We start from the raw sequence: 70,599 nt of genomic DNA on the forward strand, positions 1-70,599 counted from the left end.
TCTCCTCCCCCCACGCCGGACTGACTGTACATACACACAGCCCTGACACCTCGTAAGCAAATGTGTTTTGCTCTGCAAGCACAGAAGAGTAGCTTCTTCAGCTGAGGAGAACGTGCTGGGCTTACTGCAGAGCTGAAGTAGTGCAGACAGGCGCAAATTCTGTGGCTGCCTGCCAGCACGCAGAACGGTGACTGCAAATGCACAGCACTGTCCTCCCACGGCCGAGATGGCAGAGTTACAGAGCGAAGGCAGAGAGCAGGGGTGGGCTGGTACCAGCACAACCCATTTGGTCTGAGAACAGCTCACAGAGGGATAGTCTCAGCCACAACAGGCCTTCAAGCTGCTGTCTGAGCAACCCTGCCCTAAAAATGGGAGGCATCTATGTAGCACATTTAGACTCAAGGACACACAGGCACGCACCAGGCAAGATATCTATCCTGCTAGCAACACACTTCCTGATGCTAGACAACGTGAGAGCTGCTAAGCTGAAATCCAATTTTAATCCCCTTGTTGAGTGAGTTCATGTAAGTTCAAAAGGGAGCTCTCTATCACTGTTATAGATCTCATCTCCTGAGACAAGGTGAGGCAAGTAAATCAACAGGAGTATCGTTACTAAACCGTAGGAGAAATGGGTGTATTGGGGCTGAGTTGGTTTTCTAACTACAGCTTTGATTCACCTATTTTTCTCAAGCCTGTCTCATCTGTCAAGCTTTCCGAACCAGTACCATTTCAATGCCTAGATGAGCTATAAAGCTTCCACTATTCCTCATTCAGCTTAATGTAGCACTCAAGCCTCTACACTAGAAACTGTGGCGCCACATGGAGAGAATAGATACGTTTAAGTTTAATGCTCACTATAGCTAACAGTCATTTATGTTAATAGACACTTTTGTTTCTTGGAATTAATCTTCTTCTGGGATTTTTTTTTTTTTTGGTGGCATAAATCAGGACAGATTATTTCCCTTACAATTTAGAATACTCTTCTTTCTCAGATCCTAAGAGCAGAGAAAGACAATCACAAGCAATCGAATTACCATATCCTAATGAACTACCATTTGTCAGCTGAGCCAGAGTGACTATTCCTTGAATGTAGCAGGTAAACATCAGAAAGGCTTGAGGAAGGTGATTAAAGCCAGTATGCTTAATTCTGCATTTGCAATAGGCTGACAGAGCACTGGCAACCACTTAGAGCCACTTGCCTTCAAATCTCCATTGACTGCAATCTCTTATCCTTACTCCACATTTTCATTTCAGCCTTTTCCAACTCTCCCAACACTGGCTACTCCGGCCAGTTCCTGCTGAATTTCCCACTGACCTCTGAGTGCTGCAGAGAGATGTATTCCTGAGCAATATGGGTTTCTGGACCACCAGCACAGGGAAGTGAAGAGGCTTGTCTGGTGTCCTAGGAAGCCAGAGGGCAGCTCTATTCTCAGCTCTGCAAGAGACATTTTGACATTTGTTATGCCTCCTTTTCTTCACATCTGAATTGAGAATAACTTTGCAAAAACATCCTGAGATCCTTGGTGAGAAAATAAGATATATAACACTCCAGGAGAAAGAGATGCCCAAATGTGACATCTTGAATGACTGCAGCATATATACATGTGAAACCTCAGCTACCAAAAGAAAAAAAAATAATCCTCTCTTATCCAATAAAGGGTTAAGGGTTCAAAAGAAATAGTTTTAGCAATTCTGGGTGCAATATTAGCTCAGATACATGAGTCGAATCCATATGGCATATTAAGGATTCCCAGCAAGGAAACAATTTCAGGAGCTATTCATTTAAGCAATAGTTTTCATTCTATCTAAATACTGGAAGCAATAAAGGCTCCTACACACCCGGTAAAATAGATGAGGAAACGGCATAGTATGAAAATAAGAGAGTAGGAGACAGATGTCAGAGTCCCAAGGAATAGAAATAATATTTTTATTTTTCCTATTCCAGCTTTGTGTGCATGAAGGGGTACACACAGAGCCTGCTTTGGTTTTCAACACAATATCTGAAGATAGGAGCTTGTATTCCCCCCCAGGAGAATACAAGGTGAAAGAGGGGGTTGTTTCCAACAGAGGTGGTGATTCAGAGGACCAAAAGATTAGGCGACTAGGGAAGGGGTGAATAATCCCCTCACCTGGAAAGCAGCTGGACTTGCCTCAGCACTAGCCCTTTAGATACTCTGCTACTGTTTTGAAACTCCATCACAGAAACGAGAGAAAGCTTAGTACAAGCGAACTCCGCTATGTGCAGCATGGGAAAAGCAGTGCGTGCTTAGCCCCAGTCTCTCATCATACACTCGTAATGCCCTGCAGCAGCGTCACATCCATGGGTCCACATATTGCTTCTTACAAAGGCCTGATCTCACAGGCACCTGGGGAATACAGGATGGCTCAAGCAGCCTTTGGCTGGTCCACACAAGAAATACGTTAGGGCTGTGGAGCATAAGTCACAGAACATACATTTCTCCAGACATTGAATTTCTCCTAATGAGATGTGACCATCTTCTGTTTTTGCTGATGTTTGTGAAGACAACACACAAGTAGCACCACATGCTTCAGCAACAAACACTAAGGATCTGATCTTTCTTTATAGAAATACGTATTATAATAGAAAAGTCTGTGAGTGTTTTTGCATCATATTAATTGGAGCTGGATCAAACCCAGGATGAAGGACAGCATTCTCTACTGAGACAAAGGGCAACAGTGATCTGGAGCCCTTTCATCTCATTACCATCAGACCATCCCACCAGTTACATCAGCACTGCACAGAGACTAAGGTTTTGTCTTGGCTCCTGTCATCCAGCATTTGAGTAGACTTAAATACTGCAGTATTATTTCCAAAAAAGGCTAGGCTGTCACAGGCATGAATAATCACTTCTCTCTCCACAGGAGGATGTATGCAGATTGCTGGGGAGTCATAAAAGAAATGCATCCCAGAATTACAGCAAAATCAGTGAAATGCTTTACTTTGTTCAACTTGCTGTTGAACCATCCTATTTGGCCATATATGGAGGCAGGTACTATGCTACTGCTCTTTAAGGAATTTATATCTACCATCTTTCTTCAAAAGGAACAGTAACAAAACTTCAAATATCCAAAAACTCTGAGACATTCGGGAAGCCTACAGTGCATCTGGCACTGCTCTCTGAATGCAGCACTGCTTGTGCTCTACCATGTCCTCTACCCTGTCCCATCAGATGTGTTGGGTGCACTCACCTGAGCTGTGCTTTGAATACCAGCTACTTCTGGGATCACCTTAGATATTTTTCTTGTTCAAGCAACTCTGCAGCAATGCTTCCCTCAACAGCATTTCAGCCTTGCTGCCACCTAATCAGACTAAACAGATCAGCACTCAGTTTCCCCAGAGTCTGTAGAAATGGGGCTTATTCTAAGAGAAAGCTAAGGGCTTCTGATAGGAGCTGAAGCCTCCTCTGTCACGGACCTCAGGAGGGATTAAAACCATTGAGCATCTTGCAGAGAAATCTGTCTACATTCTGCCACCAAGTTCTGGGGTAGGATGCACACGTGTCGTACACAAGAGCCTAATCATTCACTTGCAATGTCTTTAATGCTATCATTGCAGGTGGGAAAGACATTTTATCAGAGCAACAGAAGTCTCTTTTTTTAACATTGCCTGAAAACTGACAAAAAACCCTACCCACAGCCACTAAAAGTCTTTCCTTCAGGAGCTGCAAAGACCTCTCACTTTTCTTTAAGGCTAAAAGAGCTTTCTCCTGCAGTACCACTTTCATGTCCTATTTTTCACCATCTCTGCTCTGCCCACTCCTTCTGGGGGTCCTCCCTGCTTCCTTTCTCCAGATCCAGGTCCTCTTTGAACAGCTTTTCTGTTCTACCAGTTGGGAGAGGAAAAATACACACCTCTCCTTAATATTTTCCCCTTCCCCATCAGCAGTGCTTCCCTCTCTACCCAGCAAATTGCCAGTGTGGAGCTGCCCTGTGTGTCGGGTGGAAGAGCTGCTCTGGATGCATGTCCTGTACCTAGGGTAGGTGGGAGAGACAACAGCAGTACCAGCACTCCCTCGGGCTGCTTCACACACCTACCTCCAGCACAAGGCATGTCTCCAACACCATGTCCTGACACCTGGGCAAAAGCAGAGCAGCAGGGGATGAGTGCAGCTAGGAGGGAACGTCCTGACACCCTGTCTGAAAGGTTGAAGAATATCATCACTGCTAGTGAGATGGCATTGCTTTTGTGGGAAGTTCAGCTGACATCATCTGTCACCATGCAGCGAATGGGTAGCTCAAATGTGCACACACCTGTTGCTCTACATACACTGTTTGCATTTCTGCAGAGTACAAAAACCAGGAAGAACCAGCAAGCAAGGGAAATTAAGATTGACCTCTGCTGTTGACCTCATAATGGTATTGTCAACACTATGGCTCTGCTACAGGTCTTGCAAATTTGGCTACATACAAGGCATGCTCCATCATGCTGGCATTTGACATATGGGCCTAGCAAACAGACTCTCCAAAGCAAAGGCTATCTATACTGCAATGCTGATTTCTGTAAGCTGCAATTTCCTGTCCTTAGTTGGCAGTTATAGGAATGTTGTTAGTATATTCATGCCAAGAAGTCCAACCATGAAAGCAAAAACTAAAGAAAAAGGACATTGCCAAAGAAAATTGGACCTTTCTGAGACTCTGACATATCATGAGTACTGTAGATGTTGGATGGTTCTGCTCCTAAATACTCCTGAAGTCAGCCATTAAATATTGTACAATAAATCCAGTGTAGACTCACTGCCCCATACTGAAAGTTTTGCCTAAGCTTTAGAGATCCTACAAAAAGTTATATCAGGGAGAAGTGAGGCCACCCATCCTACATAGAAGCATTTCCATTAATCAGAATTATAGGGCCACCACTGACAAATACAGCAAATCTGACAGCAAAGAGTTAGGCGACCTTGAGGGGAACATCACCTTCTAAGAAACTTGTACCCATAAGACTAAAAATTAGTGGGGTTAAAAGGCCTCACAGGCTTTTGTGTCCTTGGTTGCTTCCTTTGAACCAAGTCATGCATTGCGATGAAGCACTGAGCACATTAATTTCTGTGAAATTCCCTGCCCTGTTCTTATCCATTTGAGTCATTTCTTAGAACTGTTATTTTTCAGTGATTATAATCTTGCAGGAATGCTGGGCATAGGGCTGAAGGGACCTCATGGATCACTGAATCCAGCCTCCTTCTCTTCAAATTCTGCCATATAATCCCACTCACAAGACTTGCAAATTCAGGCTTTAAACTAGCAAGGCAGCTTGTTCCCTGTGCTCTATGGATATGGCTCTTCAACATAGCGTCCTGATGCTCAACTGGTTCTGCTGTGTTTTGAGCAAGTTTTATATAATACTTAGTCTCTTTACAGCTCTACCTGCAAAGTACTTCAAAAGATTCTCTGTTAAGACTACCACAGTAAACCTGCTGACTCCATAATACAAATTCAAAGTAATTCCAGGTCAAACCTTTAATCAAAGAGACCTCTCTAAGCTTCTTCTCACCCTTATTAAAGAGATTTACAAAACCGTGAAGGAGGTTGGAGAGTTAATGATGTGCCATTTAAAAAGGCTCCATTAAGATTTGGGTATTTTTATCTTTTAGAAAAAAAGCATTTGCAGATTATAACTCTAAGGAGACAATTATAAGAGCATTCTGAGAGTCTTTTCACTTGATCTATAAGGGGGAGAAATGGTACAGCAGAGTATAGGAAAGAAAATACACTGCCTAAGCCTTTTTCTTGAATAGGATCCTAACTAGCCATGCTGCAGCTGCAGTGAAGTGTCTTAACATTCCTGTGATTTATTACTATAAGGGCCACATCATCTGCCAAAGTGTGCTTGTAAGAAATTAAATGGTTTCCAAAGGAAACATTAGAATAAGACAGATTTTAGATTTGCATTTTTACCCTGATTAGTGTCTGTGAAGCTCCTTTGAAAAAATTTGTATCAAACACAAATACAAAATTATTGCCAAAGGCAGTCTGAATTTGGGAAGGTTTCAGGAAGGAAGCCCAGTTACCCACAGAAAGGGATGAAGAGACTGTTTACAGGAGCGAGAATGCGGAACAGTACTGAAAGAGAAAGGAAGTGGCTATTTTCCAATATGCTGCGCCTTGGACCAAATTGCTTTCTGTCTAATATGATGAGTTGTTCACAGGCCTGAGTTATTCCGTTACCCTTTTAGCTCAACCTTGGACACTAAGCTTCAAATCAAATGTAAGTAACAAATTAAGGGCTTGATCCTGCACTCCAACTTCCCTTTCACTGCAAATTGAGGGGGAGCGGTATTAAGACCTATATTAATGTTGATCATGGTGGTATTCCTGATGGACTTCCAACCAGAAAAATCACCAGAGAAGAAAAACTCCCACAATTACCCTAGCTACTGCTGACAGACAATTTGGGATCACAGCAGGAAATGAAGCAGCAATATTTCCATTGATCCCAATAGCATCTGTGAAACTCAGAGTCAGTCTTTCAAGACGTTCGTTTGCATATGAGCATTTCTGCCAACTTGTATCAATTTCTCAATTTCAAAGGAAAAGAAATTCAACCTCACAGTATTTGTTCATAGTTCTAAGACTCTGCTCTGTTGTCCTACTGTAAGTCAGGAAAACTGAGTACAACTATAAAGAAGTCCCAAGATTTCCATCAGAAAGACCTTGGGAGTCTATTACACTTTATTTGTCATTAAAGTATGTAAAGAGGCAAAACAAAATACAAATACATGGAAAAGGAAAAAATATGTAATAATCTAAACAGACAGGCAAATTGTAACACTGGGTATTCTGTCATGAATGCCCAGAAGGTTACTACTACTAACAGGCCAAACAAGCGTCTTGGTCAGTATCAACTTCACGGTGTTGTATAAAACACCAAACACTAGCATATATAAATATACACTGCATGTATAAAACACTAGCAGTGAGAAAAGACTGACATCTTGCCGGACTAAAGAGGTAACATTTTCAGATGTGTCAGGAAGTTGCTCCTGGCAAATTACTGTTGTCCCAAATAACATGCATTCAGTAGAATAATTGCTAACTTTAGTTTTCTAGGATAGGAATCAAAAAGCACAAACAGTTGCCATGAGACACGGGGAACAAAGCAGCTTTGGTAGTTAACACCACAGAGGAGAATTCTCCCCTGAGTTTATATATTCAGAGGGGATGTAAAAAATCCCAGGGAATAATCAGATGCACAAACAGCTGGAAATATGGGGCTAAACGTGAAAAGAGAAGGGTTTTTTGAACTGGGTCTTCCCACCTTTATCTGTATTCCTCTTAGAGAAGTTTTGCAGAGCTTCTACAAGGGATTATTTCTGATTTTGAATTTGCAATAGTAGTCGTAACCAAGAGCACCTCCCTATAAGCCATGAATACCTCCATCCACATTCAAGGAGCATGAGTTACACCACCTCAATACCACAGTCCATTTGCTTTAGCACCAACCTATAAAAGGATGACCCACAACTGTTCAGTCTTCTACCTGCTTCCTTTTCTCATTTCATGGTCAAAACAAGCACTTCACCTAAACTACTGCAAATTTCCTTGGGGAGACAGGATCACATTATGAGGAAGCCCATCAGATTTGGTTTAGAACTACAAAATGTCCAGATCAGCCTGTAAGAATCTTTCCAAGTGTATGGCGTAGTTCTCCTCCTATGCTCCTATCCTATTTCTACAATCCCATTCCAATCACCATGTTCCAAAGCCTTTTCCTCATGCAGAGAAGCCAGGTAACACAGGAGAACCTGCTGAAAACATTTCTGACAGCTTCTTTGACAGATGTTCAAGACACGCTGTTGACAGTATATTTTTTAACTGCTTAGCATTAATAATTAAAACTGATTCAGCACTGAGAATCTTCCAACTTTGTTCTGATCAGGAAAAATCATGTTCAACTATGAGATGACTAGTATCATTAAAATTCTATTTCAGAGAACTGCTGTTAAGTGATAATTTTGCTCTTCAAATTAGGAGAGAGGATTAATAATTGAATCAAAAGACCTAGTTATATATTTTGGTGGGTTTGTTTCCTAATAGGAAGAATGACTTGAGCAGAAATCCATTAAAATTTTTAGTATTCCCATGCTAGTCTAATTCTAAGCTTTTCCATTAAGTAGCACAGTCATAATGGCATTAAACCACTTAAGCAGCAAAAACAGCACATAATTATCACTTTTAATTCAATCTTTTAGTGTGAATAGATACTGTACATCACTGACAATTCACACTGCTAAAGAGATTTTTCTATTCCTTCATAGCAGCTTCACAGCCTCTTGTACTGATATAACTGACCCAAACATATATAATCGTTTTCCCAAGAAAAATTCCTCAGAATAATGAGACAGCAAAATTAAGCCCAGATGAAAGAAGGTGTAACAATTCAGCTACTGCTTTAGCCTTACCTTAAGGCAGATGTTTAGATAGGAGTGGTAACTAGGGCACCATTATCCATGTATCAGCATATCAATATTTGAAACTATGAGTGTACTCAGAATTATGAGCATGTTAGATATTGCACATATTAAAAAAAAAAAAAAAAAAAGAAGTCCCACATAGAGAGTATAAAGTACATGGAAGCTCTGTAGAAATGAGGGGAGAACAGAGAAGACTATGCAGCACGTAGCATCCCCTCCCTTGCCCCCCAACAGACCCCACTGTATTTACCAGCTGGGACGTCTTCCCCTTGGGAATTAGGAACGTGTGACATCTTATCTGTACCCGCTGCCCCAAGCAGCAGTGACAATGCCTTGCTCCCTGCCATCAAAGGGCTGCTGGGACGTGCAGCTGGTGTGAGCAGAACCCACATTCGCTTCGCACCACTGCCATCCTCGATGCCAGCACTGCAGGGAGCCAGGAGCAACGCCGAGTGTTGTAGGCTCAGGGATCCCCTGGGTGCCTTTCTCCTGGTGCCCCCTCCCATACGACTAAGTCTCTGGCACGCTGCAGATACAAACATAGTGCTAAGGAGCAGTGGCACCTTTGCATGTTTGTATATGTTAAAGGGATCCATAAAGGCCAATAAAAGGCAGAGTGCAGGGGCACTGTGGTTTAATTGTTGACAGCAGTGCCTCTGCTAAAGGCTGCAGTGCAGTAGCTGCAGTTAACAGAAGGCTGTGCAAGTCAGGAGGGTAAACACAGCCCACTATTTACAAGCCAACCTGAAAGAAGCCAGACAGCAGGCTAGGGCTGGCCAAGCTGAGCCCCTGTGTGACAATACAACGCTGTCAACATCTGTTTGAAAGAGAAAGAGGCTAAAATCTGACACATCGACTGATCTCAAATGCAGCAATCTCAGACCCTACACGCTGTCCTCTTTGCCTGCAGTCTATGCTACTCCCTGCTCACATGTGCACGCTATTAGCACTGCTTATATCCCTGCTTCACCAGAAAGCATAAAGCTGCTACATCTGATCGCAGTGCCAGAGTGACAGCATCCCCTCCTACACAGAGCAAGCTCGCTCTTTGGTGGGTCCTCAGCTAGCAGGTAACGATGAAGCCGTTCTTTCCCCACCCCAGGACCAGGCATATAATGTTCGCGGTACATCTCCTCTCTGCTAGATCACAGATTTACAGTTGCAGTACAGGGCGCCCAGTTGCTGCTTTAACATCGTTAGTAATTCCAGTTTGTTGCTAACACGTATGTAGCAGACATTTTTGTTTTGCCTCTCCACATACAGCTCACGAGTCTCCTATTTCAACATCCGTATAGGAAAGCAAATATTTGCTTGGAGAATCTGATACTTCAAAACCTCAATTTCCTTGGCAAAATGAAGGGACGTCAACATTTGGTATAAGAAAGCATCTCAAGGAAGCTACTGACATTCAGGCCTGTCAAATGCTCTGCTATTTCCACCCTCCCTCTTCCTCCTCTTCCTTTAGTGGGCTCACATCAACAGAACTTCACAGATCTTTCCATCTAGTAACACTGGCTATTTACTCACCATAACCCCTTTTACAATAAATACCATGCCAGAAGCTTTTGTGTATCCCCAGGTTGCAGATAACCAAGCTGAGGCATTGTCTAAAGATTTTGCTCAGACACTGGACCAGAACTCCTGTAAACCAAAACACAAACCTAGTCCTGTGCTTGGGCTCCACAAACTGTCTATAAATCACGTCAAGGCGGCGCCTGCAGAGCAAGGTTCCCCTTCTGGCTTGTCTGTGTGCCACAGGGCTGTCTTTGTCACTGCTGCTCGAAACGGTGCTTCTTACCTATGCAATCTGAGCCTGAAAACCATAATTTGAGACTATAATTTTCTGCAGTGGCCCTTTTTCAAATAACCTCAGACTGACAAAAGCAAGCTCCTTAAATATGCAGCAAAATCACTTCATCACTCTTTCATGCATTTTATTTTAAAGGACTATTAAGAACCCATTCTTTATGACAGAATTCTATTTTCACCTCCACTTTTTTTTTCCCTTTGGGAGCTTGAAAAATAGGATTTCTCTATCTCTGCCTTTTTTTTTTTCCTGTCTGTTTCTGTTTGATCAATGATGATTCTTTTTTCCCTGCGCTTCTAAAAGAGTTGACATTAAAATGTCTAGTCCCTATTCTCTTTCTGTTGTATTTGTGCATCGGAGCCATTCACAATGATGTCAGCTCAGCTCTGGGCATTGTCTCTGCTAGTTCAATTCCAGCTGAATTGCTGGAGCTAGCAGGACATTAGCATTCACTTGATTGATTTAGCATACCCAGAGAATAAGACGGGGTTTGCATTCAGCTACACACATTAAAAACCGAAGAAATTATAAAGCAGTCCAAAGTTGGTTAAGTTCTTTTGGAGTCACACATCTTTTGCTTCTCACAGATCTTCCTGTGCTTAAGGGCACCATTTAAATAATGGCTATTTCAATGCCAAGCCCTTCCTTGAAAGTGCTTATGGATGAAAGAGGAGAAAAAAGTGATTTAAAACTATTGTTTAACATAGTTAATCAATTTAACAGATGTCAAGGCTAAAAGATCATATTATGCATTACGTCCTATAAAATGTGGGCTATACAATTCCATCCTGTAATTCCATCATTTTGTCCAACAACTGGAAGCACACTTTTTCAGAGTAAATACTTCAACCTGAGTTTTGAAATTAGTATTAAAAACATAATACTGTCTCTCTTGTCGGCTTTAAAACTTTCTTCCTTTGTCCAGCGCCTACCCCTGTGATAAGGTCTTGGTGTCATATGTGCACGCTTGCTAAAGATGTACTGACCTACGAAGACTCCATGTCTTTCCAGATTCCAGATTTTGAGTGTGAAACTAAAGTGAAGAAGAGGATGCAGGGCAAAATTTTCAGAAGAGGTGGCTAAAGTTTGGCTGCAGAATCCATCCTCCTCCAAAAGAAATGCTGAGCTGAGCAGCTCCCTGTGAAGTGAATGAAGAAATCCGGCTTTACCTACTGGTGAACTAGAATCTCCACCTCGCTATTTTATGACTTTAGAACAGGGATTCCCAAACCTGTTCCAACAGCAGGATTGAAGACCTCAGCAGACATGTTTGTTCAATTATGCACTTTAGGGGCTGAATGAAACAACGGAAGTATTAGGCATGTAACAGAACAGTAATAGTTGGCCTCTTCATAAAAGCCCTTTAGCCCTTTTCCTGCACTGTCTCCATTGGCCTCCATGGGAGTTCATCTACTCAAGATAAGAGTTTGTAACTTTCAGACCATAACCACACTTGAGCCCCTCTTCTGATGGAGTCAGATGGACGAGTAGAACTTGTGTGTTTTCCAGCAGCTTCAGCATTATAAATATATGGGTGATGTGACAACAAAGTCAGCTGTCCCAGTTCAACCATACCTCTGCATTTCTCACAATTTCAATAGTATCTTCTGATGAGTGGTCCTTTCCATATGGCCAATAGAATAACTGGTGTTTTAACTGCCCAGAGATGTCTGCAATAGCTCACCTCTAGCTTGGGTTACCTGTTCTGAATGTTACTGCACTGCTCTAGCTCAGCCTCTCTGCTGCGCACTTACATAACGGAGAGACGGATGAGCCTGTTTCCAAGAGAGCGGACAGTCGTTTGTGATCATTAACAAGCAGACACTGTAAAAGATGACAACTCATGTGTCAGCTGAAACATTTCACATTAATTGGAACAAAGTTCCTATCAAATACATTTTGATAATAGCCAATCTCTCGTGGACGTTTTGGACCACACAATGAGAGCATAACGTTTGATGTCTTTCCTTGGAGGAAAGAAAGAGCATCAGAAGGCAAATGCAGCCACAGCCAACAAGGAAAGACAAACAGAACACAGCAGGGGATTGGCTGTCTGTCACGACAAGCAACGGGCCGTGGAGTTCTTCAGCTCCGTCAGCAGTTTAGATCCTGGCACAGGTCTGTAGGTTTCAAAAGCTGCTATTGTTTGAGAGTGTGGTAGAGATACTATGACTGATCAGTAGCAAGTAAGGGGTGAAGCTGCAGCTAAAGAACATCTCAATGGACAGCAAGTCAGTACTCAAAGCTGAAATCTGGCCGATATTCTGTGTGCATACACAATTACACATTTTAATACAAAACTAATGCAGAGCCATTTGCAGTGATCTTAGAGGAGCCAGCTCTTCTGGGTCATTCCTCCTACCGTGTGACTCAGCATCTCCCTTGGCTTACCTCACTTAGCTTCCATCTTAGGGCTGGCCCTTCCTTTGTTACGACATTTGACTGGTTCCCAGCCCATGGCGGAATGACTTCAAACACTTATCTCCTGCAGTTCTTAAAAACGGTTTCTTGTAGTAATTTGAGATGGATACTTTTACAAAAGTACATGTGTGCCTAAACGAGCTCTAATACAGCTCCAGAATACTTAACAATGCCTGTTGTGAGATCTTATGTATTACTATGCCATTTTAGTCCTTTTAACACCAAGCAACAATTTCAAGCAACACAGAAGCCAGAAGAGCGTCTTCAGGTTTATAACATGCTTTCCATGCTGCTTAAACTTTCTCTTCACTCATCTGCTGCTGGATAAAAGCAACATTGTATATTAAAGTGACAGTCAAGATCTGTAGCTACATTAATCATTCTGTCAGAACCTTGGAAAGAACCTCACCGAAGTCAAGCAGGAAAACAATTTGTTGAAGCATCAGCTGAAGCAATGAGTCGCAACTCATTCAAATCTCTCTGAAGTACATGATCAAGCAACTGCTGAAGCCCTGAAAGCCACAACTGATTCTGCAAATAGGAGATATGTAACACAAACTTTAAACCAACCTCCAATCTCCGGTATGTGATAACAACCTGAGTGTCCACCTATTTATACCTTAAAAGCAGCCAGGTGGGTAAACATGGGACAAGTGATGTTCCCGTAGTGTAGTAACAGAACTACCCAAACATACAAACTGACAATATCTTCCTATCACAGTGTGTAACTAGGGTTTAGTTCCACCAAATTGAGCCATTCTGGACATACACTGGTCCAACCAAAATCACTATTTTGTAACATTTTTACCTGAAACACAGGCAATGGCTCCCCAAGCCCAGAACAGTCAAGCAATCAATGTCCTTACAGATCTTTTTGCCAAAGATAACATCATCAAGCTTTGTTGGCTACAGTACAGCCACAAGCCTAAAAAAAGACTTTACCTGAATAACTGAGGCATCTGGGGAACCCAGCCAGATGCCAGAGAATCCGGAGCCGCTCAGCTGTAAATTGACTTAAAACCCACTAAGTTCAGCCAACCAGGGCATACCTTACCATATAGGGAAAACCTCCACAGGACTTTTTCCTAACCACACATTGGCCTAAGGGTACACTACAATCAGCTAATAAAGAGATAAAACATGTAAAACCTTTTTTTTTTTTCCAAGAGGCTGGTGGAAAAAGGGAGCAAACTATTGCTCAGCGATGCTCCTTCAAATCAGATGTCAATTCTAAGCTCTCGAGCGATGATGTGTAGAAAGTGATTCTGACATACTCCTTTCAACCTGGAGCTCAGGAATAATTATCACTAAAGGAAAGAAAAAGTTATGTTAGTGGAAAAATGTTTTGGCTTTGCTCTTTAGAGGTTAACTAATCTCACGCATGTGTTGTGCTCTATGCCAGCGGAAAGAAGTGTAGCATGCTTCCGGCACAGCTTATTGCATCAGTTTGGAAATTTAGGGCAGTATATCCAATCGGCATCAGTGGATTTGATCCTGGATATAGGTTAAGGCCGGTTGTGCCTTTCCTTCGCCATCCTGTCCCCATAAGTACATCTTCTAACTTAAAAGCAGCGAGTTCGCGCTAGAAACTTAAACCGCTTTCCCTGTTCGTCACGTAAATACGTTCACAGAGAGAGAGATTCAGATGGCGCTGGCAAACAAGAGGCTAACCAGCCCCGGCCAGCGTCGCAGCCCTGGCAGAGGAGCAGCAGCAGCAGCAGGAGCAGCCCTGGGGCTTTCCTCCACAGCTCCCGGCGCCCTCCGTGACTCCGGGCTGGGCCGCGGCTCCGCCGGCAGCGCCTGCAAGCGGCCTTACCCCGCAAGATGGCGGGGGGGGGGGAGGTGCCGCCACGACGGCTGCTCCTCCGCCGGCTCCAACCGCCCGTCGAGGCGGCCCGTCCCGCCTCTGCCTAAAGGCGAGCGGCAGCGCACGGCCCCGAGGCTCCCGCCCCGCAAGCCAGCCTCCCCGGCGGGACCCCTCCTGCCCGGGAAGGCAAGGCGCGGGGAGGCGAGGCGAGGCGGAGGCAGGACGCCGTGAGGCGGGCAGCGAGGCGGGCAGCGGGGCTCGCCGGCCGCGGGCGGCGGCGGGACGGGGCGTGCGCCGCGAGGTGGCGTCCGCGCCGACAGGAGGCGCCCGCGCACCAGCGAGCGGGCGGTGCCCAGAAGGGCCGCGCGCGGCGCTTCCGGCGGAGAAAGGAAGGGGCGGGGCGGGGCGGCGGACGCTTCCGGGGCGGGGTGGGGCGGGGCGCGGCTGCCGGCGTCCTGGCGCGGCGGCCCCGGTAAGCAAGCGGCGGCGGCGGGCCCGGCCGCGGGGACAGGGAGCGCGCCCCGCCGTGCGCTCACAACCGGCTGAGCGGTTGTAAGGCTCCCCCCGCGCTCCGGATGTCTCGGGGGACTGCGGCGGGCGGGCCGCGCCGCCTTAGCGGGGGTCGCGGGCAGGGTCCCGGAGCGCGGCGGGGAGCGGGACCGCCGGGGCTCTGCCCCCCCCGGGGAAGCGCCGCTGCGGCGTCTGGGTGCTCCGGGCGGGCGGTGGGGCGGGGGCCCTGCGGTCACGGCGGTAGAGCGGGTCCGGCCGGGGTCCGGGGCCCCTCCCGCGGGGGTCCGTCCTACCGTTAGCGGGAACGAGAGCCGGCATTGGGAACTTTCTTTCTGCCACCTCTTTCCCCAGCGTTGTCCTGGCGCGTAAGTTGAGGGAACTGCAGCTGCATTTAGAGCTTGGAGAACGTATGAAAGCCATACGGAATCTGCAGTAGTAGACTCATTCCTGTAAGTTCTTAATGGTGCGTCTCCTTTCTAGGAAAAATGATTTCCGAAAGCAGCTCCTTCGTGAAGGGTGTGGTGCTAGGAGGAGCCTTCTGCATGTTGGTTACGCTCCTCGGACATACCAAAGTGGGCAACGGGACTAAAGCGCATCACCACGAGCACCATCACATCCAGGCTCCCAACAAAGAAGATGTCTTGAACCTTTCAGAAGGTGAACGCATGGAGCTTAGTAAAAGTATCGGTGTTTATTGTATCATCCTTGTGAAACCGAAAGATCTGGGGCACTGGGCTGCAGTGAAAGAGACATGGAGCAAGCACTGCGACAAGGTGGAATTCTACAGCTCTGAAAACGTCAAAGTGTTTGATTCTGTAGACCTCAACACAAATGATATGTGGGCGATGATGAGAAAAGCTTACAAGATAACATATGAACGCTATAAAGATGAATTCAACTGGTTCTTCCTCGCATATCCAACAACATTTGCTATTATTGAAAATCTCAAGTATTTCTTACTGAAAAAAGACCCCTCGCAGCCTTTTTATATAGGCCATACTGTGAAATCCGGTGACCTCGAGTATGTAGATGGTGAGGGAGGAATAGTCTTAAGCATTGAATCGCTAAGACGACTCTCCCGTGTTCTTGAAGACTCTGACAAGTGTCCAGAGCAGGGAGGTATGATTTGGAAACTTGCTGAGGATAAACAGCTAGCAATCTGCCTGAAGTATACTGGAGTTTTTGCTGAAAACGCGGAAGATTCAGAAGGCAAAGACGTCTTTAACACTAAATCGGTCGGCACTCTCATTAAGGAAGCAATGTCTACTCACCCTCAGCAGGTGGTGGACGGCTGCTGCTCCGACATGGCCATCACGTTCAGCGGCCTGGCCCCCAACCACATGCACGTGATGATGTACGGTGTTTACAGGCTGAGACCCTACGGCCACACGTACAACGATGCACTCGTCTTCCTTCCGCCCGCAGGCTCGGACAATGACTGATGTCTCTTCAGAGAAGACCCGGAACCGTGGAGTCGGCTCTTTTCATGACATGCATTTGTACTGACAGATTTGATTTTTGTATCTGGTGGTACTGGTGTACGATTTTTTTTTTTTCTTTGCACATTGAGGTTTGGTAAAGCTCTTAATTTTAAAAGTGGAAGGAAAACTTTTTTCTAAATCTTTTATACAGAAATGCTTCTGGCTTTTGACAGTGCTGGAATGAAATGATAAAGTTGTTAATGTTTACGATAAAAGGAAATTAAGTTTATAGGGGGGGTTTATACATGTAAATATTTATTAAGGAAGACTCAAACGAGCTTTAGTCTACTGTTACAAATATATTTTTGCAAGACTTTGATTCTTTTAATTCTTCCAGGCATTTCTAGAATGTCTTTATATCTTTCTAAGATGTACCAATAAAACTGACTACAGATTCAGTCTCAAAGACTAACTTTAAGCTATTTCCTTTACACTAAACTACACAAAGTTTGAGCTATGCCGTTTGTGTAGCAGCCATCACTTTATGTACAGCCTCCTAACCCAGTAAGGAATTAGCAGGAAGCAAGCTGACAAGAGATCTGTTAGGAAGTTGCAGCAGAGTAATAGTGACCTTTGGACTGCTGGTTTTAAGTAGACAAAAGAAAGAACTGTTATTTGAGTAAGTTTTAACATGGGCAGGTATCCTGTTAGCACAAGAGTAATTGCACTTCATATATAAGTGTTTTCACTCCTGTTAGTGGTCCTAATAGTATTTACAAGGAGGAAGTTGGCTAACTGTCAATACAAATGTAGTGTAGATATATTTACAGATGTTTTTAACACCAAGATGCAGAAAGAGCAACAGGGGCTTGCGCTCCCAATCTTTGAATATTATGCAAAACAGGTTACATGCACAACACAGCAATATGCAGAACTCCCCAATATGGCAGGGGGGTGGGGGTGATGGGCTTGGGTTTTAGTGGTGGTGGGTTCTAGGGTATTTTTGTTTGGATTTTTGTTGGGCTTCTCTTTTGGTTTTTTGTTTGGTTTACAATTGTGTAAATTGAAATCAGTTTTATACAAGTTACCAGGAAACACTCCCTTCCAGTCACAGCAAGTGGGAATAAACAGCACCTCAATATTTATGCCATTTAGAATTCACTGACCAGACCCGGATGTTTCAAGACTTAAGGAAGGTACTACATCTACCTGCTACACCTAGGACTATCGTAGCCTTTGTTGTTACTACAATATCCATAGAAGACCTGTTACCTCACCTTTCTTCAACAGACCATTTGTAATTCCTCATCCTGTCCCAAGCTGCAAGGGACCACATGGGGAAGTGAAACAGCTGCTTCAGAGCTAATGAGAATATCCACATCTTTTTTGTTTTAAGCATCAGGTCCTTCATTTTTGACAAGAATGGTAAGCCAACTGCTCAGACCCCCCCAAGCAAGCTAGCACAGGTCAGCTCTTCCAGAAGGTGTTCCAGGTCTCACCTTTTGCACATTCTCCTCCTCCATGTCAGAGCTCAGCTGACATAGCAAGACAAACCTGTACATGGTAGCTGCCAAAAACCTAGATAACACTTAAGTTCATATTTTTGACAACATTTTGCTAAATTGGTACACAATTTAAGCATGATTTAACTTTATCTTCTTACAGAATCATTTTTAAAAGGTTAGATCCACAGTTGGGAATACTCTGACAAAGCCAGGCAAAGAAAGTAAAATTCTGATTTCAGTGGTGTTTCTGACAAAGACAGTTCTGATCCCACTGCAACAACAGCAGTCATAGGGCAAGTCAAGGAAAAAGAATGGGAGTTAACAATTCAAACCAGAATAAATCTCATTTATCACAGATCTGAGAGATGCTGGAACACAACAGGAAGAGACAAGATGGAAGGGGAAAAAGCAAGCCACAGAACTCAAGACTAGCTTGTTTTACACAAAAAAGAACCACTGAAGCACAAAGTGATTCCCCATAGCATTAACAGGAAATTAGTACATTTATAGCAGTCTTTAAGATGCATAAAAACATCCCTTAGCATTCTGAAGGGGAGGTCTGAGGTATGACCAAACTTTTTTTCTGCAACACTGCTGTAATCTTCACCTTAATGTTTGTCTTCCAGATTTACCCTGTCATTTTCAAAAATACAATCTTTTAAATTTCTCCTGTAAAATTACTTACAAGTAGCACATATCAGGTAACATACTCCATCTCCCATGTCTTAATTTGACTTTAGAATGGGATGGAGAACACCTCTGCCACTATCTTCTGTAAAGGTCCCAGGGCAGGGAAACCAAACATGCAGAACAGCACCGAGGCAAGGCACTTGCATACAAAATTATGTTCTGCCATTATAAAATACAAGTGTTAGAATAGAGACTTGAAATATTAATAAATGCTTCCAGAGACAGAGTTATGAGTGGTAGACCTTAAAGTTTCCTTAGTTTATTAAATGATTCCATGGGACAGGCTGTTTTCCATAGGCATAGCTTTGGGTATGCAGCCGCTGAACAGAGTGGGATTATCCAGACAGACAAATACATAATGCTCTTTAACCCGTTCTGTAGACGTACATACACGCGGCCGTGCGCACAAGCCAAGATCTCTTTTGAGGTTTCACCTGAAGAAGCTGCTCCTGGCTACACCAATAACTGTGTTTTGCTATCAAGCCTTTGTTAAACAGTGATTTTGTTTCTGCTCCTAAAATAAGGCGGCCAACAGGGAGTAGAGTATCAGGCACCAAATTGGCACACACTCCGTTTGGAGTGCGCCCACCATTACTATAAATTCCACTATAAGGAGAGTGATATCAAATAGTGTTGGCAGGTAGAAATTTGAACATATATATATATTCTTCAAATATGAACTCGCATAAAGGAATTTCCAAGTCCACGTACCAGTTTAAGTTCATAAATCCTATACAGATAAATGTGTATTAAAAAGAGAAAATCCTTAAGTAAAATACTGAAGTTAATGCTGTTAATAAATTAAGTTAACAAATAAATGTCAAAAAACCTGATTTCTCCACATTCAAGAAACAGGTAGACTAACAAGATCTTAATCAGAAGAAAAAAATCTGAAGTGTCTCAGAGGTTTTATAAACCTTATTAATTATATTTCACATAGGCTTTATATTACTTTTTTAGAAGAGCATAAAAATGTAAACATTTCTTGGCTTTTTCCTCCTTTCTGTTTGAAATAGTCTACTCACAGTCCATGCAGGATCTTTCCATCAGATATCTTCAGTCACTGAAGACTTAGGTTTTAGACAAAACAAAAGAACTGTAACAAAAAGAAATCTAGAAAACTATTGTAGCCTAACAGTACTTTCGCATTCACTTGATTTATTTAGCATAGCCACAGAACAAAATAATTTGTACATTCAGTCACATTAAAAACAAGGAATTACAAAGCAGTCCACATTTAATCTAAGTGCATTCCTTTGGAGTAACACAGTTCCTTTTGTTTCACTTGTATGTCTTCATATGCCAAAGGCCATCATTTAAATAATGGATATTTTCGATACCAATTCCTTTGTTGACTTTCTCACTGTAGGAGGAAAAAGGTACAGAAGTATTAGCTAGGTTAAATATTAGAGCAGTACAAAATGCAGTATTTAAAGTAGAAAATGCAACATTTGCCAAGCAGAAGGGGAGAAGCTATCATTCACCAAGTCACAATGTTCAACAGCAGGTGGACTAAAACCAATATTTGTCATTACATGTACCCACATTGCTGAATGATAAGAGGACAATATTTGCCTTCCACGTTTTGTCAACAACCTTCCACAATATTTTTAACTACTTCTTTGTGGGAGGCAGTTCTTCAGACAACACTTCTGCTACTTTTCTTAATTTTAGCATTTCTCTATCAAAGTAGCACAGCAGTTGTAAGTGACTCTCCCTCTCCTAGCACAGGAGGTGGTGTAACATGGCTGGAATATGGAATTTGACAAGTTCTGGTTCAAATGTGCTGATGACACAATCAAATGCAGGTGAGCTGCTTTGCTGCTAGTTGCAGGGCATCTACCCACTTAATAAAGAATTATAAGTGCTAAATTTATGTGCCAAGGACTTGCAGCATGTTACAGACATACTACCCTTCTGTATCTTCTGAGTCTTGTCACCCTTTAAAAATTATTGGTTTGTGTGTCTGCATTGGATTTGTGTTTGTCTTTTTTCCAGTACATTATTCCATGGAAAAATCTAGTTTTGTCACAATAAACAAGACAAATCTCAGTCTATGACTAAGAACAAGTTTCAATCCCCTGGAGAATATAATCTACTGTGTTTACGCTAAGTGTTCCATTACTTATACAACTTGTCCAAAAGTAATCAGGAAGCAAAATACTGCTACGTTAATTGCATTAACACATCATGTATCATAATCACACCAAGTGACTGAAATCATACTGTTCCACAATTTTCTGGCTTAAACAATATCACACAAAAAGCACGCTAACAGGCTGCACAGATCATTATAATTTCTTTTTCCTCTCCAGTTCATGTTGCTTCTCACAGGAACAGGATATTCAGCTGCGAGGCTGCTGAATTTGAAGTTAGCATTAAGAATACAGATAATCTTGGTTTGCAGTGATAACAGCAGATCACTGCAGATGCAGGACTGGGACAAAAGTAGCTATTCTTTCCACCTACTCTTGGAGTCTTTTGAAGGCACTACAAAGAATCCTAAGGAATGTAATTCCTCAACAGCTACAACAGGTCCAAATCAGGTTGCTGCAGTTCCACTCTATCCCTGTCCTCTGCAATGCATTCCCACCTCTCTCCCTTGTGCTACCATTACGACTTAGGACTGCAGAGTGACCCAGTACAGGAAATAATCCTGCTGATTATTTTCCCCACAAGAAAGAGTGACTTGTTTTCATCAAAATCAGCTTCCTCACCCACACAAGTGCTAGACGGGGCTGCAATCAACACAGCCCAAACCTGCTGGGTGCATCTTACATGCTGCTGCAAGACATTATAGAACTTAAAATGACAAAGTGGTTTAGCTACTTATAATTCAGCACTATCTGAATGCTAAGACCAACTAACACCTATTTCCATTTTCTGTCCCTTTTGCTTCTCAAATAGTTTTTGATTGATGTTTATCCCCTGAACAGACCTCTACATTTCACAAGAAGCTCAGCTGAGCTAATAAGCACATCAACCAGGAATGCTGCATGTGGGTACAAAGTAAAGGAGAGAAGGCCACAGAGAAAAGCCCAGATGGTCAACCAAGTACCAGCAGGACTTTAGTCTCGGCTGTCCCTGCAGCCAAAAAAATAAAAAAAAACCCCACACACCAAAACAAAACACACACTTCAGTGTTTTCAACCCCCTCAAATCCAAATTACATCTCTTGCCCAGCCCAGGTAGTAAGTACTTTATACAAATATTTCTTTGTTCAGCAAGATCTTCGAGAAAGTATGATCAGAAAGCAAGAAATACTAAAATTCAGCAGTAGTACTAATGTTGTGCATCTTAAAATCCATATTCACATGAAAAGAACTATTTTGATTCCATTTGGTAAACAAATAAGTAAGGAAGATATTCCCTGCCTCCTCTTCTTTCCCTGAATAATCAACAAAATGAAATCTTAAAATATTCTGTACTTGAACGACATATGCTGCAACAGTGATGCAATAGCCTTGACAGCGGTGCTTATATTCCAAACTAACATAGGAATAATGACGTGGGACAGGTTATATTTCCATTTTTAAAACACTTACATGTCCTCAGCTGACATCTTCATTACTCCCACACATAATGCATGTTGTTTTCCCTCTGCCATTATTGCCTAGAAATTACTGCTAAGGAAAACAGATTTTTTTAAAACTATTTCAGAAAAGTAAAAGCAATATGAGGAAACAACTTTCCAAAAAGTTTCAGAATCCCGTGCTGAACTTTCACCCTTTTAGTAATTCTAGAGCTCTAGCTCTTAAAAGATAAGCAAAACAATGCACTGCATTTAACAAGTGAATCACAGTGTGTAGAACAAAGCACATATTTATGAACTTCGAACAGCAATTACAGAAAAAGATCTTTCAGCGCTACATTCCACTTCTTCCTTTGTGCCTAGCACTGAGAGATGATAGTCTCACCCTTTCTGGAACAAAACTGTACATTTGTGGGGCCATTTTAGAATCCAAGGTACAGAAGAATTGAGACACAAATCTAAAAACCAGAATACTGAGATCAAACATGTCCTTTTCAAAGCTTAGCAACACATGATGATAAACTGCTGATCTTTTCCTACAGCATCTAACTAACAACAAAAGCAGCACAGCTTGGTATCATTAATGCTGTATTTGCTCAGGGTTCCTTTCTCAGTAATATAATAAGCAGGAGTGAATTAGCATACTTTCCCCATTTTACATATGCTAATTTCATCAGACACAGAGAGCAAGTCCTGACTACAGCAAAGCTGATCCTAAACACCTTTCCAAATTCCCTAGGAACAGGAGCAAATTCTGCTGTAACTGAAGGAGATACAAGATTGATTAAGGAGGCAGGGGACAAATTATACTGTACCTCATCTATTTTTACAGTTCTGCATAAAATCGCAAAGGAGCTCCACTTATCAATTAGATTAATGGAACAGCATCCCACCCAACAGCACAGCAGGAACAGTTACTTGGTTTGGAACATCACAGTAAGTAAAAAAAAAACAATTTTAACCTGGCCAAATAACATCTGAACCTCTGCAGCTCTTTTCAGATTACTAGTTATTCCTGAAATACCATTAAAATGCAAAGTAATTCAGATTATGATCAGCTGGGAACACAAGAACAGAAATCTAACTCATCTCACAGCAAGCAGTAATTCATAGTTGGAGAAGGATACAACAACAGTATCAACAGCAGCAGGGTAAAGTTTTGCTCCAGGAGACGTCAGGCCAGGGCACATTATATTAGCTCCACTTAGCACAAATTTAATGGCGCCTTTATCAACCTGCTGATGTGGTAGAATAAATGGGTCTAGGAGGGGAAAGATACAGCATTACAATTAATACAGTAAGATGACAACATGAATAACTCATCATCAAGTCTGTTTAGATGAGGCAATTAGATACATAGTGCACTGTGAGGCTAGGAAGTTTGAGAAACAATTACTGGAGCTCCTGCTGGGCTGTACTGTCCTGAAAGGACACGAGTACCGGTCTCCCAGACCACATCTGTTATCCGAGAACCAATGGATAATCCAACACTAGGCCTATGCCTCCTGCACAGTCATATACTAAGCAACAATTTTAACAAGTTCCCCCAACAAAAACAATCACACAAGTGCCCACACACTAAGAGGTCTTAAAACCCTCAAGTTCCATGTATAACCTCTTACATGAAAAAGAATCAGTTTAATGTTAACAGGGCAAAAAAGACAAAGATGGACAAAACTCATGAAGGCTGTCAGCTCTCCAAGCCATCCTTCAAGTGCACACACCTTCTTGAAGTATTTCAAACATTGAGATTTGACCGAGTAACATTTTTAGGGACACCTATGCTCATCCAAATCAGAGTAACACAATCAAGCAAAACAGGAAGAACAACAAGAAAAATAATGCAAGACAATAAATCATGAAAAGTAAAAAGCATGCAGCATAAATTCTTACAGGAGACAAGCATACATTACATCATTAAACTCATGATTAAAGAATATTTTTCTAGTAAGAACCTAGAACTATTTGGAAGGAAGCAAAAAGGGTTTAGAGGAAGACTTAAAAGAACAAAGATAGGGAATAAAACAAGGAAATTTAGATCTCTGTCCTAGGGAAACCTCTCTCAAGATTTTTTGCATAACATTGCACAATTTAATTCTTAGAAATCAAAGTTTAGATTGCTTAACATATAGCATTACAATAATTATGGGGGAAGCAATCCATATAGGCACCTGAAATAGCAAAGCAATGATTCACAGTTGAGAAGGTATACTGTATCTTTAAGATCTATGCTGGAATATATATGCACATAAGCAGTAAGTTCTTTTTAATTCAGTTCTACAGAAGCCCTGTGGAATCATGCGCTCACCCCTCTCTCCCCACCGCTACCATCCTCAGGAAACTTACATTTGTGAAGCAACCTTAGCGTTGGGTAAAAAATCCCTTCTCTTTGTCTGAAGAACAGCAACTCCCCATTCACAGTGAGGATTTCTATATGTTCATGACTGCAAGATTAAAAAAAAAATTCCAATAGCCACTTAACCCTTTTATAGTTTAAATATTTCACTTCAAAGAACCTAGTCAATCTTGGCATCTGAGAATTAAGACAATCAATTAGCAAGAAAATTTAAAACTAAAAATACTTTTTTTTTTTTTTTTTGCTTCTTCTTCAGCACTGGCCTCCTGCACACCTCCTTCCCCATTAAAAAAAAAAAGAAAGAAAAAAAAAAATCTACAAACATCCAGCTGTTCGCAAAGTGCATTTCTTTGGGGTTTTTTAAATGCAATACAAAGAGCAGACAAGAAGGCATCAGCAAAAATATGCTACCCTCTATTTTAGGAAAAAAAAAGAGAATCCAGATAATACATGGAAGCCCAAAAATAGTAAGAAAAGGCTACTGGAAACTATCCAAACAAGTCTGAGCTTCCATATCCATAAAGCTGAATGCCTCCCTTCTACACCAGGCTGATCCCTGGAGAGTCCCTGAATATGTTGCACGTTTCCTACTAAGCAGCACTTTTGTTTTCCTCAAACATCCTACTAGCATGCCTTCAAGAGCATGATGAGCACATGCAAACTTTCTGGTTTGGCCATAACATGGACTATTATCTATTAAGAAATTATAGATGCTTTTCAAAAACACTAGGTTCATCTACTATGCAAAATAAAGGAAGCAATCCTATCACCTTGGAAGAAAAGATTAAGAGAGCAGAAACTTACCATCTTACTATTTTGACTGGGTCTTTCTTTGGCATAATTTGGTTTAGCCATGGTTCAATAACAGGAAACTGGTCTATCAGCTGATTCTTAATACCTTTAATAACTGAAGTCTTCAGCTGGATGCAGTTTGATACATTCTCCTTTTCATCAAATCTGTCAAGCAAGTGAAAGCATTTCAGAAATGCACGATTTGCTGCCCCAAAGATGCCACGTTCTTCAGAAACATTTACAAATTCTCTGTAACACCTTAGCAGTACCACATCTAACCAACTCTCAAATCCAGGATTTCATGAGGCTTAAATTTGTCCCCTGGGACCTTCCTGGGGGAAGGCAGGGAGGTTCCCCCTAGCAGGCTGTCTTTGTGCCTAAACTTTGCGTACATCCACAAAACATGTTTTTAGTCTCACAGATACGCCTTAGCACACAGCGTTATTTCATCCAACTCGCAGAGCAGACTTTGCTGGTAACACCAACAGCCCTGTTCAGATGTATTTGTAAGCGTCCTTCACCTTTACCACAGACGTACGAGCTGCGCTTTGCACTACCCTTAAGTTTAGACAAGTCAATGACTCCGCTCGCTTTTTAGGTTTTTTTTTCTTTTAACAAGCGAGTGCCCCAACAGCCCAGGCCACGCGCAAAGCTGCGGGGCGGCGCTGCCCCGCGGGCCGAGGGCGCGCCCGGCGCCCCGGGGAGGCCGAGGCGGCCGCGGGGGCCGGCGGGGAGCGGGGCCGGCCCCTCCCGCACTGCCCCGGCCCCAGCCCCAGCCCCCGAGCAGGGCCTGGCCGTGCCGGTCCCGCGGGCGCAGCGGGCCGAGCCCCGGGACAGAGGGGGCGGCGGGCCCGCCCCGGCCCCCCTTCCCCCACCCTCCACGCCGCCCCCGAGCCCCGGCCTGGCGAGGGCGGCGGGTCCGGCCCCACTCACTTCTTGAACATCCTGGGGGCGGTGGGTGCCGGGCGGGCGAGTGCCTGGGGCCGGCGGGCGGCGGCGCGGGCACCCACAGCCTCCGCGCTCCCTCACACGAGGCTGCCGGCCCTTCCTCCCCTCCCCGCCGCGCCGCGCCGCGCCGAGCCGAGCCGAGCCGAGCCGGAAGCGCCGCGCGCTTTACGGCCTGTCGCGCCGCTCCATGACAACGGAACGCGCGCGGCGTCACCGGGGCGGGCGGGGACTGCAACTCCCAGGGGGCGGCGCGGCGCATGCGCACGGGCGGCGGCCGAGGCGGCCCCGTCCCATCCCGTCCCCCGCAGTCCCTCCCAGTCCCCAGGAGCCTGCGCTCCCCGGGGCGGCTCATGAGCGGGCTGCCAGGTCGCTGTTCGGCCCTTCTCACCACCCCCGGTCTGATCCGGTATCGCCATTCTCCTGCTCCTGACACCGAGCAGCGTGGCTTCCTTCTACACGGCAAAACTGCCGGGAAGGACAAACTCCAACTTTAAAACTGGTCGTTTCTCAAACATCGGCGCACCAGTTTAAAAGTGTTCAAATTGAGGAAAGAGGCTTTGCCTGTGGTTTTCCGAGGCGCAGGTAAAAGCCCGCGTCTGTCAGAACGCGCGTACAGGCCAGGCGCGGGGTGAGCGGTTACCTCCTTTTAAGATGTTTGGGGTGCTCTTCTGCCAAACCACGGCCCATCGCACAGGAGTGGCGGTATTAGGCTTTCGCAAGAACTCAGTGCTCCTTACTTGCAGACACGGCACTGTTCTCCCAGGTAGTATATCACTTTTCATGAAAAGAAATCCTTCAAAAGAAAATCAAAGTGCTAATAACTACTAACATCGTTGAAACACGAAATATGTTGAACGGGAAAAAACACAGCCACCTTCAAATTAGCAAAGCAGAAGCTATCCGCCCCCCCTAGTTTCACAACAGGACACAAGATCCTGCTTACGGGACTCTGAAAAAAGGTGCGTTTCTCATCAAAGAGCACCTACGGGAGCCGGCCAGGGAATTGGTCAGAGGTGACGGTGCCACAACCTTAAATGTGGAGAAGGAGCAGAAGAAACCCGGCTTCCAGCGAAGATCCCCACTGCCAGACAGAGAGCTGGGCTCTGGTGAAGACGATTATACTGCATAGTGTTCATTAGACTCGAATTAGGTTTTGCTTGGTGACGTAATTGTGAATGTCAATAGAAAAACATAGAGGGAATTTACCATACTGCTTTTTAACTCTCTGAAGAGCAGATAGGCATCTCTCTTTTCTTTAAGCAGGTAGCTGCTCTAGAAGCATACATACAGGTAACAGCCCTATTTCTTTTTAGGGTAATGAAAATGTTACCACCAGCATAAAGGGGAGAAGAGAGAGGACATAAAAGACTGGGTCATCATTTATGCTAACTACCAAGTTCTTTTTTTCTATACAAAACACATTAGTCAGCTTTGATACTATAACAACTAACTAAAACATAATACTAAAGAGTTACATCAGTCATACAAAGTAAAATCAAGCCTTTATACGTGGTATCGTTTATTCAAACAGTGAAATACAGAGCCAGGAACACACTAGTAACTTTTTAAAAGGATAGGAATGAACTATGGCATTATATAAATATTCAGGCATTTAACTCATGAATGCCACCTCCACCTACTTTGTAGCATCTCTAAAAACACTAAGCTATAATCAAGATTTCAATTTGAACTGAAACACAGTGACATTGCTCGAGCCCAGATTACAAAGTGAGAGCAGGAGTTTATCACACCAACAAACTATTCCATACATTTTTTGTGCTCCTCAGAATAACTTTTATTAAATAATACTTTGCCAAGTAAACGATCTTTGCAGGTGTGCTCACATTTTTAAAAACTGTAGTAAAAAATTCATCATACTCCCACCTCGAATGTTGGAAACGTAAGGTAAACTTTTACCCTCAATGACTCCCGATAAATACGGCACATCTCTGAAACCTTCCAAACCACTGGTTTCATGCTAGCCTAAAACAGCAAGATTCATTCCTAATTTTCAAAAATGGCCTTTTGTCAACAGGTATCTCTTATCTCCATTCTTCTGCTACTTTAAAGCACCTGGACCACTGGCTCCCTTCAGGGCTGAGCTAACCTTAAGTCTGGTCTCAACATCTCCACCTTCTCTTCCAAATTATCTTTGTTGGCATAGCTGCAACGACTTCAAGGCCAGCTAACTGCTTGCGTGATCTAAATTTGCTTGTACAAATGATTTTTGAAGGTGGGTCCGAGCACCTCGACTGGAATTTTGTAATACGGCTCTCTTGTTATTCTTCAGCCTCACCACCAAAAAGCTGGAGACCTTTGCTCTGGTTGCAACGTCACTTTTAAGTAACAGAATTTTAAAAGCATGGTGCCCAGATAAGACTGACAAAGCAAGATGCACATCCAGCAAATGGCTTTACAACCCCTCCAACTCCGAGAGGAACCACCCTTCAGGATCATACACTAAATAGAAAGGATTTAGAATCTCTTCCCCTGTACGTTTCAGTGGGAAAAGGGCAAAATCCATTGCACCTGGCTCCCTCCTGGGTCCCCAGTACCTTACCTTGCCTTCACCCGCTCCCCCACATATCCCAGGCCATGACTGGTCAGGAGCTGAGTATTCTGACTGATGGGGCACAGTCACTGACTCTGCCCCACCTGAATGACTGCATGGACAGGATAACCCTCCTGCTTCTCCAGGAAAAGGGACACTTTCATGTCTCCTCTTTTATAAATCCAATGGGTTTCACAAATCAAGAATCTGTAGAAATTTAAGATCTCTTACATCTCTACGCCTCTTACCTAATTTGGCTTAAGTGAACATGACAGTTACTGGGAACAGAGGAAAACCTGACAGCATAATCATATTCCGTTTTATTTACTTAGCAAACCTGCTTATTTCTGTTACATCTGACTTGAAATGTAATGTATTAGTGCTTGGGAACTATGCAACGTGTTCTAAAGCCAGTCAAGACCAGACTGAAGCTTTGTTTGGTTTTCTTTTTTATTCTGGAAAAAGTACTTTTCTACACATCACTAGCATTAGGTTTCAGGCCTCAGGAGCTGCCTGGCAGTTACTCAGACAGAAAACACGCTCTAGAAAAACCTCGGTAAAATTATTCATCTCTCTCTGAACCACAGTTTCTGTCAAGACAAGTTAGCGTATCTTTTTCTATCAAACACAGAACTGCCAGCAGCCTTCCCCCGAGGAGCTCTGCTGTCAGGAAGGCGGGTGTCAGCTCTCGGCTGAAGTCCTTGGAGAATCTCCTCTGGAACAAAAACCTCATCGCTCCTTTTGTTACTTTTTACGCAGCTATTTCTCAACAGTGATGGAATCCTCACAACGCCCTCGGAGAGCTCATGTTTCCTTTGGTAACGGATAGGCCGGCATCAAAAAAAGAGCCACTAAAGGGCCACAATTTCTATTTTTGCTTCCAGACGTTTAGAAAAGAAAAGAATCCTAGGTTTTAGCCCAGTGCAAGTCCACATGTATTAAGATCATACGAAGAAGTTGACACTAGATGACTGGTTACAAAGAAACGTGAAGAAAACTCGTTTCCAAAACACGCCAACAGGCCGCGGCCCCGGGCTTGACCGCGGGCTCCGAGCGGAGCACCCGGCCCGAGCGCTAACTGCACCCCGCGTCCATCCACGTTTACCTCAGCCGGAAGTCCCTGCGGCAAGCGAACGGCCGGACTTCGGCTTCCTACGCGTCGCTGCCGGGCCTGCCCGGCGCACCGGCACCGGCCGGCCCCGGTAGGGGGTCAGCAGGCGGCCGCCGGGCCGGGCCGGGCCGAGGCGGGGCCGGGGCCGCCGGCGGAGGGGAGGCCCCGCCCCCCGGTACGGGGCGCGGCGAGGGCCAAGCCCGGCGCCCCCCCCGCCCCGCCCCCTCCGCGCTCCCGCCACGCGGAGGGCGGCGGCCACGCCCCCTTCCCGCACGACGCGCCCCTGCGCCGGCGCGCGAGGGGGTAACGAGGGCGCCCCGTTACGAGCGGCCCGGCAACGATGATCACTTCCGGTAGGTCAGAGGGCAGCGGAAAGGAGCGGGGGGCGCCGGCGGGAGCAGGGCGTGCGGGCAGGGCCGCCGGGCCGGAGGTGGGGCCCGCGGCCGAGCCGGGCTGCCCGGCCGCGCTTCCGGGCGGCCGCGCCCCAGCATGCACGGCGACCGGATGTGCCGCCATCTTTAGACTCCCTCTCTGCCGTGTATTGACAATAACAAGCCCCGGGCCGGGCCGTCCCCCCTCGGGAAGCGCGAGCAGGAGGCAGAGAGGGGGGAGGCGGGAGCCCGAGGAGAGCGGGCCGCGGGGGGAGAGCGGGCCGGGCGGCGGCGAGGGAGCGGGAGGCGTGTGGGGCGAGGGGCTGGAGCCGAGGCGTGAGGGAGCCGCGCTCAGCCTTCCCCGCTGCTGCTCGGCGGAGACGAGGCGGCCGGAGCAGGCGGGGAGCGGACAGAAAAGCTGGGGGAGCGGGCAGCCGTGGGGAGATACTGGTGTTGGAGAGAAGAATTGAAAGAAACTAGTGGGTGGCGAGAGGCAGGAACGGAGACGCTCCGCTGAGAAAGAAGTAAAAGCAGGAAAGCAGAGACAAACTACGAGAAGAAACAAAGTAATAAAGAAAAGGGGAAGAGAGGCGATACGGTGATTCCTCTGAGAAAGAAGAAAGCGAAGGAGAGGGAATACGGAAGGACTCCACTGATGAGAGAGAAGAGTTGAAAGACACCCCCCGAGAGACACCAAACAGAGACTGACTCTAAAACAATCTCTCTCTCTCTCTCTTTGTCACACCACAAGGATTTGATGCCCCTCAGCCTGTTCACTTCTGTGTGTTCATGTTTCCCACAGGTTTCTCTTCCCCCAACCCCCCAGCTGCAGCCCAGGAGGTCAGACCTGCCACTGATGGTAACACCAGCAGCAGCTCCTCCTGCAAGAAGAGAAAGTTAAATAACAGCAGCAACAGCAATTCTGAAAGAGAAGAATTTGATTCCATTTCTTCCTGCGCCTCTTCTCCTTCCAAAAACACCTCCTCGTCATCTTCCTCCGTCATCACCACCTCCTCGTGCTCCTCCTCAGGGGTTGCCTCCTCTAACCATCACCTCCAGAAGAAGCTGCGCTTTGAGGACTCCGTGGATTTTATTGGACTCGATGTGAAGATGGCTGAAGAGTCTTCTTCCTCCTCCTCTCCTGCTGCCTCTTCTCAACAGCAGCACCAACAACAGCTCAAAAATAAAAGCCTTTTAATTTCATCAGTCGCTGTGGGGCACCATGCAAATGGCCTGACCAAAGCTGCCTCCTCTACTGTTTCCAGTTTCGCCAACAGTAAACCTGGCTCCGCTAAGAAATTAGTGATCAAGAACTTTAAAGGTAACAGGCCATAATTTGTCACAACCTATGGGGAGCTGACGCTCAAATTTGTGTTTTGTTTTCAACATGAAAACCGGTTGGCTTTCAAATAGCTCCAGGTTTTACAGGAAATGCTTTTACTTATGTAAAGGGCAAATAATGTTTTATGATGCATACTTGCCCAGTCATGTACGCATACTGAGCTACATCACTTCGCTGCTTGGGATTGTTTTTCAGACTCCTTTCACTGTTTGTTGAGAAGGCCTTAGCTTCTGTGTTGGAGGAAAGGTTTTACTACATAAGTGTGTAAATCGCCTTTCTTCAAACTTTTAACAATTGATCTCTCTTTCCTAGTAATCCCGGTTCAGGGTTTAGTATATTTTTTAGCCCAGTTTATGGTAAGTCTTTGCACAGAATGCATTTTTTTTTTAAATTGGGCCTGAGCATATATGTCTTGTCTATCCATGTTGTCTGTTTATAGGTTAATCTGCCTGTGCTTAGTTTTAAATGTTGAAACTAAGGTGATTATCAGGCTATTATGGCGGATTTCCTTTCTGGTTTCCACACTTGCCTTTAAAGTAGGTAGTTCAGATTTTTGCTGAGTGCTTTCCTTGCAATATCCTTGCTATAATATTTATTATTTAACTCTTTAATGTCTTCTCTGTCTTAACATACTCTCATTTTACAAGCTTACATTATTTTATAAATTCTCTCAAAAGATGTTTTTGAGGTTCTCGAGTATTGTTTCTAGAGACCAGCTGAAGCAGAGAAATTAAACTTTTCTGCTGTGATGCTGCTTCATTTTCTAGTAAACAAAAATACAAGTAGGTTTAGGCAGAAAGCTTAGCTAAACTTCTGTCGTCTTTTGGTTTTTTCCCTATAAAGATGGGGAAAACGTGGGCTTTTCTTATTTTCTGCCTCTTGCTATCTTCTAAAATAGTCTGATAGCTTGCTTTCTTGGGTTGTTTTTCTTTTACCCCATGTGTTTGGGGTTGGGGTGGGGGTAAAAGATATTACCGATGTTAAAATTAATTTCTAAACACATAATTGATACAAATGTTCTACAGAGATATCGTAGAAGGTAAAGATTAGGATTATTTCAGCCACTGTAGTGTTTTACAACAATTCATGATCACAGTGTAACTTTTTGCTTTCAGGTCCTCCTCATTCTCAAAAATGTCCATTATAATAAATCTCCACCTATCATGTCGTCATAATTTAATTTGACTGATTATTTTAAAATTTATACTTACGATGCATGATAGTGAGAAATAAATGCCACTCTTCTGTTGCTTCTACACTGTTATCTTTAAGGGAAGTCAACTTTTCATGTTTAAAATATTTGTTAAATGTCATGGATTGCATGGTGCTGCAATCATCATTGCTTATGAATTGGTATTTGAATCGCTTGCCTAAAAATGATGTCTCAGGAATCTGCCAGCTTTGCTTTTTATTTACTCTCAGATGCTAAATTGAATAATAATCTTAAGATTATTGTCTTTATCTTAGTGTGATAGCAATAACTTCCTTTGCAACTTAAATAACTTCCTAAAATCCAGAATCTTGGTATTTACTGCTGAGTAGCATACTCATTGGTTGCTAGTGAAAATAGGCAAGTCTCACTTGTAGTTAGCTGTCACTCCAGATTCTTATAATACAGCTAATGTTGGAATATTGTAGGGAGATACTTGGGAGGACAAAAAAATTACTTCTCTCTGTTATTTGCAGAGAAACCATAAATTTAAAATAACATTTGGGTTTTTACCTTTAGGTATGTAAACATTGGTTTTAATAAACTTTGGGCCAGTTTCACCTGTTGGTGGCATGGTTGAGCATGTGACTTCCTCCCTGAATTTTCTCCTCCTTCCTTCTCCATTTGGGAATGTGCTTATTAGAACAAAAACGGTCATTTCGACTAGTTATTAGAACACACAGAATTTTAAAATAGTCATGGTATTCTGAGGATGTGACTTGGGGACTCTCTCCTAGCCTGTTGTAAATGCTTTAGTCTTGTCAAAGATGCTGCATAGCAGGGGCATCTGCAGAAGAGAGGCTGAAAAAAAATAATGGAAATAGTCAAATCTGCAAAGCTTGAGGTATTTCAACATTAAAAGAGGGCTTAACTCTAACAGATATCCACTGGCCAAGCCAAAGAGAGATGTAAATGGATTACTTTTAAAATAGGAAGGTTTTCCCTGCAATAATAAAGCCTGTATTATAATTACAGTATTTCCATGCATGTTTCTTGAGTGTTTCTTTCCAACTGTTAATACAGAGTAGAATTAACGAGGAGTAAATTAAAAAAATAAGCTATGCGCAACTCTGTACCTTGTAGTCCATCATTTTCGGCTTTTATGTTCACTTCCATTTAGCTGTGCTGTCCTGGTAGTGAAAAAGAGCATAATGAAAATGTAGACCATTCTTGCTGGTTTTTAGCCTTTTATCCTGTCTTGAGCTGCTCAGGCATGGTATTGTGATTTTTATAAATCACACATACTGTTTGGGCTACAGATGCTGTGATGTGTATGTGAAGAGCAATGCTGAATTTTTACAATGCGCTACTATTTCACATGTAAATAAGATACTGCTTTTACACTAATGCTTTCTTTTCATGTAAGTATAAATTAAAACCTAGAGCATCAGCCCATACCTCTTTCCTTTCAAAGCTACATTTTTCATTTCTGTAAAAGTTAAAATGTTCTGCTCTTTCTAAATACTTTATCAAACTCTATATAATTTCTTTTAAAGATAAACCCAAATTGCCTGAAAACTACACAGATGAAACCTGGCAAAAACTGAAAGAAGCTGTAGAAGCTATCCAGAACAGTACTTCAATTAAGTACAATTTAGAGGAGCTCTATCAGGTAAGTCCTTCAAGTAAAAGCAATGGAGTAAAGGTTTTTTGGTTTGTTGTTGGATTTTTTTTTTATTTTTTTTTATTTTTTTTTTTTTTGCTTAAAACACTTTTGATACAGTGGTAAGAATATGACATTTTGCTTGATAGCTGCTTTTGTCATTGAAAAACTTTTCATTGAATAGTTTCTCAAATTTTAAAATCATCAATAAAAATGTCACAAGACCTAATATTGAACTCAGAAATTTTTTTACTTGCAACAACGTAATCCAAGGTATGGTTTCCCTTGCAACAGTTGACAAGAATTAAATAAGGCAAGGAGCTGTATTCCCTTTACTGTTTTGGGGTTTATGGTGTGTAGCTGCTAAAGGAGAAATGTGAAATCCTAAAACGTTGGTGTTTAGGTAAGAAAAAGACGATTTATATTAAAATATAATCCTTTCTCTGAAGACAGTATCTGTTCATGATTGAGGATCATAAATCATTTAAAAACAGAAACTTTTTATTTGACTTCTTAAGCGTAAATAGAATACCATTTTTCTTCATGAATTGTATTATTTTGGTTTGATTGTAATTTTTTATCATTCAGCATTCTGTCTATTCTAATAACTGAGAATCAAAATATATTCCCAGCAGCAGCTCTGATTGTTTTGCCCTAAATGTTTTAGGAAGTGATCAGATTTGAACTGCGTTTCCTAACTTTTTTTGTAAGCTCCACTTCTGCTTTTTCAGATGAATGTGTTAGGGAGACTTCTCCCCCTCCTCACCTTTTCCCTACTGACATCGTGGTACTTGTGGTTTTAGCAGCCTAGCAACAGTACTGCTTTAGCTAGATACTAAGAAGCATGCACGCGTTTTACTCTACTTTAAAAGCCTTTGTTACCTGGCTAGTTGTTTGATTTGTTCCTGCGTGTGCATATAGCCTTCTGTCCATCTGTCTTTAGTGTCTCTACTTCCCCTGCCCTCCTTTTTTCAATAAAAGTTGCATTTGGATATGACTGATTTCTGTGAAAAGTTGGGGCAAAAAATCCTGTTTGCACAAGGTTTGGGGACAGGGAAGGATAAATTGTCGTTCCTCATAGAACCAAGAGCTTCATGGGCCAGGTTCCTCAGTCCAGTGCATTTTTAAGCTCATTGTAATCTTTTATAATGTTCAATTAAAAATAGCTTTTTTAACAGTTTGTCAAGATAATACATAGTATTGTTAAAGTAACAATAGTGTTGTTACTTTTGCAAAACTTGGTGAAACTAGCAACAAATCACAATCCATTGTATTGGCTGGTATTGTCAATTACTTTAGACTGAACAACAGAGCAAATTACTGTTAATTAAATACTGGAAGGATATCCAAAATTGTTTAAAAATACGAAGTTCTGTTGAAAGCATTGCTTCTGTTTCACAGTTATCACTTGAAATTTCTGCTCACTTTTACCCCAGGCTTAATTTAATGTTGCTTGTGCTCAGAAAACCAAAAATAACGCTTTCTTCTTTTAAATCTCAGTTTTAACATTGTAATAACTTAGATACTTTTCAATGAAATAGTGCAATCAAATATGAAATGTTTCCCTTTTTTATAAATCTAAAAATAAATGTCTTGATTTAAAAATAGTAATAGGAATCACTAGTGTTTTTAAATGCTAACTAAACTAACGTCGTTTCTGAACAGCTGCTTGGTAAATGGATCTGATGCCAAATATGCCTTGGCAGACACCATTATCCAAGCATAGAGGGGAACTGCAAAAGAGTCTGCAAAAGTTCTGCACACCTCAAAATAAGACACTTCTTTTTTTTAATGGAGTTAAACTTCTTGAGGTTGGTTTAACTCTCGTCTGTGTTGGAAAATCCCCCTGAGCAAACATTCTGAGGCTTTATTTCTTTGTGGGACAGCTAGATGTGTACTTGCTTTGTTCCTCCCCAGCAAGAGAAATGATACACATCTTTGAGTAGCTAAAGTGCTACAGAATTGAAAGCTTATTTAGTAGAACAATTTTCCTTAGATTAGTACCAGAAAATAGAGGTCTAGATCTTTGGTACCAGATCCTTAGTTAATTTTTTTTTTAATTAATCACAGAGTTAAGTACTTCTGGAAAGTTCCAATTTTCTCTCATCAGAGCTGTGTTCAGTTCTTTTTCCTACTTTTCCCCAGCACACAAACCCAGGTGTGGATGCTGCAATTTAAAAAAAAAAAAAAAAACCAAACCCAAAGCATCCAACAAAAAGCAGAATATATATTACACAAAGGAAATATGACTGTCTGCCTTCTGACCCTCTTTGGGGCACAGATTCCCTGATCTGAAGGCTTTATTCCACTAATTCAGAATAAGATAATTTTGTGAACTAGTGCCCCTAAAGTTGTTGAGAATTTTTGATACATTACAATTATTGTTGTATAACACCAGTAATTAAACTTGCAAAGCATAATATTGCAGTAGTGGTGGTATGCTCCACAGAGCAAATCTTAGTAAAAGGGTTTGTATTCGTGTGCTTAGAAAGTTCACTTGAGCAGAATTCACAAATTAAAATTAAAACATTTCTATGGATGTTATCAATGAAGATGCAGAAGTTTAGCACTTGATGTTCAAACACTGAATACTAGCAGGCATGTGTTTAACGCTTTGGAATTTCTGATGCACAAATGCAGCAGCGCAGCTTTAGATGAACACTATGTAAAAGTAAGTGTATATTAATACATGTTAACTTACTTCACTAAGAGTTAATGGTATGCGTTTGTCTACAGTGCAGAGGCTAATTCTTTCAATGATTTGGAGCAGCATGGTTAAATAGTACTTGTTCTGACAGCAGTTATGAAAATGTTGGTAGTTAATATGGATGAACTGACTAGAAGTACAGCAAAATGGCTGCTGGTGTCTTAGGCTGGTAGGTAGAAGTAAGACTAACTGTAGTTATGCAGGTGACTAGCAAGTTCTGTCTAAAACATTCATCTTCCCAGTGCTCAGTTGGCTTCTCCAAAGTAAGTGGGGGGAAAAGAAGAAACCCATTTATTGCACTTGCTGAAGGTCTAACCAGGTTCTTCAAGTTTAGTGTTTTCCATCCCCTTTTTCTTCTGAAATCAAAGTAGCAGTTATTTCCTGTTTTGCTGGTGTTTCATTTAGAGCCTGACCCTGTGGGTACAATAGCAGAATAGAGTTGAGCAGTGTCCATAACCTACTCTGAACAGTGAGCTGTTGAATATGTTTTCATATCACGTCATTGTATTTGTTTGGGGTTTCTTAAGCATGAAGGTTTGGAGTTGAATTTGTTGCTATTTCCAAATACTAAGGTATGTACACTTAAGTGATAATTCTGGCTTTCCTAATAATCATCATTCAGACCTACTTTAGTCTTAATTGGCACACTCACTCGCTATACCTGTTTGTTTCTGACGGTAAGCTTATGCAGGTTTGGTTTTCTTTTGTTGTTACTGTTGTGTGAGGTGGGTTTGTGGGGTTTTGGTTTTTCTGGTGGGTTTTAGTTTTATAATTCCTCTATGTCCTAGAGCCAGTATTAGCTGTAGTACACTTGCTGTAGAAGTTGTTTACTGTTGATACTGAAAATTATTACTGTTGATATTCTAGGATAAACTGAGAAACTCCTTGTTTAGCTATTTTGATTGTTGCTGTGCTTTTAGTGGTGGCTGCTTACTGTTTGCTGGTGGCTTCTATTTGGACTGTTGGGAAATATTCTGGGGGACTTCAGTGTAATGGAGTAGACGTGCTCTGTGTAATTCTGAACTATGTCATCCCTGCATGGTTGCCTGAGGTTGCTGGGGAACAAACTTGATCTTCCAGTCCTTTTTTTCCTGTGAGTTGGTTGTATGGGCAACTGAAGTATTTTCAATTAAAAAAATAAATAAAATCAAGAGCTATTAGTTGAAAATCGTGTATGCCTCTCCTCTCTAGCTTCTACAGATGTTTTACAGAATAATCACATATTGTGTCTTTTACCAATCCACAAAGAGTTAAAGTTGCTCAGTTCCTTTCCAAATCTGGGTAATTGGTATAAATTTTGGAAAAGTCTTGAGTTATGCTTATGGGCTTAAGAATGCTGATTTGCTTGATCAATCTCCAAGACATGTCCCCATTAAACTTCTTTTTGCTTCTTGCTTTGATGCATAGCGACAATTCTTTTAATACTTGATTATAATCTAGAAATCTGAGATTTGTCACTGTAAATATCTGGAATGTAGTCATACTACTAAAAATTGTTCAGGATTATAATTAAACTTATCAGGCAAGGGGTTGATGGATGGAGATCTACTTTTTTTTAATATATATATATCTATGTATGTACTTTTGGGGATGAGGGAAGCTTAATCAAGGAAAGGGTTGCAAAAGGAAATAACAGTACCAGTGCTTTTCTGCTAATATCAGTGTGACTTGCAGAGCACAGCAGTTAATAAAATTAAGACCTTAAGTGTCTGCTTTGAAGTATGAAACCCAGCAAGCTGCTGGAACATATTAAACTAACATCCTTGTTCTTAGAGATGCAAGTCCTGCAGTTCCTTATGAGATACCGGTACTCCAACTGAAATTATTAGTAAACTGTAAGCTGTTTGGGGCATGGCCTTCCTTTGTCTCTTGTTACCATTACAGTGCCAGATATAGTGCCATGTCTCTCTCTGGTGTTTTGCATGCAGCTGTTAACTATGTTACATTTAAAAGCTGGTCATTTTTGAGTGAGAAGCAGAAGAATTCCATGGTTGGTTTGGGTTTTTTTTTTCCTCCTTTCCTTGTAAAACTGCATAAAAGAATATAAACAGATTTCTTAGTATCTGTTTCTCTTTACTTCAGGCTGTCGAAAATCTCTGCTCCTACAAGATTTCTGCAAACTTGTACAAACAATTGAGACAGATCTGTGAAGACCACATTAAAGCACAAATTCACCAATTCAGAGAATATCCTTTTCTTACCTGTTGACAAGCCAAAACGTTTTTACCTGCCAGTATGTGGTGATGGATTTCTTTGAATAGTTCGTAACAGTAGGCCGTGGTAATCTGAATTCCTAGTTTTTGCATAATTGGGTCTGTTTTCATTTTTTTTATGAGACCTCAGAGAACACTACTAGTTTCTTTATGTCTGTAACCATGTGAAAAGTTTTTGAGAAAGTTTCACTGGTACTTCTGAAACACTTTGACATCTTACAAAAGCTCATATTAGACTTATCACGAGGCTTAAAAAGGCTATATTGGCTGTATCGCTTCAGGCTTTTTTATGTGCTGATCTTGCCATGCTCAGGTAAACGGAAAAGTCTTCTGACAAGTAGTTCCTGTTTTCTTTTTGAAAAGTGCTAGTGGTCTGGCAGCATACAATGTTAGTGGTTCTGAGGATCAAAATGTTTTATTTTCAAAGTTTTGAGTTGCATCAGATCGAGATCCTGTTAAGTGGATATTAACTAGTACCAGAGCTATGCAGTGAACTGAATACAAGTTAAATTTCAATAACAAAATTCAAAAATCTCTTAAGGTTCTCTCTTAACATGAGCTGAAATTATAGTATCTGTGTAGTGGTGGGCTCTTACATGTATTGTAGATTGTTGGGTTTTAAGGAGTGGGGATATGTATGTTTGTTCCGCTCCCCAGGGATGGGGGACTGGATAAAACATTCAGAGGTATTTAGATACTTTTTTTTTAATTGTTCAAATAGTTTTGATTTCTCATTATTAACACAAAGATCCTCATTAAAAATAAAAATAAACATGTTGCAAGAAGTTAACTGGTTCTCTTTGGGAGTAGGTGAGTGTTGTGCTCTCTAAGTGTCCTTAAATAATAATGTCAGTTCATCTTATTGCTAACACTACCTATTAATTGTAATTTTCTTAATGATTTCTTCATGGATTCATTGGATAGTGTCCTTTTTCTAAAGAAAATAGACAAATGTTGGCAAGATCACTGCAGACAAATGGTAAGTTTTTTATCTTTCTAAAGAAAACCAGCTCCCTAGTCAGCCTATGTTTTGTTTAACTTTATTCCTTTATAAACATGCTGTGCTTCTGAAATGTTGTCTTAAATTTGTATAAGGCTTCTTCATGAAACACAACTGTATCTAGTTTGTTACAAATCAAGCCTTGAAAATACTTGTCTGTAGTGTTTTTGTTGACACATTGGTCTGATCTTGGGCACACATGCACACCCCTACACACACCCAACTCCTAACTGTTGTTTCTATGCAAACCGTTCTCCTTTTATACCTATTATAAAAGGACTTATTCTTTTATACAGAAAGATGCTAAATACCACATTGATCATTTCACTGAGACTGGCAGAATATTTTAAACAAATCAACATTGTCTTAGAAAGTACTACCTGAAACCTGTCAATGGGATTTTTTTGTTGTTGTTGTTGTTGAACATAATTTGTGTTGCTCTTCAATTTGAAGAGTAAAATGATTGTGGCTTTTTTATTCCTTCTCATAACAGATTATGATTAGAAGTATCTTTTTGTTCTTGGATCGAACTTACGTACTTCAGAATTCAATGCTGCCGTCTATTTGGTAAGGGCACAAAGAATAAAATTATTGGGGGGGATACATTTAAATTATCACATATATCTTGCTGATTTTCAGGGTTTTCTTTTATGAACTTCATAGTGACCTGTAAATTAGATGGTGAATGCATATATGCTTGTTGCAAAGGGAGATTTCACGTTTAATTTTTGCCATGAATTACAGGATTCTACTAGAATAGCTGTGATAGCAAATTTCAGCTAAGTAGGTATCAACCTCCAGTTTGCACACTAAAAGGAAAGGGCCTGTTCAATAACTGAAGTGTGAGGGCTTGGGTTGCCCAGTTACTGGCTTTAACATGCAGAGTATTCAAAGTTCTGTAAGTATTTCTGAAGGAAAAAGTTGCCTAAAATAAAAGCAAGTTTACCCTCTTTTGGATTTCAAACACTTCCACCCCCAATATTTTAATAATTAGCAAATGCCCTACAGAGCCTTTGGCACTACCTGAATTACTTTGCCAGAGATTGAAGGAGTGGTGGATGGAGGGCCTGGCTTTTCCTAAAAGTGTCCAGACCCACAGTTTCAAATTCATGGAAGGTTTTAACTGGGATGCTCAGAGCAGAGATCCTTGTCTTTCACATCACTGAGTTCTTCTAAGCTCTGCGTAAGAATTAGAGATTAGAAAGTGACAGACAAAAAAGAATATTGTCCAACAGCTTAACCATGGAAGTGGGACCCAGGATGACATTATCCTTTTCTCGTGAAAGCTGCTGTTCATTCAGTTTCCATCATCCTGCCAACCAAGTGAAAAATAAAGACACTGCAGAAGTTAGGTGGTTATTTAGGAAAAGGTATGCACTTTGGTCTTTAAAATTTGTAGCTTACTGTTGATGCTTTGTTGTGGTTTATTTTAGTGTTTGTTCATCTTGAGTGATTTGGGGGCAAAGGATTGAGGAATTTAAAGAATGCTAGTATTGGCCTCTCTGATCTAGATCAAATTTTATTAATAGACAATATTTGGGGTTAATTCTTAGCAATTTGTTGAACAGTCTTTATTTTCTTTCTAGGGATATGGGGCTAGAATTGTTCAGAACTCATATAATCAGTGATCAGAAGGTTCAGAACAAAACTATTGATGGTATTCTTCTGCTGATCGAGAGGGAAAGAAATGGTGAGGCTATAGATAGGAGTTTACTGCGAAGCCTTCTAAGCATGCTTTCTGACTTGCAGGTGAGTAAAGTTGGTTTGCCCTTAAACCAATAAACAGCTTGGGTTCTTATTTAGTGCTCTGTAAGCTTTACCCTGGACTGCTGTTATGTTGTTTTCCTAGATTTATCAAGACTCTTTCGAACATAGATTCTTGGAAGAGACTAACCGTCTGTATGCAGCAGAGGGACAGAGGCTTATGCAGGAACGAGAGGTATTTTGAATGTTTAACAATATTTGTTATGCTTAACGATGAAGCATTTGTCAGGGAGAGGAAATATTCCGCTGCCTTAGCCAGTGTACAGGGCAGTAATGTGACCTTTATGTTTTATAGTACTCTGAAAAAGCAAATTCACATGCAGTTGCCTTCAGTCACAGTGCTAATGATTTCTGCTTAAAACTGGAGATGCTGGTGCTCTCAGACCAGTATTGTCTTTTTTTTCCTCTTGATTTTTTTAAAACATACAAAACTACTCTGGCATTTTCAGGTTCCAGAATATCTTCACCATGTCAACAAGCGCTTGGAAGAAGAAGCAGACAGGATAATCACTTATTTAGATCAGAGCACACAGTAAGTGCAGTCTCTTTTTGCTTGGTATTGTTAGCTGTTTGGCTCTTCTTCTGTTGAGGACTATCTAATAGCTACAATTTATTTCAGTTATTGACTGACCATCAAATGCTTCTCACTTCCCACAGTTCCTTGTTTACAGTGAAGCACTATCTTGGCTCACACAGCTGATATCCTTTTCTTTTAAGCCACTAGTTATTTTCACACAAATACTGGGCATTTGGTCAGAGACAATAGGCTGCCACCTCCAGTCCAAATGTCTCTTGCTGAAATGCAATTAATCGGCTGTCCTACCTGAAAAAGATAGGACCCAGGATAGAGAATTCTTAAGCTAAAGGCTCTGAATATTTACATAAGAATATTTGCATATTCTTTATGGAGTCTGGGAAATTACTGACTAATGTCACTCCTAAATCTTTTCTACTTAGAGGCAGGATTTCCTCAAATACAGTCAGGTGGAGGTCATGACTGGTAGGACAGGAGAAATGTTCTCCTAACAAAAGCCACAGCTGTTGTGTCTGAGAGAAAATGTAGGTCGCTAATGTAACAAAACTCTTTGAGGAAGTGGTAGCACCTTCGTAAAGAGCAAGTACAGAGGAGCTCTCTGAGAGGAAGGTGTTTTATTGCTACTGTCATGCATTTTTATTTCCTTCCTCCTTCAGCTGTTAAAAACATTTAGCTTTAGTGGCTTCCTTCTTCCACACCATTATTAGTGGCCAACTCCCTATTTTGTTTTAATACTTCTGGACTCGTGAGGTGTATATTTTCTTCTCCTTGGTTTGTCTCCCAAGACATCAATCTCCTCCCACAAAGCAAGTGAAGGTATATTTTTTGACAAACTGTTGCCCAGTTTCTTCACTGATGGAATCATTGTCCAGCTGCATAGAAGTCATGTACAATAGGCTTATTGTGTGAATTAAATTCTCAGTCAGCAAACAGAAAAAAAAGATTGCTTACTGGGGAGGAAAAAGGATAAATGTGTGTATAATCATTTTAGGTCCTTGGCCACAGATAGCTAGAGCACTCCCAGTGGCAAGCGTAGTTAACATAATCTCAAAAAAGGATTTAGAACTGTCAATAATGGAAAAAGGAAAAGTAATTCTAAACGTTTTTTCTATAGGAAGCCACTAATTGCTACTGTAGAAAAGCAACTTCTAGGTGAACATTTAACAGCCATTCTTCAGAAAGGTAATCTTTCTTCTTTATAGAAATGTTTCTAATTACTGCTTCGGGGTTTCAGTTCCTGTGCTGAAAATGAAAGTGACAGATTCAGGTGCTGGGGGAGGATGCAAGCTACATCATTCTTTAATGCCCTTTGCTACTCAGTTCATGGAATAGCATTGACCATTTTGCAAGAGGGCAAGTACCATTCTCCTTGGTAGAGGTAAGGAGACACAATGCCATCTTCAGGTACGCAGCAAAGCAAAAGGAAAACTAGAATAGGGGATTCTTGAGTTGAGTGTGTTAAATAGCATTTTGAAGACTCGGAGGGAAAAGAGTAGCCTTTGAATTATGGCTGTACCAGAAAGGGAAAACTTTGATTACTCGCAGCTCACAAAAAGCAGCTTGTTTTAAAAATTCAGTACAATTTGAGTAATGAAGTACGTTGCCTCAGTTCTGCAGTGATCTCTGTGGAGTCAGGTGACCCTCTGTTGCCCTGAGGGATAGTCTGGAAATAGGTATGGGTGCAGCAAGAGTTGAATAATAAAAGAAAATTATCAAGTCCTTACTAGCCAGATTCTGGATGAAACAGGTTTGTGAGCATCTTCCTGCATGTCTGTAACAGACTCTTTATTGAGACAAGTATGAAGTTTGCAGTATTTACCCATCTACTTTCTTAGAACCTTGCTGTGGAGCATCAGGCCTTGTCTGCCAAAAAGTTAAAAAGTGAAAGGTGAAGATATTTCTTGAAGCTGCTTGCCTTCAAACATCTGTAAAATTTATTTTACAGCTGGAATTGAGACTTGGAACTCTGTCTTGCCAAGGAACCTTTCCTGCAGATCAGTAAAGCATAAACTTTTCAAATCTTTAGGGAATAGTAAAGCAGAAGTACACAAAGGTGTTGTGATAAGTATATTATGTAAAGTCCATGTAGCCTAAGATAGCCAGTGCAATAAGAAGGTTTTTTAAGGTTTGAGCCAGTTCAGGTAGCTGTTCTGTGTTTCATTGCTAAATTAGGTAGCTGCTAAAAAAACCCCAAAACACCACTAATTGCTTGATAAAAAATACTAGCTTTGAACAGGTCCCTTACTGTAATAATATGCTGCATTTTACTTTTGGTTTTAATTTCTGTTGAAATTCTCTCATTTACAGGTTTAAACCACCTTCTTGATGAAAACCGAATTCAAGACCTGTCTCTTCTGTATCAGTTGTTCAGTCGTGTGAGAGGCGGAGTACAGGTTCTCTTGCAACACTGGATTGAGTACATAAAGGTGCTGTTTCTAGAACTTTGGAACAGATACCACTATTGTATCTATGGGGTTTATACGCAGATATTTGAGTCATCTCTATAAACTATTGCATTTTTCTAAGAATTAGAGACTACTTGCTTGTGAACATATACTTAACGGGCAGCTTTTGAAACTGTACAAGGAAAAGTACAGTAACTGTTGTAGCCCTATCAAAGAAAATATTCAACATTCAGTTGAATTATTGAACTCCAAATATATTTGGAGTTTTTATCTTGCCTATAGTTAGTTGTGGAGGACAACTATATTTGTCCAGTAGACATTTTGGTAAGGGCAGAACATTTCTGTCTTCTCCCTGCTAAAATTTCTTGTCAGAATGAGTGGTAGCTTAAGTTACCAACCAACTGAAGTTCAAAAAGCACGTGAATATCACTTAAGATGTTTCATCTTATTAATCAGTGAAAATGTCGACACAAAGTATGGTTGTTGCAAAGGAAGGCTTTGTAATGGCATAGAAGTACTGTTAAATAAAATTGAGTCCAGTGGGAGCTTTACCTGTGTAAAACCTGAGGATACAGATGTTTAAAGAGGGTGTGTTAATTTTGTCATGCTGAAGTTTATTTCTTCAGACAAAAGTTGTGAATCTGTTCACTTATTCATAGATTGATTTTTGAATCAAAATACAAGGTCTAGGAATGATTAAATAGTAATACTTCATAATGCTATTACTTCTGTTGTTAGTGGAAGTAATATGAATACCAGAAACAAGACATTACAAATACAACTTAGGCTTTTAGAAGCCTTGTCATTTAAATTCATTATTCAGGCTAATTGAAAGATACCTTTTATTTTGCAGGCATTTGGTAGCACCATAGTAATTAATCCAGAAAAAGACAAAACCATGGTCCAAGAACTACTTGATTTTAAAGACAAAGTTGACCATATTATCGATGTTTGCTTTCTCAAGAATGAGAAGTTTGTAAATGCCATGAAAGAAGCCTTTGAAACATTCATTAACAAAAGACCAAATAAGCCAGCTGAACTCATAGGTATTTTTCTTCAGTTTCTTCCCATGTGAGAATTTGGGTGGGGGATGAGAGGGAGTTGCTGATGCAGCTTACAGATGGGATATGATGGAACTGTGTGCTCTAAGACATTATGCACAATGCATTGTCAAACTGGGGATCTACTGTGCCTTATTATGCAAGTGAATTATTCGATAGAATAGCATGAAACACAAAGGACAAGCTCTGTTCATCAGTTCACTAGCTAGGCTATAGAAACGTGAAGAACATTAGAACTTAGGCATTCCAGCAATTGACTGGTGTCCAGATGTGAGGATACTGCTAAGAATTTGCCTTTTTCAGAAGCTTACGTAACTGTGCCACCAACACATGTGCACGGAGCTATTAGGGGCTCCACATAGGTATCTAGGTGTTAATATATAAAAGCGAAGAGAGATGAGGACGCACTCTACCTCTCATGTTATGGGGACAGAACCTCTGTAGTTTGCAAAGGAAGTTGTTTACAGATTTGTGCATTACAAGCCTGGCGCTCTACACTTTTGAATACCTTAATCGTTTCCCTACACAGTGAATAATACCTGCTTTGCAATCTGTTGTACTGTTAGGTATGTGGAGTAATGCTTTCTGCCCTCCTTTTTTTTAAATTAGTTCACTAATGGTAATGTGCTTACCAAACCATTTGAAATTAAAACAAACAGTAATCTGCTAGAGAAATTCAGCAGTATAGTCAACACACTTAAATAACTGGTTTACATATTTTTCTTCTGATCTTTTTGGTTCTATTATAGCCATATCAATCTATAGCAATAGTGACTTTTTACTTTGAGATCATAATATGGACTGGGATTTTTTACATACGCAAAAGTCTTTTTTTTAACATTATGTATGCTAATAAAGTTAAGATGCAGTAATTGCTTATCTGAAAAAAGAGATTAGGCTATAATGTTTTTATAACTTTATAGCCTCTATGAAAATACATCAAGCTAGCTGTGGTGAAACTGATTTTGAAGGTAATTTCAGGATCCTTTACACTTCCAAAAGATTTCACAAGATTAGATTTTTTTAACAAATTAAAAATTACTGTTTCACTGTGATACTAAGCATATGCTAAACTTGTTATTCCTCAACACTCTTTTAGCTAAATATGTAGATTCAAAGCTTCGTGCAGGCAACAAAGAAGCTACTGACGAAGAACTTGAAAAAATGCTGGATAAAATTATGATCATATTTAGATTCATATATGGTAAGTATTGGGGGTTTTGTGGGCATACAGTTGTTTAATCAGTAACATAAAGGTACTTTGCAGTCTGTCTTCATTTTCAAGTGTTCATTCTCTGTAGATGCAGTTTGCTGGTGTAGTGCTGTTTAACTAGTTTGAGTGCTAAAATGCCAATAACAAGCCTGGACTCAAAATCTGTGGAAATCTTAATGTGAAGGCCCTTGTTAGCTTTACTGAGCTTTGAATTGGGCCTCTTGTAGGTAATGTTTGTTTAAAACAAACAATGATTTGTAATCACTGTCAAATATCATCTCTTACAGGAAAAGATGTCTTTGAGGCCTTTTATAAAAAAGATCTAGCAAAGAGACTATTAGTTGGGAAGAGTGCATCAGTAGATGCTGAAAAATCTATGCTTTCCAAACTCAAACATGGTAAATATCTATCTGTCTGTCTATCACCTTGTTTTCTTCTAAAAATAGTTGTTTTAACAGGCTTTCCCAGAATTCTTGTTTGTATTTCCCCTTTACATGAGGGAAAAAACCTCGTGTGCAAGTCTTGAATGACTGGTGGGTTTTGAGGAGACTTTGCTTTTAGCTTTGCAATTATAAGCTCCTGGTTTTTGGCTATTGCTGCTAAAGTGCATGGTGTATCTTGGCCTGTGGGATAGAGTTGAGGTTCCCTGCAGAATAAATCAGTGATGTGCTCAGTGAGGATGACTTCTGCTTGTTACTCACTCCATATAAGGTCTGAAACGTGAAGCTGCCAGCTAGCAGTCTCCTAGTCTGATCGTCATTGTTGCATGGGATGGAGTCTTTGGGGGGTAAGAGTAAGGTATTTGGAACTTGGTCTTGTTCTGTCATCAAGAGACAGTTTGGCAGGCAGGTGATATGGATTAGAATTGTTGTCTGAGTGACAGGTTGCCAGTGGCGTCCTAGGATGAACAGTCGTGTCCACGTGGAAAAACAGCTGGGTTGCAAAATAGCTGCCACATTAAAACATTTTTCTCCCTTCTTGTTTATAACCTTATTCTGTATCTTAATTAGAATCCAAGTCTTTATGTAAGAACATATGCTGAATACAGGTCATCTTGCTTCAAAGAACATTCTGATATTTAGAATAACTACTCTATGGTGTTGAAAATAAACAAGATTAATTTTTAAGCTTTACATTTTCTCTCTCATAGAATGTGGAGCTGCTTTCACCAGCAAACTTGAAGGAATGTTTAAAGATATGGAGCTTTCAAAAGACATAATGATACAATTTAAACAGGTACTGTGGGAAAGCCTGCCATGGATCCTTCATTTACTTGCTTTTTGAATGAGTTATTCTCAGAAAGCCTAACAAGAGGGTGCAGGATGTCTTCAGTTGTGAACATTTCTATTGTAATTGAGTTAAACTCCTTTTGAATTCTTCCAGTTGTCTGTAATGTTCTTTCACTACAGAGAAGAGGACTTTGTAGGTGATTGGTTTCAAAAGGAGTGGACAAAAGCCCAACTGGGAAAACAGTCTCTACTGAAAATCAGTCAGAATCTATTTCTTAATTCTGTGCTGTCTGTGCTTTTGAAAATTTTACTGAATTTATTAATGGTTTTCCTGAACAACAAAGCAAAAAGAACTGAAACAAGAGGCTTCTTAACAAAAAAACTGCAGTAATAAAAGAAAAATTGTAAACTTATAAAACCTTAACACCAGTTATAAAGCATTTTTAACCCCACTATATTCTGATGGACTGACTTGTAAGTTTTTGCCCATCAGTTCTGGCGGGTTCTGTAATGTTTTGATTACAAGCAAATTTTAACATTCTTTCTTCCATTCACACATAATTAGGTACATCTTCACATCAGCCTGCTAAAACACTTCTTTTGCTGTTTTCTTCTTGTATGGGAGTTCCTTTAGAACTTCAGAAAAGTGCTTTTTCTTATCCTAATTTTCTTTTATGTAACTCACAGTTTATATAGCAAAGACATCATAAGGTCACTTGTCTGTGCTCTCATAATGCCTATTCTAACTTTTCAGTTCCACCTGAAGTATGTTTAATAAACATTGCTTTATTTCAATTTACTTTGTTTGTTTCTGCAGTATATGCAAAATCAGAATGTACCTGGCAACATTGAACTAACAGTGAATATTCTGACTATGGGTTATTGGCCAACCTACGTGCCTATGGAGGTCCATTTGCCCCCAGAGGTAATGCATATAGACGTATCATACCAAGTATCAGCCTATCAGTAACGCATCTGGATATCAACTGCAGCTTGTTTTTAAATATGTGTATAATCTCTAGAAAGAAATGCAGAAGTGTCTTTTTAAAATAAAGTTTATTTTCTTGCAGTTCCCTTCATCCCTCTGAGCCTTTATTTAAGGCTTATTTGATTGTGGAGGAGGGAAGGATGCTTTTAAAGTTGAAATTGTGTTTTAGTGTTTTGGGTTTTTTCTTCCTTTAGATGGTAAAACTGCAGGAGATTTTCAAGACCTTTTATTTAGGAAAACACAGTGGTAGGAAACTTCAGTGGCAGTCAACACTAGGACACTGTGTACTAAAAGCAGAATTTAAAGAGGTGAGTGTATTGCTTCTCTTATTCCTGTTGCTTTGCCTGTTGCCCAGATTCCAAGTCTGGGTTGTACCTTAGGGATATATCAGGATGCTTTTTTTGTGCTGGATAGAAAACTTAGCACTGCTTTTGCAATTACTTTTAACTTTTTACCTCTTGCTATCATTTCCAGAGTTGGTAGTTTCTGAAGTAGATGTATTAAGGTCTAAGAAGATGCATCTGTTTTCTGTATTGGTGGGAAAAAAAAAAGTTGGTTATCACTTGGGGAAAATATCCAGTGGGTTTAGTTCCATATTAAAAATGGCACTAATTTTTATACTGGGGAGGGAAAACAAAATAGGCCAGGTTCCACAGATGACCTTACTTCATCTGACAGTATTAAGCATCTTTACAGTAAGCTTTTCATGGCTGAAATAAAGAAAAGTTTTGGATTGTACAAGAACACAGCTGTTCTTAAAGGGCTTCCAGTTATTCCACTTCAATATTTCTTTGTGCGCACAAACACATTTCAAGAAAATTTCTCATGGAATAGGAATGCTTACCAGTTTATTTTTCTGAAAAATATTAATAGTAAAAGAAGTATTACCAAACTTGGTTATTTCAGAGATCCTATAGTTCCTAATACTGTGCTTCTTAAACTAATGTTTGTGTTACTTTTACTTAAATGTCTTTCAAATTGTAATTTTAAGCAGTCAATGCTTTGAGATTTGTCTTGAGTAAGTTGATGCATATCTTGGGTGAGTTTTGTCACTGGATATAGTAGTCTAACCTTCTGACCTCTGGTTTATTTTGCATTTCATAGTAAACACAATGTGAACAGTAAATTTTATTCTTTCATATTCCCAAATCACATCCTTTAAGTGAAATAATTGACATACAAGAGTGATTTGTTCCTTCCCTCCCCACAACCCCACCCCCAAACCACAAAAAAACAAACAAAAACCAAAAACTAGCCTAGTGATGTCTGTTAATTTCCCTTGTGACAGGGCAAAAAAGAACTTCAGGTCTCCTTGTTCCAAACACTGGTGCTGCTCATGTTTAATGAAGGAGAGGAGTTCAGTTTAGAGGAGATAAAGCAAGCCACTGGGATAGGTTGGTATTGAAAACAGTTGACTGCTTCCAAGTGTTCTTACTAAAAAAAGCCCTAAACAACTTGTTTCTGCTTTAGAGGATGGAGAACTGAGAAGGACGCTTCAATCTCTGGCTTGTGGCAAAGCCAGAGTACTGACTAAAAGCCCCAAAGGCAAAGATGTGGAAGACGGCGATAAATTTACATGTAATGATGATTTCAGACATAAGCTCTTCAGGATAAAGATCAACCAAATTCAGATGAAAGAAACGGTATATTCTTTTGAATCCTCTGGGGTTCAGATCCTTGGGTTAAGTATCTTGTTGCCTGCCCATTTACAAGCTTTTTTCAACTTGGTTGTAACGTATGTACTAGTATCTTTGTAAAAGTTACACGTATAATTTGGATGATAGCACATACCTAACAATGCAGACTTAAATGTGTGCTTCCATACTAACTTAGACACCAGTGGTGCTAGATGTCTCTAAATAAGGTTGTTTAAGAGAAGTTGCAATTAGTGAATGTTCTTCTCACCCTTGTTCATTCCCTGGAGCTTTACTGAATGGTTTGTGAACATAGAAACAAGTTCATAGTGAATTTTCCCTGACACCCATCCAATGTAAAATCTGTGCAAAGATTTTAACTCCATGTACAAGTGGTTTTTTTAATAATCTGTCTTCATATTTGTAAAGGACTTATGTCAAATATTTGACAGCAGACATTTTACTGTCTTACACTGAGAATTGTCTTAAAGATACAAAGAAGAATAATTGTTTTGACAGTTCTAGTGTTCCGTTTAAAACTTCTCTAAATGGATCCTTCAGGTAGAGGAACAGGCAAGCACTACAGAGAGAGTATTCCAGGACCGGCAATACCAGATTGACGCTGCAATTGTACGAATCATGAAGATGCGCAAGACACTGAGTCATAACCTGCTTGTGTCAGAGGTCTACAACCAGCTTAAATTCCCAGTAAAGGTGTAGTACCCGGTTTTTCTTTTTCTAAAACTTCATTACTTCTTTTTGTATTCCTTGGCCTGTCCTCAGTTAAACAGTGCTTCTGTCTAAAACATGCATCTTTTTACTATTAGGAAGGACAAATACTCACTTTCAGGAATTTTTACAGTGCCAGTTACATTCATTTATCTGAATATTACCTCAGGCTTTTAGTAAGTTAATAAAACCTATTACCAAAGGCTTTCAGAACCAGAGTCTGTTAGCAGTAACTGTGAAGCTAGCTCTCCTTGTACGCTCTTCTTGCATTTCAGCGTTGTGGCAATGCATTCTTGGGGACAAGGAGAAAATGGTTCAGATACGCAATGCAGAATTAGTTTTGATTCTTAATTTGGTTGATACTTTTTAATAAAATAGTAACCAACAAATGTACAGTGGTTTTTCCAGATTATATTGGCTAATGCACACGCACACATGGAATGAAAATTAGATACTGGTGAATGTCTCAAAGCTAAAGAAGCCCACAGCTCCAATATAAAAATGAACAGCTTGCTTATTGTGTACTAATGGAAGTGGATTTTCAAATAGACAACAATGCATCTGTTTGAATTCAAATATACAGTGGTTTCTATCAATGGAAATGTAAAATAGAAGGTACTGCCATCTCATTCTGTTTTGTTACTATGTTAAGCTCCCGCAGGCCCATAAGTATTGCATAAACTGCAGTTGGGCTTTGCAGGGTTATAACAGATGATTTAAGTGCTTTTCCTCATTCTTTATCAGAGGCATTTCTATAAAATCGTTCAGCCAACAAAATCATAGGGCACCCAAACTGTTGCAAAACTCACTCGCATCAAGATAAAATGAAACTTGTACCATCTTTTACCAGGTAAAAGTCAGAAATAGAAACGCTTTGGTACCTAATGCATGAATTGCAGCTCTAGAAAGTAGAGTTCAGTTTAAACAGTAGCAAATATCTTTCCCTGCTTTAAAAAGTCTGTGCTTAGCTGCAGGTGACAAGCTAATTTTGTAACTTTCTCTTCAATCAATTATACATTGCAGACTTTAGAAGCTTTGGTGCTTTAAGGGATTTTTTTGGTTTTTTTTAAATTGTGATTTCTGTTTCCTCAGCCATCTTAAACAGTATGGATATTTGCCTTAAGTAGAAAGAACTGAGAAATGTTGACTGCAAAGTAATAATGCTGACATCTGCTTTATTTTACAGCCTGCTGACCTTAAGAAGAGAATAGAATCCTTAATTGACAGGGACTACATGGAAAGAGATAAAGAAAACCCGAATCAGTACAACTATATTGCATAAACATATGTTGGCCTTTGTTTTACTGCACACTTGGTGTCATACACAGTTGCCAGTGGATAAACTAGCCTGTTGATCCCGTTAATTGACTTTTTATACTACCGATGATTGAATGAAAGCAGTGTAATGGAAAAGTATAGTAGAGTGGACTTCTTTCAGTGGTTAACATGCCCATTTAAAGAGTACTATTTACATTTTAAGAAGAATGCTGTTGAACTCTTTGCATGTTATTTAGTAAGATGTGCAGGAAGCTGAAAGAAAGTACCTGGTCTTTGTGATTCCATTTGTCTCTGGGTCTGAAGAGGAGTCCCTTGATATATTGACAGATGTCTTTCACACCTTTAAATGGAAACAGAAGGTTAATTAATATAAGAAAATAGCCTTTAAAATGCTTAAACTGCATGCAAACTTTTAATTTACTGTACAGGATGCATTTCAGTTAGTAACATACCATTGGTTTGGTTGATGCCCACACTTGGATTTTTCCCTTGAGGGAGGGAAAATGGGGAATAAGCCAAGCTATGCTTATTGCTGATGTAATGGAAAATATTCTTGGTCGCAATTAAGACAAAATGGTACCAATATAAAACGATGTATAAAGTTTGCAGTGTGGGCCTATATAGTGTATATACAAACACCATTCTTAAATAACTGCTACAACAAAACAAGTTCAGATTAGATTTATATGGCTTGCCTATAAGACTTAGTGCTCACCTTTGGGAATAATAAGCATAAAACAGCCATAATGGAAAAAGTTACAGTTTTTACTAGTCATGGGTAGGAGGCCTTCACCTCTTGGCAGCAATACTCTAGAAAAGAGAATCTATTTACAGGTATCTGTGGAAAACCACACTGTTCGTGTGGTAAAGCTGTAGGAACAAAAATTACAAATGGATTTTAATACTTGTTTTGCTTTGCAACGTTCTAAACTTGAACTAACCTCAAAGTTTAGACAGGGCAGCTCTTCTAAGACTGTCCTGCTTTGGATTGCTTTAACTTAAAGCTTTAAGAACTCAGCCCTAGATGTGGCAGGCCTCCGAGAACCCAGAAGCCTACCTCTCATATAGAAAGTTAAGTATTGCTACAAGGCATCTAAAATATATTTTCTTAGATGACCAGAGAGCATTCTTTGCATCTTTATAAGACATGGGAGAATAAGTCACTTGAATGTAGAGCTTTGTTTCAACAAAATGCATTTTTTTATTGCTATAGCAGCATGTGCCAGGAATATATGGGAAAAAAAAGTGTCAGCAGAAAAGGTAACTCCTCCACATAACAGTTCTTCCTTACCCAGCCAGGCTTTAGACTTACGATCAGCTGTGTTGCAGAGCACAATGAAAAACCTCATCCTCTTTCAGGCACTGATAGTCCTGGGGAATACCAGATGTTTCTTGAAAGTAAGGTGTTACTTTTGTTCAATGGCAGTGTAACTTAGCTCTCTACGATCTATAACTTTTATCACTGTGATCCCACATTCAGGGGTGTGCATGTGTGAAAGAGGGAGAGTGTGCGTGTGTGTGTGTGTGTGTGTGTGCGTATTTTGTATCTGACACATCCCATCCTTACTGCTTTTTTGATCTACTGTTTAATTCTGTAATTTCTCCAGCTGTGTTTTCTCTCAAGCTCTTTTATATGCAGTCCTCAGCTGACAGATGAAGCAGATGGTTTTTTTTCTCCTAGTGAATTACTTGCTGTCACCTTCTACTAACTGTCATACAGCTCTTTGTGATCTGCAGAAAATCTACCTTATCCTTTGACACTATTGCAGCATAACCACTGGTAGACAACCAGGACCACCCTTGCCTCTGTAAGAAAAATACTAACAGTAGAGTTATCTGGTAGGAAACTTGAAGACTGCTCCTGCAAATCTTCAAGTATTAGTTCAAATAGAGATCCATTGGGGAGGAAAGAATGCCCCCCCAAAAAAAACTTTCTGTATTTTGCATTCAGTGTTCCTTTTTCTTGTATGTGTTTTGTATCTTTAGCCAATAAAAGATTCCTTTTAAAAAGGTGTTTTGGAGAAGGAGCATAAAACTTAACTTTTTGGGAGACAGGAGAATATCAGTATTGAACTGGTTCCATTCAGTCTGTTGTAGCATATAAATCTAACACCACTACACATGTAAAATACCTATTCTGGTAAAATCCTCCCTCATTAGACAAGTGTGTTGCATTCAGTCAAACTAACCGGCAAAGTTTATTTAATTTTTATCCCATCCATTTCAGTAACTTAAATGCAGAAAATATTATCTAGAAAATGTCCTCAAATATCATCAGACTTCCACGATCTGAGGCAGACCCTAAGCGGCAATCTAGTTAAAGCAACCCAAAGAATGGACTTTGAGGACCCTGGCTAGGCCGAGAGAGGGGAGGGAAGAAGGCTTCTCGTATCTTCATGGGTTTTCCCCAAGAACTTGTTCATCTCTTCTGCTAAGGTCTCGCTCATTCCTGGTTAATGACAAAGCTGCAGCCAAGATTTATTGTCCAGCCGTACAACTCTGCAACTTCTTGCTGGGATCATGTGCCTGCCTATTGAGCCATATATATCTCTGTAAGAAAAAAATTAAAGTGGGCTTGGACCACAACTCATCTGGCTATAACACAGCTTGTCTGTTTGGCCACACATTTTTAATCTTGACTCTTGCATGCAGTTTATAGCACCTTGTTCATAAGAAATTGCAGTTTATTCTTAGAAATATATATTTTAGGTTTTTTAATCTTTATACCCATAAATGGACTATTTTTTTGTCTTGGCTGGTTTAAAAAGTGACCATTTTGTTTAAATGCTGTAATTGCAAATGTGTTGTAAACGTTGTTTTGTTCTATAGTTTACACAAAGGTGCCAAAGTAAATAGTTAATAAAAAAAACAAACCCTAGCAAATTGTTAAGTTGCTTTAGCTGTTCTTCATATTTTGGTCTCCTTTTTTTTTTTTTGTCAGTCTTTCTCATTTTTTCCTAGACATATCATTTGCCCTAACGCTTTCTTTAAAAAAAAACAAAAAAAGTGCATCTAAAGAAATGTTCAAATACCACTTTTTTTTAGTGATTTCATATAGTAGGAAGAATATTTTCTTTGAAACGTTACACTAAAATTGTAAGAGTACAGCAGCATTCAAAAATGTAATATACTTTTTGTATAACAGTTCTTCAGAGTATGTCTGGAGTGGGGGAGGAAAATAACCCTGTTACTTTTCAGAAGCCTCTTCACTCGGCTACCAGAATATAAAATTGTGCTTTTTCACTGCATCAAAAAGTTACAGTTTATGCAGATTTGCAAACAGGGCATGTATCACCGTTGCATCCTTCGATGCAAAAAGCAGCAAAACCTTTTTTATGTTTCATAAGTCTGATATGGGTACAGAGAGTCTTTCTTAAGTTGGTAAATAATGTAAATACATGTCCTTTCAGAGAGTGAGTCTGTTATCTAGGTATTTTGTGTCATTTAATAAATATTAAACAGTTTTGTGTTGATAAACTCTTGTGTGTAAAATGCCTTCTTACTCAAAGTTCTGTATGTTGGGCTTACTAATGTTTGTGGCTTCCTTAAATTCTTTAGCTTGTGCTTTGATAGCAAAATACGTGTTTGCTACGTAAATATAATAAGTAGTTCCTTCGTCATTCAGTCATTAAAATACCTTGAGTTTTGTAAGTGGTTTCCATTCCTGAATTTTTTTTTTTTTTTACTAAGTCTTCTACAAGATTATTAGAGGGGAAGGAAATAAGCATCCTTGCAAACTCTGAATCGGGATTAGAATGTGTAGAAGTGTCAGAAACGGCATAAAAATACCAAAGGTGGTGGCTCGTTGCTAGTAGAGGAGGCTACTCTCCTGCTGTACGATTTATTCCTTGTCTCCCAGTACAGTTAGTAATTTTTTTAATGGCTCTGGTACAATTATTGAAGTACAAAGGGCAGGGCTGGACAGGGAACTTGCTTCTGTTATTGATGATGGCCAACTGGGCCATTTCCTAGTTTTTCTTCAGCCATTTGGAACCACTGGACTAAATCTGAGCAGAATTTGTTAGGAATATCTTCAGCCTGGCCTTTCCTGGTGCAGGTGCTCTGAGGACTTGGAGAGGGGAGGTGGAGTGTTTTAATTTTTGGTTTCTGAGCTCTGGAGGGGTGGTTTGGAAACACGGATAGCTGTAGCAAAGCAAGTGCTGATCCTCCAAACTGGTGTCTGTTGGAGGCTTGCATGTACTGCAGGGAGGCTGCCCTTCCACAGCACCGCTGTAATCGCAAAATGTTCCTAGTGCATGGTGGTTTTAAACAGGTATGGTAAATGTCTTCCACTAACACTGCTCAGGTGCTTGCTTTCTCTCTTACAGCTTGGAGGCATCTAAATGTGTGGCATCGTTTTTCCACTAACAATTTCTCCTTCAAATGTTTCCTACTTCCTACGTTCTCCACAAGCCTACAGAATTTTGTTGGTTAAAAAAAAAAAAAAGAAAAATCCTACACAAGCAGATGGATATTTGGAGATTGATAGATCTTCTACCTACTCTGAGAAAAATACCAGAGAGCATTTTCATTTCTGTTACTGTATGAAGTTCAATATACCTTACCCTACTTTCTCCTGATTTTGAGAGAGACTTGGTGCCAAATCAAATTTAAGACTGTAGCTTTGGATTTATCCCCTCCCTCCCCCCCCAAAAAAAAAAAAAGGCAAGGGCTTGTGGACATACTGTGCTATTTAGAAAATGAACACCTCAAAACTTACTTGAGATGTTGAGAGACACTGGACTTTGTGCAGAGGGAATCTTGTAAAATATGGAGTTAACTGGCAAGAGGAGCAGTGGATGTTGATCAGCCTACAATGGAGCAGGTTTTTCTTCTGGCTAAGTAACTGATACCTGATACAAGGTCATCTTTAAAATTACTCTTGGAACTTGTCTTGCCGCTGCTTATGGGAAATAAGCATTAGGATATAAACAAAAGAAAAATAGCTTTGAAAGTTAATTTTCTAAAATCAGTAAAATGTTGCAGCACCATAGATAAACCCCTTTTCTTAAGCTTAGGAAAAGTAGTTTGCATCCAGCAAACATTAATTTTTATTGATTGTTAGGGATTTACGCAAGCCAGCCACCATAACAGGGTCCGACCCTAGGATCCCGCTGAGTGCGCCGAGTCCGAGTGAAGGTTTCCGATCAGTCTTTTATTCTTTCTTCGGTTACAGCTCGAGCTGGGTGCCTCCGGAGAGGGACCCCTACCCCAAGTCTCGCCTCTCAGTTACATCCGTACCACCCATCACCCCACCCCCGAGTCCCATCACTGAATTCTGGTCGGTGTCTCCTGATTTCTTAGCGGTTTTCACGGTCACTGGGCTGGCCGCCTTCTGAAGTTACTTCATTCTCTTGGAATTGTCTCCTTGGTCCTTACCTTCTTCATTCTGCTCGTATCCACCAAATTCAGCGAGTTCTTTGTTAGCAGCACTAGTTTTACCAAAAGTTTACGCTCGCTCAGCTCCTCCTTGGTCCTTACCTTCTTCATTCCGCTCGTATCCACCGAATTCAGCGAGTTCTTTGTTAGCAGCACTAGTTTTACCAAAAGTTTACGCTCGCTCAGCTCTTGCAGCCTACTTCAGCTGCTAACGCTAGGCCACGAATGCTAAACGAGACTACTCAGAGAGAAGAATACAGTTAATCAAATTTCTTCTGTAACATTGATGAGAGTTCTTTAGCTTACTCCTTAAAACAGTCAGTTGTTTGTCAGCTTGAAACACCTGTATTTTAGAGATGGAGGAAAATAGGGATGTCACTAGGTACTTCTGTGTTAAAATGCCTAAGTAATCTTAACTTGCTTTTGCCATGAAATTTGGTCTTTTCAGAAAAGTCTTAAGTCTAGAGGTTCTGCTCCATCTAATGATATTTTCAATAATAAGGGCGTTGCAGTAACTGCTTTTCCAGTAGACGCAACATTTAGACGCTTTATGCGATTAAGGCACGCAGAGGGTCAGGCATCGGACTCTGGTAATGCCCAAGCCGCGGCAGGGCTCGCGCTGCAAGGCTTCTCTGCAAAGCTTCGTCACTGTGACTTTGCAAGTAGGAGAGGGGCTGGTATGCAAGCAAATGGCATCTGAGATTATACAGAAGGGATTTCTTTTTACCATTTGGAGCGGTAAGTAGTTCTAATACACCACAAAATATCAACGCTGGATTATTAGCAAGATGTTCACTTAATATGTAGCTTTTTTTCCCTTGCAGACCAAACCTCATTTGAAGTTATCACAATGCATGTTTCTGTTTTACCCTTCTGTAGTCTCTGAAGCTTGAAGTATATCTGAGAACCATTTGTTACCATGGTCAAAAACATACCTTTTTCAAAAGCAGTCCCTTAACTATAGCGAGAAAATCTTTCAGTCGGTGCTGGTTTGACACTCATAGCAAGGCTGCTCTGTTTTCACTAAAGGCAGGGCAAGACACTGTGCAGACCAAGTTCTGCTAGGTGTGTGGTGGGGAGGAGGTACAGCTTCCAGGCATGAGATGGGAACAAAGATTACAAAACACAGCCTCTGCAGAGGTGAGCTGGAACCTTGTCACCGTGCAGGTAAAGCTTGCTTGTAGGCTGCGGCCAGGGAGTAGGTCAGGCTCGCTCCTCCGGAGAACTGGTTCTGCAACCAAGGGGCTGCAATTCTGCTGCTTGCAGAAGTGGCACTTTCTGCGTATCCCTTCAGTTTCTTCCTTTTTATTCCTACAGCAGCAGCTGCTGCTTCAAATCCCAGCTCCAAAAGCACGAAGCAGACATGCAACCTCGAACTGGAGAGACATCATTCCCCGGAAGAGATTTGTTGCTCAGGACAATGCAGCGAACAGGCATTTGCTCAGGGTTTGCCAGACCTGGTTTCCTACCTCTATCAGAACTGGAAACTGTAGACTAATTACATATGTTATTATTCATATATCATCTGCCCTGATGTGCTCTCTGTAAAAGGAATGTAATGTTATTCTAGGTCACAAGGGATCCTGTAGCACTGAAGTCCTGCAGTTAAAAGATCCAGATATGAAAATGATTGTATAATACATAATCTCCGTTCCAACCCTGTATTTTAGATATAATTTCATTTCCTGCTGAAATTTCTCAGAAAAGTTACAGTCAACGCATCTTTCGTAAGAGCTGGAAGTGGGAGGTGCCTCGGGTGCAGAGCCAGTCATTTCCACAAAACCATTCCTGCTCTGAAGCTGACAGATGTATCTCCAGCAAGTTAGCAATGTATGTCGATTAAAACCACAACATTTAGAGTATTGACATTTTTCTACTTTGCTGTTACAAGTGCAAAGAATATGTTCAGTTGTCAGTCAAACAAGTTTTTTTCACATTAAACAGATCTACATCTAGAAGTAGTTCAGCGTGACTCACAAAATGCATAAATCTCATCTGCTGCTGCATGTTAACCCAGCTGCTGAGTGCTCTAGTACACATCACATCCAGCAGCAGCTGGAAATGCTTCTGAGCACAACAGGGTACCCCAACACCAGTGGCACCACCTCATCCTGCATCCCGCAGCATCGAGGATGCCTGCAGCGGGACAGCGACGGAGCGCCTGCTGCACCAGCACCGTGCCAAAGCCCGGCTCCTGCCTTGCTTTCACCTCCCCAGGCAGCCGGTGTACAATTAAAACCAAGTTGCACGTACACGAGTTATCTTTGTGTAACAGGCTGGTGACGAAACACTGCCGCCTGTGCCTTTGCATCTTCCTGCCAAGCTGGGACTGTTTTTCCAGCTGTGTCACAACACAAGATTTCACAGTGCTTTTGCAGGAAGTTTTGCAGCTGTCTGCTGCAACCTGCTCTCTGATCTCTTCACCTCCCCACCAAGGTTTCTTTTTTTGGCATTACACTTGATTTCCCCAGTCTTGACTCAGCAGTTTGCTGCAGCAGCATTTAATGGTTTGGTTTCCTACCACCACCTCCTCCAGAAACCCGACAGCTCAGAAACACTGCCACCTGCTCGGAGCAATTGCGAACCACAGCTTTCGCACGTTTTAGACACTAAGGGATTTTTTCAGAGCTAGCACAGCAGAGCTATGAGGAGTCACCCCTTTTCTACAACTGAGCAGACCAGCGTATGCAGCTGAGGCACTGCAGATGTCACACCGTGCTGGACGAAGTATGGTCTTCATTATGGTGTCCGGATCACAGCAAATCCTTATTCCCCAGGCTACAAACTGGAGTTGCGTGAGAAGGAAAACTTTGGTGAATAGCTGTAACTCTCACAGTCATTGGCACAGTCCCATGAAGGTTCCTGTGGTTCATCCCCCTCTGCCAAGTGAGTCTGTGACCTCTCAGGCCAGCATTAATCTCTTCTTCTTTCCATCCCTCCCATGTGAAATAGTACCAAATCCTTCCTCTGCTTCCTGGAAAGGAATAATTGGTTCTGCTGTAATCTTGTCCCTGGAAAAGATACAGAAAATGCCCTGTTGTTTAAAGAGACATCTAACGGAATGAATAAAAATACACTAGAATGAAGTAGTAATTACTGCATGTCCTAGGTGTTATCTCTTTCTTCTTTTTATCACAAGCTGTACTGTTCTGCACCAGAGATCAGAAACATTAAGTTACTCAGTGCTTCATTAAACACTGGACGCTTTACTTCTGACCATACACAGCCATCAATTTTTGCAAGTCCCAGTGTTAAGAAAAGTTTGATTACAGCTATAACACCTAACCAGCTGAAACTGCTAAAGGATGCGCAAAGGATTAAGCGTATGCTGGACATCAAGAATACCACGTGAATCAAAGTCACAGAACAGCCTACACATTTGAAATGAGGCATGAATTTGTATTCTTTGATGAACCAAAGCTTTAAAAAGAAGTCATAAGGTTTGGCATATTTGTTCTCAGCCCATGTCAATACCTTCTTAAAACTACTGACATCATATTAAGTATAACATGCAGTAAAAATGTAATGCCGTACAGAAACATTACAGTCCTCATTTTCATATCCAGCAATAAACATAAGGAATGTCTTAGAAAACCAGGATCAGCTTGCCATCCATCAGCAGCTCCCAAAATCATGCCAAATGCAAAACTGTTTCTCTCTAGTAAGCAAAAGGGTAAGGAATTTTCTCTACATCATGGTAACGATTGTTCACATTTCTAGCATTAAAGGAAAACAGCTGATCATATGAGTTTGACCTTACATTACTGAAGTCCGACTATCACATTTTACCGTTCTTTAAGAGTGCCACAATCAACAAAGAAATTACTCGTGATAAATAAGATGCAGTGGATATTTGTTAGAAGTTGAATCCTACAAGTACTGAATGTAATAGCTTTCCATGGAATTTAAGAGGAATCGGACAACATCTGACCCCAACCACTACACTTTTTTTTCTAAGGGAAGCTGGAGGATTTGTTAAATGAAAGAGGAACAGAGTTTCATTTTGTTCCCTCCAGAGCTACAAACAGGAGATAGGCTTTGGGAACTGCCCAAAAATTCTCTATTTAGGGAGAACAGTGCCAAAACCAAGCTTCCGTCAGTTGGCTGGGCAAGGGGAGACTATCACCGTGCTAACACAAGAGCACATTGTTTTTAACAACCTTTTAACACATTCAGATGGCTGGAGCATGTGGCCTTTGCTGGGCAAACTTCATCCCACACGTGAACACGAGGTGCCCGTGCCAACTCCTTGCAGGTGGAATTTGATGCTTCGGTCTCCCCAGGGACTCCACGCAAGGGCAGAAACCCTTTGGGCAGCCTTTGTGGCTGCCTCATCACTTCCCGCGTTGTCGCTAGGGTCAGCCTTGACGTACGCGCACCACAGGCACGTCAGTCTCTCCTGTGATGTTCTGTGGCAAAGGAAATAAACCACCAGTTCACAGGCTCTGAATTCATGCAACTTCATCTTTCTATTCAGCTGCTCCTACAGCCAGTTTGGCACTGACTTAACTGAAAGCAGGATTAGACCATACTTTGTTTTTCCATAGCATCCTCGCATTTGTCTTGACTGATACAGCGAGCAAGAAGTAAGACTCCGAATAAAACGTGCACCTGCTAAGATCACAGTAAAACCGATGTAATACCACAAAGTGCCTGCGGAAGGCAGTTATATGGCAGGGCTGGAGGTACAGGGAGGGCAAAGCAACCAGGTGCAAACAAAGAAAGAGAATCATCGGTGTTCTGGTATTAATGATGCTATTTCTGGTGCAAAACAATGTATTTTTCATTATGCTAAATTATATAAACTATACTGTTCTTTTAATCCCACACCAGTTGCTACTTTTATTCCGTGTTATTAAACAGAACCCGATTTGCTTGTTATAATAGCTACCATTTGATTTCATTTCAAGCTTCACTAAATTAGCATAAAGGAAACAAGGTAATCAGTCTTCGTTTTATGTCTGCAGAACATCCAGTCATTTCACAGTCTATTTCCTATGTGCAAGCAAGAGATCAAAATATTCACGATTCTTCACTCAGAACAAGGGGGTGTTTGAACACACCGATGTTTATTCATAAAGCTACATGTCCTGAAGTAAACATTCCAGCTGATACAAAAGGTGACATTCCACCACACAAGCTGCGTGGAACATACCAATCATTTTCTCCTCCTCCAATTAATTAAACCCTAATTCAAAGTCTCTCTCCTAATAGCCAAATCCTTAATGTAATTGCTCCTAACTCCCTGAGAGATCACTTTTTAAAAACAGGACTTTGCACTAAAACAGTGAAGCCTGAGGAAATGTAAAAGCCCCAGCAGCCGGACCCTCCCTAGCCTCTGAAATGCCCCATTCTTTGCAGTGGAGCTGGGAAAGACGGAAGACTTGCTGCTTTCAGAATTCATGGTTTCATCTGTGCTGCTATTACTGGACACTCCCCCACAGCCTACAGCAAGCTCTGGCTCAGTTATTAAATATAAAGTTTATTTCTTCAGATAAGTTTTCAGTAAATTAAGCCCAAAGGCTAAATAAAAAAATATTCTTTCTACGTATTTTGAAATGACATGAATTTTGATATTCACATGCAACGATGCCTAGACAGATTCATGTGCAGGTATGAATACGCATGATAAATTGGTTCTAAGTGCAGTTATTAAGCACAAAAAGAAATCCAAAGCAGCAGTGAACGTGTCTGATCACACAGGCATTTGTGCATGGAACCCCCATTTGTACGATGCACTGGTTTCAGTGGCGGTCCTGACCTGGAAGGTTTGGGCTTGCGATACTCTTTGGAAAAGTAAGGTATTGCAAGTATACAACTGCGAGTATTTAACTGACATTTAATCACAAATCTCATTATTTCAACTTCCTCAAGGCTTCATGACTGCTTTCCTATCAACACCATCAACACTCCCACTGTCTCACTATATCAGGTCAATGTGTTTTATTGTCTTCTTCAACAGCTTTCATTTTCTTTCCCCATGACTGGGCATGTCTCGGTGCCCGATTATTCAAAATACTCTCTGCAGTTCTCCCACAGCATCAGAAACAGGAATGTGTTATTCCAGGAGGGCCCTTCCCGGCTGAGTCTAGAGCTGCTGTCTCCTCAGGCAGCTGAGCATCTGCCTGCCGTTTCCTTTGCTGTCTCCCAGCCTCAATCTCTTCTTTCCCATCTTCCCTTACTTTGCCAAGCCAGCCTTTCTTTTTTTTCCTCCCCGTAATCAATACTCTCCAGGCTGCAATCCAACATCCATCGCGTTTTATACCTCCTTCCAGTCTCAAATCCACCAGGTTTTTTGTCCGCTCCGGTCTTCTCCCCCCCCCTCCGCCCCGCTGGCTCTTTTCTCTCGCATTTGCACCAGGCAGCTGCTTTCTCCCAACTTCTTTCTGCCCCACGTTTTGCATTTTGGCGTCAGCGAAAAGCATCCCAGTTCTCGGTGCTGGTGCCAACCTCCTCCCTGCTTGACAGAGGCCATTACTGGAACGGCTTCTGCCCGGTCACGCTGGAGGCAGCGGCCCCAGCGAGCTCGGCACCATCTCCGGTGGGGCCTGGGCGACGCGGGAGGGTGGCCAAGAGCCGTGCAGCCGGGACGGGCACCGGCACGGCACCCAAGGCCGCCCCGGCCCTGACGCAGAGCCATTGCCCCAGCGAGGCCTGCTCAGCCCCCGCGCAGCGCTCCACGGCTCCTGCACCACCGACTTAAACATTTAGGTCAGTTTAGCCCATTTCTCCCCCTTTTTATTTATTGTTAAGGTGGAAAATATCTTAACCCCTTATTTTTTGCAGTGAAAGCCTCTATATCAAACTTCTTGGAACGCCGTCTCTTCTCAGCTTTGTCTTCTCGACCTACAGCAGCCCCAGTGGAGACAGCAAAGGCTGCCGAGGGCCAGAGCAAGGTGCCGGTAACCGAGTAACCTGCTTCTGCGGAGGTGGGCAGGGGCAGGGGCAGGGGCAGGGCACGGGGCCGCCCCCCGCCAGGCCCCGCCGCGCCTCCGGAGCCGGCGGGGGCGGGCCCGCACCCCCGCGCCGCCCGCCCGAGCGGCCGCAGGGCGAGCGTCCTGTCCGCGAGCCATCGAATCGAGACCCGGCGCGGCGATTGGCGGCGCGCGGGCGGCACCGCCCCTCCCCTCACATGACCGATGGCGAGCTTCTTATCGCGCCCGCTCGCCTCGCTCGCTCGCCTCTCGCTGCCTCCCGGCGCCCGCGGCATGGAGCCGCGCCGCTCCTCCCCGCCGCTCCTCCTGCTGCTGCTGCTCCTCGGCGCCTCCGGTGAGCGGGGCGGCGGCCGTACCTGGGCCCGCGGGTGGGCGCCGGGCCTGCGGGCGGGGCTGCGGCGGCGGGGGGGAAGGGGGGGGAGGCAGGTGACCCCGCGGGCGCGTGCCGCCCCGCCGCGCACGTGACGCGGGCGTCGGGCAACGGTTGGGCGCGCGCGGGGGCGCCGCGGGCCTCGCGGCTCTGGGGTTCGGCTCAGCCCGGCGGCGGCGGCGGCGGCTTCCCCGGGGCGGCCCCGGCCCTCCCCCGCCGCGCTGGCCCGGCGGGGCCTTCCCGGTGCCGCCGCCGGGCTGGTGCGGGGAGCGCGGGGCCGGCCCGGGGCGCCAGCCGGGCGGCGGAGGCGGGTTTCACCCGCGGGGCTGTCGGCCCGGGCAGGCTGCCCCGGCGGGGCGGCGCTTCCAGGCCCTTGGGTACCTGCGCCTGCGGGCCTTGAGGGCCCGCCCGCCTCGGCGCGGCCCGCCCGGAGCTGGGGGGGGGCAGCGGGCGCAGCAACGCGAGTCCAGGCTGCGGGGGAGGGCCTCTGTGGGGCCCCGGCGTTACAGACCCAGCCGCTATTAAAGGTTCTCTAAAAACGGAAAGGGGGTTTAACATTCGTGTCTTGAGGCAGAAATTGTGGAAACAGAACGAAGGCACCCGATCGCACCTCTCGGAGGTCAGCTTGAGTCATTCCGCTGATGAAACATAAGAGGAAGACCCTAGCCTACGAGCAGGACGTGCAGTGCTGTGTCCATGTGCTGCAGTCCACTCGGTTTCTCACCAGAAAGCTAATGCTCATTTTTGCCAGGTCAATAGACTAGAAAACATTCTGTCATTCTTATCTAGCTTTGATAACTTCACGGTGTGCTTCCTAGTTTTAATACTTCTTAGAAACCTAGCTACTCTTTCAGTGTCTGCCAAATGGAATCCAGTCCTGAAATAATTTACTACTTTGTCATGAGCTGTTCTCTTAAGTGATTCTGCAAAAATGAAGTAAAAGCCATGTCTTAACAGGTAATAATCTTCCTATCTTACAGGTTTTTTCCAGTCCTATGCAGTGGAAGTAGATGTAAAGGATGCCTCTAATGCTACATGCCTGTATGCAAAATGGATGATGAGATTCTTGATAAAATATGAAACAAACAGTAGTGATTATGTAAGTATTTGGAGGTAACTTTTGCTGAGAGCTGTATTTTGTCCTGGGTAAATGTTTAAGCACATTCTTTTACCCAGGGTGTTTGGTGCTTTACTTTTTTTTTTTTTCCCCCTCCACTAAGTCAGTTGTTGAGACTATTCCTAAATATTCATTTTAAAACAAAGCATAAGTTCTCAATTAATAATACAAATAACTGAAAGTGCACTGTTACACTTACTTAAATGGCATACTGGTCAAACTTGGTGGCTTCTGTGTATCAGTGTAGTAATGTTCTTAGCCCAAATAGTAAATGCAGATTGCAGCTCAGCATGATCAACATTTACAGCCAAGTTAGATTTGTACTTTTGTACTTGAAGCTGATATGGCTCCTTTCTAAGTCAGATGTCAGGGAGCCTTTTTCATATTTTTGTAGAATAACCTAAAATAATCTTGCTAACCTTGCGCAAGGTTCTGTCTCACTCCGGCAGTTTATAATATTTTCATGGGGAAGAACTGCTATCTGTGAAAACATTTAAAATTACCCTTTTCTTCTAGAAAAATGCAACCTTGAATTTGTCATCTGGGGTGACACACAATGGAAGTGTCTGTGGCAATGACACCCAAGCTGCGCTTCTGGCAGTACAGTTTGGAGAAGGTCACTCTTGGAGCATCAACTTTACAAAAACCAATGAAACTTACCAGGGGGAATTCATCACATTTACCTACAACACCAATGATACTGCTGTATTTCCTGATGCTAAAAGAAAAGGTAATGTTCAGTGCAGAATCCTACTTACAAAACAGTCTCGGCCACAAGTATCAGGTCTCATGTACCTGACCTTGGTTGGCTTTTTCAAAGTTAGAAGGACTAATAATGTATCTAATGACTTCTGTGCCATATACTGCCTAGCTGTTGTTCATCATACTTGCCTACTGGATAAGAATACAGACTAGTTCGCTTCACTGAATGTATAATTCCTTTAAGTGGTGCAGAAGGGGAAGGGTGGCTGTTTGAACAGCCTTGATCAGAGAGGTGCTGCTACTATAGCATATGGAAGATTCACTTTAGTGTGTGCTACTTGACCTTCCACCTAGCAAAGCAATATAGTGTTAGGCTTTCTGTGTACTAATACCTACTAATAATAGGATTTATTTGTTCTTGAATAAAAACGTAAGTAAAAGGGTTCACCTTTCTAATGGCTTGTCTAATTCTCTGGAAGCTTGGTCACTTCTCTGCATTACTTAGCACTTCAGGTCAGAACTCATAGGTGAAACATTCAAGAGAGCTTAGGATTGTTAATTAACTCTTACTCTTTGTCTTATGGAATGATATAAAACATAACACTACCTATAAATGTTCTTGTAGTTCATAAAGCATTAAAATATTTGTGCTTATTTGTAGGACCGATTACTATTTTTGTAAAGGATACTATGCATCCAGTTCAACTGAATAATGTCTTCGTGTGTCATAATACTGACTTTCTTGAAGCAGAAAACGTAACACAGATTTTCTGGAATGTTACTGTGCAGCCTTTTGTTCAGAATGGCACAATCAGTAAAAAAGGTGAGCATTTCAATTTGCAAGCGAGCTTTTTTGTATTGCACCTTAGTGCAGGGAGCAAAGTCCAATAATAAAAAAATACATCAGTTCTAAGATGTGTTGAATAATATTCTTGTAAATATCCCTTAGTATGTCTTTCCTTGTTCCTGGAAAAATGGGTTAGCAGAACAGATTTAGTAGTATATAGTAATGTAGATTGTTCCCATGCCAAGGTGGTAGTCAATAAAGTGTGTATTCCAGTAATTGGGGTATTAAAAATAAGCACTTCAGAACTACTGTTGTTGACTAGATCATTTGAGCTTCAAGTTTTTTAACTGACTGCCTTCCATGTTCAGTGGTAGCCTCTGCTTTTTCATGTAAATAGTCCAGAGCTTGTTGTCTCATCTCATAGCTCAGCTACTCAAGAGATGAGCACATCATCCTGCTACGTATGCCTTAATAGGGTAGCACTCTGTCTACAGCAAATACATCACACTTTTATAACCACTTAGCTGACTTTGTCTGTGTGTTTTGCTTCTGTGTGTTGGGGGTAAGTAGTCCTGCATATGCTATGTGGATTTAAAACTGTGGGTGTTACAGAATTTCTGAGAATAAATGGTAGCTGTAAATTGTTTGGAATACTGTGGTGTTGTACTGAGTTTGAGACTTCTGACTTGGTGATTAGCAGATTCCCAATGAGCCTAGATTTCAACAGAGAAATTGGTATCTGTATTGAACTGACCTCTGAGTCTTAAGACTTTAATAAAATTTTAGCACTGAAATGGTGGTTAAAATTTCTTTTCAGAGTCTAGATGTCGTGCTGATATGCCTACTTCTGCACCTACTGTTCCGCCTACTATTGCCAATGTAACTACTGCACCTACCACCACTTTATCGCCTGCTCCAACCACTGCTCCCAAACCTGTGGAGAACCCAGACACAGGAAACTATTCTCTTAAAAGTGGAAATACAACTTGTCTTCTGGCTACTGTGGGGCTGCAGCTGAATGTTTCCCAAGACAAGGTGCTTCTCTTCTATTTTGGAAGAGTAGAAAGGTTGCCGTAGTTATTTGGTATGAAATGCGAGTGCAGGGTATTTGCTTTGTACACTGCTGGCTGTCCAGAACTGCTTCTGAGTATTGTATATAGCACCTCTCTGACATCAGAATAGTTTTGTGGCATAATGTCTAGCTTCAAAACCTTATGGGGATTCAAGGTAACTTGTTACTGGGAGTACTTCTAACATCATTAAAAGCCTGGAACTTTCTTAAGCTTTTAGGGCTGTTGGTCCCTGCAGATGCCATCTTTCCCCACAGAGGGAGCCAAAGCTAACCTGTTGCATTAGGTCCACAAAATAAGACTTCACTGGCCAATTTGTTTGCTTCAGTATTACCAGCGTGTGAACTGATCTTGGGGTAGCCTTGCTTTGATAGTAGCCAGACTCAATCTTCTTGCTGTCATCTTCATGACAAGCTCTTCTAGCCTAAGACTGCTACCGACTGAAATGGTGTATTCCTAATGGCAGCTGAATGTCTTTGACATGGTATGTCTGTATTTCAGCCTCATCTGATCAATGTCAACCCAAAGACAACTACTGCAGATGGCGCGTGTGGTAACACAACAGCTACTCTGAAATTGAATGATGGAAATAGCACATTGATTGGTTTCACATTTGTTGTTGTAAGTAACTTCTTTTATTTTAAACTAAGTTTCTGCTTTAACAGCATTGCATGATGATTGCTCATAGTAAAATCCCGTCGCTTGCTGGTGGTAGGCTGTTCCCATATAGGAAATGGAACTGGCTAGCGGACTGCCTCAAGGCAAATGGAGAATTGGGCTAAGGTTGTAGAAAATGTAAGAGTGTGGTAAATGTGTTAGCCTTTGCAAAGCATGTGTTGTTAAAAATGCAGAACTGCACACTGACAGTTGGTTCTTGTTTCTCAAACAGAAAAATACAAGTGCAAGCGTACAGAAATTTTATCTGAAAGAGGTGAATGTTACACTGCTCAACCATCTGAATGGTTCTGGTAAGAAATAGTATCTGCCTTAAAGCAAGTGTAAGCTTTTATTCAGTGTTTGTATTTATCAAATACTTCTGACTTTTTTTTTTTTCCAAGTGCTGTGCATGCTTACTGT

At 41.7% G+C, this 70,599-nt stretch overlaps 4 protein-coding genes across 9 annotated transcripts in view; 3 read left to right on the plus strand and 1 right to left on the minus strand.

Annotated features, from left to right (window-relative positions):
• Positions 1-14,914: 14,914 nt before the first annotated feature.
• Positions 14,915-16,930, plus strand: C1GALT1C1 (C1GALT1 specific chaperone 1). Of its 2 annotated transcripts, none has more exons than XM_075720651.1 (2): positions 14,915-14,936; positions 15,455-16,930. In XM_075720651.1, exon 2 carries the CDS (start codon positions 15,460-15,462, stop codon positions 16,414-16,416), a length of 957 nt encoding a protein of 318 aa, XP_075576766.1. In that variant the 5' UTR covers positions 14,915-14,936; positions 15,455-15,459; the 3' UTR covers positions 16,417-16,930. The 2 variants fall into 2 exon arrangements, with proteins under 2 accessions (XP_075576766.1, XP_075576765.1); XM_075720650.1 differs by lacking the exon at positions 14,915-14,936 and adding an exon at positions 15,241-15,339.
• A 2,798-nt stretch (positions 16,931-19,728) lies between these two features.
• Positions 19,729-29,934, minus strand: MCTS1 (MCTS1 re-initiation and release factor). Of its 2 annotated transcripts, XM_075720679.1 has the most exons (7): positions 29,875-29,934; positions 26,859-27,011; positions 25,283-25,435; positions 24,469-24,566; positions 23,250-23,383; positions 22,136-22,203; positions 19,729-19,953 (listed from the first exon to the last, which is right to left on the minus strand). In XM_075720679.1, the coding sequence occupies exons 2-7, from the start codon at positions 26,903-26,905 to the stop codon at positions 19,872-19,874; spliced, it is 582 nt and encodes a 193-aa protein (XP_075576794.1). In that variant the 5' UTR covers positions 26,906-27,011; positions 29,875-29,934; the 3' UTR covers positions 19,729-19,871. The 2 variants fall into 2 exon arrangements, with proteins under 2 accessions (XP_075576794.1, XP_075576795.1); XM_075720680.1 differs by lacking the exons at positions 26,859-27,011; positions 29,875-29,934 and adding an exon at positions 26,204-26,245.
• A 268-nt stretch (positions 29,935-30,202) lies between these two features.
• On the plus strand, positions 30,203-56,639 carry CUL4B (cullin 4B). The gene is made up of 21 exons (XM_075720619.1): positions 30,203-30,233; positions 31,054-31,572; positions 34,300-34,415; positions 39,196-39,299; positions 40,236-40,305; positions 40,820-40,893; positions 41,913-42,075; positions 42,176-42,265; positions 42,540-42,622; positions 43,740-43,807; positions 44,933-45,051; positions 45,884-46,076; positions 47,191-47,295; positions 47,592-47,702; positions 48,455-48,540; positions 49,351-49,458; positions 49,716-49,829; positions 50,810-50,915; positions 50,992-51,164; positions 51,717-51,869; positions 53,071-56,639. The coding sequence occupies exons 1-21, from the start codon at positions 30,221-30,223 to the stop codon at positions 53,164-53,166; spliced, it is 2,664 nt and encodes an 887-aa protein (XP_075576734.1). The 5' UTR covers positions 30,203-30,220; the 3' UTR covers positions 53,167-56,639.
• Positions 56,640-65,680: 9,041 nt separating this feature from the next.
• The window catches only part of LAMP2 (lysosomal associated membrane protein 2), a 16,278-nt gene continuing 11,359 nt past the window's right edge, over positions 65,681-70,599 (plus strand). For 2 of the 4 annotated variants that reach the window (XM_075720623.1, XM_075720622.1), the window contains exons 1-7: positions 65,747-65,810; positions 66,827-66,945; positions 67,480-67,693; positions 68,327-68,488; positions 69,270-69,487; positions 70,024-70,140; positions 70,412-70,490. In XM_075720623.1, coding sequence (XP_075576738.1) covers positions 65,750-65,810; positions 66,827-66,945; positions 67,480-67,693; positions 68,327-68,488; positions 69,270-69,487; positions 70,024-70,140; positions 70,412-70,490 — 970 coding nt within the window. In that variant the 5' untranslated portion in view covers positions 65,747-65,749. Of the gene's footprint in view, positions 65,811-66,826; positions 66,946-67,479; positions 67,694-68,326; positions 68,489-69,269; positions 69,488-70,023; positions 70,144-70,411; positions 70,491-70,599 lie in introns of all 4 variants that reach the window. The other 2 variants (XM_075720620.1, XM_075720621.1) reach the window with 2 other exon arrangements.

Source organism: Pelecanus crispus, chromosome 13 (genome assembly GCF_030463565.1).
Source record: "Pelecanus crispus isolate bPelCri1 chromosome 13, bPelCri1.pri, whole genome shotgun sequence".
NCBI lineage: Eukaryota > Metazoa > Chordata > Aves > Pelecaniformes > Pelecanidae > Pelecanus > Pelecanus crispus.

Excerpts from the sequence above, each read along its gene's own strand:
- C1GALT1C1 (XM_075720651.1), top strand. The coding sequence starts at position 15,460 with ATGATTTCCGAAAGCAGCTCCTTCGTGAAGGGTGTGGTGCTAGGAGGA.
- CUL4B (XM_075720619.1), top strand. Across the intron at positions 34,416-39,195 it reads ATTTAGAGGAGCTCTATCAG|GCTGTCGAAAATCTCTGCTC; the intron begins GTAAGTCCTTCA and ends TCTTTACTTCAG. Across the intron at positions 42,266-42,539 it reads GGCTTATGCAGGAACGAGAG|GTTCCAGAATATCTTCACCA; the intron begins GTATTTTGAATG and ends TGGCATTTTCAG.
- MCTS1 (XM_075720679.1), bottom strand. The coding sequence starts at position 26,905 with ATGGGCCGTGGTTTGGCAGAAGAGCACCCCAAACATCTTAAAAGGAG. Across the intron at positions 23,384-24,468 it reads GCTAAGGTTGCTTCACAAAT|ACCCATTTATTCTACCACAT; the intron begins GTAAGTTTCCTG and ends TTCCCCTCCTAG. Across the intron at positions 19,954-22,135 it reads AAGATGTCAGCTGAGGACAT|TGAGAAAGTCAACAAAGGAA; the intron begins GTAAGTGTTTTA and ends TTCCTCCTACAG.